At 32.4% G+C, this 66550-nt stretch overlaps 5 protein-coding genes across 6 annotated transcripts in view; 3 read left to right on the top strand and 2 right to left on the bottom strand.

Annotated features, from left to right (window-relative positions):
- The first annotated feature begins 21650 nt into the window (after positions 1-21650).
- Positions 21651-37128, top strand: LOC130817915 (V-type proton ATPase subunit H-like). The gene is made up of 12 exons (XM_057683882.1): positions 21651-21787; positions 21914-21979; positions 24359-24484; positions 26073-26175; positions 26248-26320; positions 28302-28367; positions 28444-28561; positions 34651-34848; positions 35015-35140; positions 35353-35478; positions 35974-36153; positions 36489-37128. The coding sequence occupies exons 2-12, from the start codon at positions 21944-21946 to the stop codon at positions 36735-36737; spliced, it is 1401 nt and encodes a 466-aa protein (XP_057539865.1). The 5' UTR covers positions 21651-21787; positions 21914-21943; the 3' UTR covers positions 36738-37128.
- Positions 37129-42751: 5623 nt separating this feature from the next.
- Positions 42752-47122, top strand: LOC130817912 (protein WHAT'S THIS FACTOR 1 homolog, chloroplastic). Of its 2 annotated transcripts, XM_057683880.1 has the most exons (3): positions 42752-44231; positions 46141-46269; positions 46344-47122. In XM_057683880.1, the coding sequence occupies exon 1, from the start codon at positions 42836-42838 to the stop codon at positions 44162-44164; it is 1329 nt and encodes a 442-aa protein (XP_057539863.1). In that variant the 5' UTR covers positions 42752-42835; the 3' UTR covers positions 44165-44231; positions 46141-46269; positions 46344-47122. The 2 variants fall into 2 exon arrangements, with proteins under 2 accessions (XP_057539863.1, XP_057539862.1); XM_057683879.1 differs by having other exon boundaries at positions 46141-47122.
- A 93-nt stretch (positions 47123-47215) lies between these two features.
- LOC130817914 (uncharacterized) lies at positions 47216-48228 on the top strand. The gene has a single exon (XM_057683881.1). The coding sequence runs from the start codon at positions 47386-47388 to the stop codon at positions 47947-47949; it is 564 nt and encodes a 187-aa protein (XP_057539864.1). The 5' UTR covers positions 47216-47385; the 3' UTR covers positions 47950-48228.
- Positions 48229-49536: 1308 nt separating this feature from the next.
- On the bottom strand, positions 49537-54593 carry LOC130817911 (stearoyl-[acyl-carrier-protein] 9-desaturase, chloroplastic-like). Its single transcript, XM_057683878.1, has 3 exons — positions 54324-54593; positions 51025-51529; positions 49537-50343 (listed from the first exon to the last, which is right to left on the bottom strand). Exons 1-3 carry the CDS (start codon positions 54455-54457, stop codon positions 49783-49785), a joined length of 1200 nt encoding a protein of 399 aa, XP_057539861.1. The 5' UTR covers positions 54458-54593; the 3' UTR covers positions 49537-49782.
- Positions 54594-66513: 11920 nt separating this feature from the next.
- Positions 66514-66550, bottom strand: part of LOC130817910 (chromatin assembly factor 1 subunit FAS1) — an 8237-nt gene continuing 8200 nt past the window's right edge. The window contains exon 12 of the mRNA XM_057683877.1: positions 66514-66550. This exon is cut by the window's right edge and continues 540 nt beyond it. The gene's annotated coding sequence lies outside the window, so the exon portion shown is untranslated.

Below are 66550 nucleotides of genomic sequence, written 5' to 3'. Positions count from 1 at the left end.
TTGAATTAAAAAAACGCTTCAACAATAAAATATAATAAAAATAGTAAACGAGCGTTAAAATTATAAAATTTGGTACCCAACTTAATTGATACCTTCTGGATGCAATAGTGAAGTCGAATTTGCTATTTGAAATTTACAAATTGTTTGAAAAGGACTACAAAGCTACCGACTAAATTAAGGACATATGGTTTTGATGATTGATAATATAGAGTGGTTGCAATGTGTGAACGCATACTAATACAAGATTCTTGTGTGTGCGTTCGTGTTAAAGACCTCAATTCATAAGAGGTTGAAAAACTGTGCGTGTGGTGAATTGTATTGGATTCACGTGCTGACAAGGTACACGCTTAGACCATACTTATGTAATTTGCTATGTACAATAATGTTGTTGTTGTATATCACTCAAGGATTAGATACCTCAAATAATTTAAAAGGAGTTTAACATACAACTTGAGGATGAATGTATTATTACCCTAATAGGGTTAATATAAGATAAATTGGGTACTCTTATAAAGTAGAGATCATTGTTATTTTTTCCTATGGCCAGGGTTCTAATAGGAGCCACCATGGGGGTATGCATACTTAACATATGATGACCCGAACAGGACGGACAACGTCTTAGATCGGAGGTTGCCTTGGGATTAGCTCTCCCATGTGTATTCCTCCAAATTTATATAACACTCTGGCGACCTAAACGGGAGGGGAAAAGGCATGAGTTGGGGGATTGAAAGTCAAATATGACATGAACTTGTTACAACCTTCGTATGCTAGGATGAACTCATTGCTTCTTACTTAACCTTTATAATGCATTGTATGAAGTCTCTGACGTGTGGTCGTTGTTGTGTTATTCTTTGGAACTTGTGATGATGTTATCACTTGGAAACTAGCAGATAATTAATTGCAGGAGGACATCAAAGTGTGTAAGGTGGACCTCTAGGAACCTGTGTGTATGATTTGTTTGATTTTTTTTAGCAAGTGCATTGAATGTTTAGTTTTGTTATGTTTTGATAAGGATTGATGGTTCACAAGATGCAATCTTTTAGACTTTCGCAGAGTTTATTTCTTTTCTATTGACACTTTATTATTTCTTTATCATTACATAGTCATCGATTCTATAACTGGTTTAACTTAAATGCTCGATATGTCACCCTGAATTTATACTTACATATGAATATCCGGTTCACTTCACTAGTGGAAAAAAACGTATATGTTGCGTGTCATTTGCTGCGGTTTTTATTAGATGCAGCATTAAATAGAAAAAAAGAACTAGGCAAAAAAAATAGAGCAAATGTAGCGGTTCCTAGAAACCCACAGCACATAAGTGTTTTAAAAAAATTGAAAAATGCGTATATTCTGCGGTTCTTGAATGCCGGCAGCAATTAATCACTTTTATGCTACGGTTCAGCTTAACCCGCAGCAATTAACCTTCCTCTAAAAAATTAAACCCGCCTTTTAACGTTTCAATATTTCACAAAACCTACTGCATACGCTGCTACTTCATTCTACGTATTGTTGTATTCCAAAGCCCTCCTAAAACCTCTGCCTTATCATCATCTCAACATGAAAAAAATGCTGCTTCATTCTTGTTCATCTTGTATATCATCTTGTTCTTGTTCAAGCTTCATTCTTGTTCAACACGAAAAAACCCACTCTGCTTCTTCAACCCACACGAAAAAACCCACTCTGCTTCATCATCATCATCTTGTTCTTGTTCAAGCTTCATTCTTGTTCGTTCTTGTTCAATCCACATGAAACTTTGCTGTTTTATTCTTCCCACGAAAAATCTCCCATTATTGTCTTCTTCAGGTTCTCAAACCCACGAAATTTGGGCTTAGTTCTTGTTCTTCTTCAATGTATAATCTTTTAAAACTTATTTTCAGTTGTTCTAGCTTCATTGTGTTTTAGGGCTTAGTTTTTTTTATACTAATTTTGATTTTGTTTTTCATTGTATAGGTTACATAACCCAAAACCCACAAAAATTCAAGGTATAATTTTGATTTTGATTTTGTTTGATATGTTTATCTGTTTATATATTTGATGTTATAATTAGTTTGTTGATTATTTTTTAAGTTTTACATTTTTTAAAGTTCTTCAAGTTCTTAATTTAAGTTCTTTAAGTTGTTTAATTTTTAAGTTTTACATTCTTTTCAAGTTGTTATATTTAGTTTGTTAATTATTTTGATGTGTATTTTGTTCACTTATGCATGTAGTTTGTTAATTAATTATGTATGTAGTTTACTTATATATATGTATGTTGTTTATGTAATACCCATGATTTAGCTTGAAAAAGGATTGACAGACTATTCATATCAACAAGGTGCATCTTCTTTTCTATGGAGTCCATTTGTTAAGAACTTCACAGTTAAGCGTGCTTGGTCGGGAGCAATCTTAGGATGGGTGACCTCCTGGGAAGAGTTCCCGGGTGCGCACGTGTGAGGCCAAAGTGCGCTGGAAAGACTTGTGTTGGTTTGTAGGGTCAGTCTACAGTCTCCATGAGTAGTCACCAGCGGTCCGAGGGGCCAGGGTGTTACAGTTTAATTAATTATATATATAGTTTAATTATGTATGTAGTTTACTTATGTATGAATAATCACTATAGTTTACTTATTATGTATGTAGTTTGTTAATTAATTAAAATACACATAATTTTAATAATTAAATAGTATGAAGCTTAAATAGGGTTAAATAGGGTAAATTTGGGTTAACTAGGGTTAAGTATATATATACTTATGTATGTAATGTGTATTATTTTTGTTTTGAATTAATTAATCACACTTAGGATGACAAAAGATCGTTCTTGGATGTTTGGAAGCATTGAATCGTCAGAATTTATTGTCGGCGTATTAGAATTTTGTAGTATTGCCGTTGAACATCAAGTTAGGATGGGGGGAGTTGGTTTTTATTGCCCATGTGTCAAGTGTGGCAATGTATTAAAGGTAGATAGTGTTGATATCCTTAGGGAGCACATACTTCGACGTGGGTTTAGGCCTCAATATCATGTTTGGGTTTTGCAAGGTGAGGAGAGAGTTTACAAAGAAAAAAGAATTGTTGAGGAAGTCAATGAGGATGTAGTAGATCGTGTTGATAGGTATGAGACAGATGAAGAGAACGTCGATCAGGATGTAGATCGTGTTGATGAGATGATGGAGGGAGTCGAGGATGAGTTAGAAAAACGTCCTCGTGTTTTTGACTTATTGACAGAGGCTTCTCAAAAGCCTTTGTACCCTGGATGTACAAAGTTCACCAAAATAACAGCAGTGTTGAAAATTTTCAACGTTAAGTCAAAGTTCAATTGGAGTGACACTAGTTTCACAATGTTATTAGAAGCGTTATATGAGATGCTTCCTGAGGGAAATGAACTTCTAAAGTCGACATATTATGCCAAAAAGCTCATGTGTCCTTTCGGCTTAGAGTACCAAAAGATTCATGCGTGTTCGAATGATTATGTATTGTATCGGAATGAAAATGTGAACTTAGAAGAGTATCCTAGGTGTGGGTTATCGCGTTACAAGCGTAAAGGAGCTGGGGATGCTAAAGGGCCCCCGACTAAGGAATTGTGGTATCTTCCATAATACCTAGATTCAAGCGCTTGTTTTCTATAAAGAAAGATGCGTTAAATTTGAGATGACATGCAGATAGAGTGAAGAAAGGTCACTTGCTCACACATCCATCTGATTCTCCGGAGTGAAAGAGTATTGATAGGTTGCATAAAACATTTGGGGATGATGTTTGTAATTCAAGGCTCGAACTATGTATGGATGGAATGAACCCATTCGGCAATCTTTGTTCTCAACATAGTACTTGGCCGGTACTATTAGTGATCTATAATTTGCCACCTTGGTTGTGTATAAAGCATAAGTACATTATGCTTTCGCTTCTTATCTCGGGTCCTAAACAACCTGGCAATGACATAGATGTATATCTTGCACCTCTCGTTGAGGATTTGAGAAATATGTGGGCTGAAGGCGTTTCCGTGTTTGATTCACATGCTAATGAGGAGTTCACCTTGCGTGCAATGCTTTTATGCACCATTAATGATTTCCAGCATATGGCAACTTATCAGGATATAAGAACAAAGGGAAGAAAGCGTGCCCAATATGTATCGATGACATGGAATCCACGTGGATTCCTAAGTGCAAACATGTATTCATGCACCATCGAAAGTTCCTCCCACGAGATCACCAATATCGTAAGAAGAAAAAGATGTTCAACGGGGAGGTTGAAGATCGTGTAGCTCGTCGACCGTTGACCGGTTATGAGGTTTACGAACAAGTTAAAGGAGTTGAGACTCTGTTTGGTAAAACAGGGCAAGTTCAAGGGGGTGAAGACCGACTATGGAAAAAAGAATCAATCTTTTGGAAGCTTCCATATTGGAGAGATCTACAAGTAAGACATTGTCTTGACGTTATGCATATAGAGAAAAATGTATGCGATACCATACTTCGGACGCTCATGAACATTCCGGGTAAGACAAGGGATGTTTAGGCCGTGCGAAATTACTTTGAATGTAAGGGTATTCGTCCGAAGTTGTGGCCACAGGTTAAGGTGAGTAAGAAAAGAAATAGAGCTGAAGAAGTTGGTGGCAGTAACAAGGGAAAGGGCAGTAAGAAGAAGATGAGTAATGAAAAAAATTATTTGCCTCCATCTTGCTACACATTGTCCAAGGCAGAGAAACGGGCATTTTGTGAGTCTTTGTATGACATTAAGGTTCCGTTTGGGTACTCATCCAACATGAAGAGATTTGACCCTAAATGATGAGTTGAAGTTGGAAAGTATGAAATCTCAATTTCTATGTAATGATGTAAGTGTTCTTACAAATTGTAATCCGTAGTGCCAAAACATGTGAGATATGCTATTACCGAGCTATGTTCGTTCTTCAACACAATTTGTAGTAAAGTTCTTGATCCCTTTAAACTTGATACTCTTCAAGTCGACGTGATTGTAACTTTATGCAAGTTTGAGATGTATTTTCCACCTTTTTTTTGACATAATGGTTCATTTATTGTCCATCTCGTTCGTGAAATCAAGCTTTTGGGTCCAATTTTTTTAAGGTGGTGTTATCCTTTTGAAAGACACATGGGAGTTTTACAAAACAAAGTGAGGAATCCAGCACAACCCGAGGGGAGTATGATTCAAGGCTGTAACACCCCGATATTTTTCCGATATTTTCTTCCCGATATATTTAATAATTCACTAGTAATATTATTTCTATATATATATATATATATATATATATATATATATATTTTATTTATTATTGGGCTTGGTCATGAGAATTGCAATCCTTTTTGGCAATTAGAATTATTTGGGCCCAAACTTTTCCTTAGCCCATCTTTTATTTTCAAAAAAAAAAAGAAGAAAATAGGAGGGAAGGTGGCCGGTCCTATGGGACTATTGGTGGAGCTTGTAACTCCCCTAGGGTAATGAAGGATCAAGGCATTAATCCCATATAATTAACCCTTCTTAATTCCTTAATCATTTTCATTTTCACATCCTTTCATTTCTAAAGTTTCCAAGGACAAAAAAAAAACATATCCTCTCAAAATTTCTCCTAATCCACATTTCTAACTCCATTACCGTTCATCATTTGGTGTTTTCCTTTACAATTGTAAGTGTAATTCTTAATCTATGTTGATTCTTAAGTTTTAATTTAAAATTCTATGATTGTTATATGTGTTATTTTATAATTCATGAAGTTAAAATTTCATGTATGATTTTGGGATGTATTTTTCTATCTAAATTGATGAAGAATGTTTCTTTCTAGAGTTTTTAGATAAGCATATATGTGAAGAATAGGATTGATTTGTGTGATGGGTGATTTTGAAATTTATATATAAATATGAATGTTCATGTAAAAAAAATGTGTGTGTTTTTTATATTTGGTGGAAAAGTTATTTATTTTATTGGCTAATATGAGAAATTTATAATTTTGCTAGAGAAAAAAAAATACAAATATGTATAAAGAAATTATTGTTGAACAATGAATTTAATCTCAAAGATGATTCATAAGAATTATATAAATTTGGTCATTAATATTTGATAGGCAATGTACCATTTGGAATTCATTTGTTGATGAATTTTGGTGAATCCCGTAGGGTTAGGAAAATGGTAAAAAAAAATATGTTTTTGGGACACTTTTTGGCTTGAAAATAGGTTAAAAATACTTAGAGTACATTATGAATTATGAAAATTGGTACCCGGGGGTTTTGACGCCTTCCGGACGCAACAGTGAAGTCGAAATTTCAGTTTGGCAGTGTTAACATACTGTTCTGGATAGAATACTAAATCTGAATTTTATTTGATGTTATGTTGTGATGAAGTATGTTGTGTGATCATGAATTGTTTGCAAGTGTGGCTTGATGTTAGATGTGTGTGTGTGTGTGTGCCTTGGTTGTGGTTTGAGAAAGTGTGAATATATACTTGTTCCCGTATGTACGATTGAATCGTGTAGGAAGTCGATTCGTGACGGGAAGTTGATAGGTTCATTTAAGATTTGCTTTTGCTTTCTTAAGGTACGTATACGCAGTAAAATTTTGTACATCGTGGATTGGTTGTTATAAAGGAATAATAATAATAATAATATATTGAATAAAGTGTGAAGGTGATGTTATGCTTTCTTATTCAAGAGATATAATTTCAATAACTTGATGAGTAGAGGTAGTATGACCTCACTAACTTTAAAGTAGACGTAGTATGACTTCGATTGGTGGAAAGATTTTACTCGCGGTTTGTGGGGGCATTATGAGCCACCGCGGGGGTATGCATACTTAACCATAGGCACCGAAGTAAGGCGTGTTGCCTATGGTAGAGACTTGCTTAGGGGTTAGCTCCCCCTAATGTATTGTCTTACTCCGGAAGTTTGGGGTTTGGTTCGGCAGTATGGCCGGAAAAGTACAGCAGTATGGCTGACTGACTCAATGAATCATTTGAAATTTATTAAAAAGTAAATATTGAACTGTAGCCGACGTATGGTAAGTTGCCATTGTGCTTTATGCTATAATGTTAATGTTAATGTTATAAGAGATGTTTTTGCTGACGTGTACCTTTGATCTTAACGATCCTACGATGATGTTGTTTTTCCTTTTGGGGTTAATAACTAGCAGTGAGTTAAGTTGCAGGCTGGGGAGTGAGGATTACATCTGAAGAATAAAAGAGATAGAGTACGGAAGGATTTTAATTTCGAACTTTATTAGCTTTTAGAAATGGATTTATTCAAGAGGCGACTTCGCTCTCGAGATGTACTCCTTAGACTTTTGGTTTCATATCTTTTATCCGCTGCTAAGACTACGATATCACTTATTAATCTACAATAACTCTAGTAGAACTTGATCCGCAAGTTTTAACTTCAAAAATTTCGTTTGCTCGTGCGTTTATGACATCTTGGTTTAACTCGGGTCCTGCTTGGTTTTTTTTTAAAATATAAAAACATCTCTCTTTTAACGATCCGAGTTTTTCCGGGATGTTATAAAGGCACTGTGAGCGATGAGATTGGTAACTTCATACCCGAGTATATGGTCATGGCAAAGCCTATTGGACTTCCCACTTGTCGACATGAAGGAAGGCCTGAGGGAAAAGGAACAATTGGTTCCAAATCGATCACACCTCCTCGAGACAGTCTTCTACAAGCATACTTGTATGTGTTGCATCATATTCCAAAAGTCCATCCTCTTTTGAATCAGTATTTTGATATATTGCGCGCCAAATATCTTTCTAAAGAGGATAGGGCATTGGTGCAGTTGCATAATAAGACGTTTATTAATTGGTTTCATAATCGAGTAATATGTGAAGAACTCAAGGGTGTATCTGAAACTGTTAAGTAGTTAGCTTTTGGTCCTCGTGATAATGTCAACAAATATGAGGGTTACGATGTCAATGGGTTCACATTTTGGACTGAGGGTTAAGATAAGAAGTCATCTTATCTGCAAAATAGTGAGGTTTCTATTTTGGGGTCATCTACATTTTACGTAAGTGCAAGGATCAATCGCCGGTTGATGCTAAATTGGTATACTACGGGTGGGTACATGAAATATGGGAGCTTGACTACTCTAGTTTCACTATTGGTATTTTCAAATGCAAGTGGGTAGATAGTAATTGACAATGCGTAAAAAATAATGACTCTTGTAGAATTAACTCGTTTGCATGATAGTGAGGAGCCATTTATACTAACCACACAAGCCAAACAAGTATTCTACATTGTAAACCCGTCTGATAAAAAATAGTCTATTGCTGTACCAGAAAAAAGAAGTATCCTTGGTGTAAGTGATGTTGAGGATGAGGAAGAATATGATGTTTTTGAAGACTCCCCGCCTTTTATCAATCCAAAATCCGTGGATGAAGATGATGTAAATATCGGTTTATGCGTGTAGATCACACAGAAAGAATACATTTGAATTAACTGATTCACAAGGTATGAAGTATTTACGCTTTTTTGGCACTTTCTCGCATAAAATAGTTCAAACATGGTTTATTTTGCATGAAAATTGGCACATAACACTATTTAGTATATATTATTGTGTTGAAATGGTTAGAATTGAAAATTCATATGCTTGACTAAGTTGCGTTTTTACGGTTTTGAAAGGGTTTTTGGCACTTTCTCGCATAAAATAGTTCAAACATGGTTTGTTTTACATGAAACTTGTCACACAACACTATTTGGTATATATTACTGTGTTGAAATGGTTAGAATTGAAAATCATAGTCATATGCTTGAAATTACGTGCTAAGTTGCGTTTTTACGGTTTTTAAAGGGTTTTTGGCACTTTCTCGCATAAAGTAGTTCAAACATGGTTTGGTTTGCATGAAACTTGACACAGAACACTATTTGGTATATATTATTGTGTTGAAATGGTTAGATTTGCAATTACGTTCCTATGTTATTCTAATATATTTTTATTCATATTCATTCAGGTACTCATCTACAATGCACCTTTTCAGAGATTAAATTATCCCCGAGATTGAGACATCTGATAATGAACATCATAGTGAGTCGGATAAAGACTATGATGACCCATTTGTTAGACACGAGGCTATGGCGGAAGACGCCCCACCATATCCCTCGGAGATAGAAATAGTACCAAGGCATGCTTCCACTACCACAACCACTACAAGCGTTGGTTCTAAGAAGAGAAAAGGACGAGGTGCTACGTAAAGCATCAATGTCACAGAACCCATGCACTTAGAATACAATGCATTGCGTCAACCCTATGGCAAATAGCGTAGGCAATATGAGAAACAAATCGGCATATGTACCCGTAAGATTTCCATATTGTACGCATGGAACGAGGTTCCAGAGGGTTTGAAGAACTCTCTATGGGATGATACTGTGGTAAGCAACTTTACTATTTTTATTCATTTAGTTTCATTTTAAAATAAATTTAATTAACACTAATAAATATAATTTTTCTTTTGTAGAATCTTTTTCACATTGAAAATGATGAAGAGAAGAAGAATATTTTTCTTTCAGCTGTTGCTAAAATATTCAGAGATTTCAAATTCAAGCTTGTAACGCTGGATCACCAAGAAACGTGCCCGTAAGACCAAGAAGGTCAAAACGGTAAACGTAGGTGGAAACGAAGGTGGAGACCAAGATGGGAAACGTTTGTTGACAAAAAAAATGAATGGGAAACGTTTGTTGCCAAAAAAACAACTCACACCGAAGTTGTAAGTATTCTATTATATTATAGCTTTTGATTTAATTTTACTTCGTTTTTTTGATTCAATCATTAAACTAATATATAAGATTTGATTTCTATTGATTAATTAGGAAAAACGTAGTAAAGCTTTTGAATCAGCAAGCAAAAGGAACTTGGGCCCAAAAATGTACGATGAGGCCCGAAAAGAGTGGGTGGATGTGGGTTTATACCCCAATCAGAGTTCCACGACCTCATCTACGGCTACCTCCGCATCCGTGAATACTCCTGCTGGAGATCGGGTGCGGGATTTGTACTGCGGACTTCATCCCCGAGATTCAAGTTGTAAATTTATGATCCGGGAACGAAGAAGGCTGCTGATGCTGCGGTGAGTTTTGAAATTATTAGTTATATGCTTGATTTGTTTTGTATTTTTTGGCTTTGATTTACTTAAACTAATTGTTATATATGTCACTTTTTATTTGAACAGATAGGCTGGAAGGAAAAAGAAGCAACGGGGGAGTTCACCCCTAGTGGCAATGTTGATGCATTGCATATGGTCTTAGGGAAAGACCATAAAGGGCGGGTAGTCGAAAAAGGAGGCGTCTGCGTGGGGTTAAAGAAGGCCTTCGGAAAAGAGTGTGTTGCTACAAAATCCAGAATGATGCCACCTGAAGAAATATCGACTCTCAGAAGGGAAATTACTAAGGACGTTCTCGACAAAGTTGCATTCATTTTGCAGAAGATGGAGCACCTACTGTTGACTTGGCAAATATGTTTGTCGAGGATCAGTAAAGTCAACATGGGGATCCTAAGATTTTGGTCGAGCAAACACCCAAGCGAACACCCGAGCCCATTACCCCCGTAGCTCAAAATTCAACACCCTAGCCCATTACCCCCATAGCTCAAAATCCTACACCAGAGACCATGAACTTCGTTGCTCAAAATCCGGAGCCAACACCCGAGCCAGTGGTAAACGTACATAGTTTTTAAATATATAAAAACCTATTAATTTAAATTGCAATGTGTTTTAATATTTTATTATGATGCTAATTATACTAAACGACACAATTTTCAAGAGGCGACTCGTTGTTCTCTTTTGCTGCCTCAGTTAGGTGTTGCCAGTGGTGGCAACTTAACTGAGGTTGCATATGGTGTGGTATAGCCAACTAAAGAGGGCCAAACAGTGCATTCCATGCCTGTTACAGGTGGGCACATAAGTGTGATTGTAGAAACTATTGTAAAGGGGTTTGAAGATTTCTCACTTTCGGTTCCAATGCCAGAATGGACCCTTGAGAAACTATTAGACGCCCAAGGTAGTTTCGTCACATGGCCATATGCTTGGGTCCGATTCACTACAAAGGTAATAATCATTTTGTATCTTATTTCTTTTTATTATTTTAATTGCATGCTTACACTAATTAAATTGTATAAATTTAAATTAATAGCCTAAAAGTCCAAAGGGCTCTAAGAGAGGGATCATTTCCTCATCGAAGGAGTCTGCTGATACAAAAAGCTTAAAGTTGATGGGAGCGAATCCAATTTTCACTGAGGAGGAGCTAAAGGATCTCTCTCCAAATTTCAAGTGGCTGCACACATGTGCATCACGTATGGCTGAGGAGGACCTAATAATACTCCACCTTAATAAGGACCAATTTAGTTTTGATAAGGCCCCCTTTGTAGTTATTGGTCGGAGTGATATCGGGGAATTTTTGAGAGGAGATATGTTGATCATCGCTCTTATCCATGTTTGCATGAGGTGATGTTTATTATCTTACGTTTTAGGCTTTATTGTTTAATTGTTTTAATAACCAAACGACTAATAAAAATTTTAATTCGTGAGTTTAGTGTGGCTTTTGATGAACTGAATTGTTGCGAACCTCCAATAAAAATTGAATGGTTTTATCCTGAATCGATTGTGGGTGTTAGATGCGACCAAAAGTTAGATGACGTCAAAACATATATTGAGGGTGCTTTGAAACATTCACTTGCAGCCAAACACACATTCATTTTGGCTCCATATGTTGAACAGTAGGTTTTATTTTTTAAATTGTTCTTATTTTTATCTAAGTTCACATTTTCTCTAATTTTTTTATTTTAAATTTGCGTTTGTAGTGTTCATTAGATATAGGTTTAATATATGTGTTTGTTGTAACGGACTGTTCTTTTCTAAATATAGGTTTAATATAATATAATAGTAAGTAATGATAAAGCGGAAGTCTATCGAGCCATGATTATTGCGTAAAAGAAATAAAACAGAATAGTATTTTCAAAAATAAAAAACAAATAAAAATTAAATCATTAAAATATAATTTTACATATTACATCTTGCTTTAATACATAATTATCGTTATTACATACCCATTATATAAATTACATACATACTATACCCTAATAACATATAGACAATACAATAGCTTCTTAATAACCTCATGTAAAGTGACCTGCAGATCTGCTCCCATTATTAGCGAACAGCCGATGGGAATCGGTCAGCTAATAAGCCGAGTATAAAAACTTGCCAGCATAATACAAGCATACAAATATGTGCATTTCAATAAGTAATATGTAAAAGGATTTATGCAATATAGAGGATTCAATTTTTTTTTGTATTAAATTATATATATATATATATATATATATATATATATATATATATATATATATATATATATATATATATATATATATATATATATATATATATAACTTCTAGTCCTTCTACTTGAGTACCAGAGCGTGATTTACTAACACTTCTGCTTGAGTGTTAGGGCGTGAAATCCGATTACTTTTTTAATGAATGCAACACATATGATCTTTGTTTGATATACGCAAGGGCCTGTTAGGTGAGGTAAACCAAAACCCCTAACTTAGTGGGAGTCGTCACTCCTTCAGTACAATGTTGCTCGAGCCACAGGTTAGGTTAAATAATCTTACTATGTTCGTCGTATTTTACGTGCCGAAAAACACGTCCCACGTTTTTTACATGCCGGAAGCATGGTTCAACATTTCCTCACTATCAAGTCTTTTTATTATCATGTTACTGTTTTCATATAAATGTAACATTACAATAACATATAATAGAAATAAATTTATAACAATTTACATATAAATAATAATTTATTATTAAACTAACTCAAAACTTAAATGGGTCTTTAGTATTTTTATAGATTAATTTTCAATTAGCTTTATTAATTTCTTAATAATTAATTTCTTAACGTCTATTTATTATAAATGATAAAATAAATAGTTTCATCATAAATAAATACTAAAAGGACATATTGGGTTTATTATAGATCCTAGCCGATTTATCCAAATTTTTAGAAAATAAAATTTTATTTTATTTAATTAATTTCTTAATAGCTTAGTTTTAGATTTAGTACATGAATAATTAATTTCCTTAAGATTAAAATCTAAACAAAATATTTTAAAAATTAACTTATTATTAAATGAGTTAGTGTATATTTTTATTCACCAAAATAAAATAATTTTAATTATTGTTTTCAGTTTTCTTTCTTTTCCCCTATTATAGCAATTTAGATTATTAATTTATTTTTTTAAAATTTAAATATCACAAAATTTCTTAAAAGTTAATACATCTCCATGAGAATAGGTAGATGCTTTGATTGGAAATGTTGAATGTGTGCTTCATGTCTTAAATTATGCTTAGCTCCATGAGAATAGGTAATTGAGTATGTTTAGGAAGCTTTTGTCGCTCGAGAGAAAATGTTAGTACTTATGATACGTTCTTCCCCTTAAAAAAAATATCCATGACCTTAGGTTAATGTTTAGTAAACACTACTTTAGTGAGAAAGCCTAGCCTATGCCTCTTAGTTTATTGATCATTTTATCCTTGCTTTTTAGTTCATTGTATCCTTATTTATTTTTATGATTTATTTTCATTAAGTACTTTTAATTTCTTGTTTAATTATTTCTATCTTCAAACATCATATTATACGTTTACGAACACACTAATCGATCGAGAAATTATTAACTTAACCCCCACTCCTTGTGGATTCGACCCGTACTTGCCGACGTACTACACTACGTCGTGCAATTGCGGTATTACTATTGAAGGACGTAAACTCCCGATCAATATGCTGTAGTTTAGACACCAAGCATTAGTGATAGCAGCAGATTGTCTATTTTAAATGTTGCGGTTTAAAACCGCAGCACAAAAAAAGACTATATGCTGCAGTTTTATAGGAACCGCAACATATAGTGTAAGACTATATGCTGCGGTTCTCCCAAAATCGCAGCATATAGTCTTTTTTTAAAAAACTCAAAAATACACTATATGCTGCGGTATCGCGACATATAACATATATATTTTATTTTGTTTTTTTCGTTTTATAAATAATCCAATGATTAATGTACAATGTAATAAATAATGATTAATGTACAATGTAATAATCCGATGATAATCACCAATAATCACCAACTAATATATATATACACTCTCGATCGTATATATAATAATATATATACATATACGAAAGTCCTAAATCTAAACTAATTACATTATTTACCAAGAACAAATAAAATTAGCAAGATACGCGGCAATCTTGTCTTTCAATTCGCGCATTTCCCCATCTCTCAAAAGGCGTGTTTCCCTTGGAGTGTCGTATAAAATCTATAATATAATATTAAATTAAATGGTACATAAACATTAGATTGTACCGATAGTAATAAATATATAGTATTATAATTTAAGAACGTAACAAATACTTACGGCATCAATGTTTTCGACTCCAACCTCCTTCACGAATTATAAGATATCGTCCATGTATTTGAGAGTGTAGTAGCCGCAATCAACGGTATTATAATCTTGTCGAAGGCACTTAGAGAAAATAGATGTTAGTGCCAAAATAGCATTAAAAACTCTTAAAATCGCAACTTAGCACGTAATTTCAAGCATATGAATATGATTTTCAATTCGAACCACTTCAACACAATAATATATACCAAATAGTGTTGTGTGCAAAGTTTCATGCAAAATAAACCAAGTTTGAGCTACTTTATGCGCGAAAGTGCCAAAAAAGCTTAAAAATCTATAAAATCGCAACTTAGCACGTAATTTCTAGCATATGACTATGATTTTCAATTCTAACCACTTCAATACAATAATATATACCAAATAGTGTTGTGTGCCAAGTTTCGTGCAAAACAAACCATGTTTGAGCTACTTTATGCGCGAAAGTGCCAAAAAAGCTTAAAAATCCTTAAAATCGCAACTTAGCACGTAATTTCTAGCATATGACTATGATTTTCAATTCTAACCACTACAACACAATAATATATACCAAATAGTATTGTGTGCCAAGTTTCGTGCAAAACAAACCATCTTTGAGCTACTTTATGCGCGAAAGTGCCAAAAACACTGTAAAGAAACGTATTTCGAATAGTGTTGTGTAACTTTACTGCTGTCCATTTCGGAAATGTGGCTCTGGATATAGATCCCATTTCTCCACGCACTTTCTTCATTGTGTTGAAACGCATGGAAAAAGTAAAACTATTTATATATCAATACATGTAATAATATTAATGTCGTAATAATATATATATATATATATATATATATATATATATATATATATATATATATATATATATATATATATATATATATATATATATATATATTATATAACACTTAATTAAATGAAATTGGTAAAATTTATAAAATTACGCATTTAACAAGGCTTTGAATTTTGTGTTGCGAGGCGGGCTTTGAGCTTTTTGTAATGAGTCGAAGATGTGCACAGTATTCTTCAAAGAACATATGACCAAAAGTATCCAATGCAAACTACAAACGCAAATTTAAAATCAACAAATTAGAGATTATGTGAACTTAAAAATCAAAAGATAAGTTCAATTTCAAAAATAAAACTTACTCTTCCACATATGGAGCCATAATGAACGTGTGTTTAGATGCAAGGGAATTATTCAAAGCAGTCTCAATGTATGCTTTGACGTCATCTGGATCATTTACGCTTATAGTACCCGAAATCGATTCAGGGCAAAACCATCCAATTTTTATCGGAGTCGCAAGAATTTAGCTCCTCGTAAGTCGCACTAAACTCACGAATAAGAAAATTTTGTCAGTAATTCGGTTATTAAAACAATTAAACAATAATGCCTAAATTGTAAGATAATGAACATCACCTCATGTAGACATGGATAAGAGCTACATTCAACATTTCTCCTCTCAAAAATTGCCCAATGTCACTAGGAACAATAATTACAAAAGGGCTCTCAACAAAGAAGAATTGTTCCTTCTGCAGGGGTAGAGCGATTGGGTCCTCCTTACGCATGCAAGATGCACATGTGTGCAGCCATTTGCAATCTTGAGAAAGATCTTTTAGCTCCGCATCAGTCAAAATTGGAGTGATTGCCATCAACTTTGACCCAGTTAACACCTTTGATGAGGAACCGATCTCTCTCCTAGAGCCCTTTAGACTCTTTTGCTATTTCAATTTATATAATTACATTACGAACTTCATCACCAAAAGTCTTATGCAACCTATCAATACTCTTCCACTCCGAAGAATCAGATGGATGTGTGAGCAAGTGACCTTTCCTCACCCTATCTGCATGCCACCTCATATTTAACGCATCTTTCTTCATAGAAAACAAGCGCTTGAATCTAGGTATTATTGGAAGATACCACAATACCTTAGCCGGGGGCCCTTTAGCATCCCGAGCCCCTTTACTCTTGTAGCGCGATAACCCACACCTAGGACACTCTTCTAAGTTCTCGTTTTCATTCCGATACAATACACAATCATTCGGACACGCATGAATCTTCTGCTACTCTAAGCCGAAAGGACACATGAGCTTTTTGGCATAATATGTTGACTTTGGAATTTCATTTCCCTCGGGAAGCATCTCACCTAACGCTTCTAATAACATTGTGAAACTAGCGTCACTGCAATTGAACTTTGACTTAATGTTGAAAATTGTCAACACTGCTGTTAGTTTGGTGAACTTTGTACATCCAGGGTACAAAGTCTTTTGAGAAGCCTCTGTCAACAAGTCAAAAACACGAGGACGTTTTCCTAACTCATCCTCGACTCCCTCCATCATCTCATCAACACGATCCACATCCTCATCGACATTCTCTTCATCTGTCTCATACCCATCAACACGATCTACTACATTTTTATTGACATCCTCAACAACACTTTTTCTTTGTAAACTCCTTCCTCACAATGCCAAACCCAAATATGATATTGAGGCCTAAAGCCACGTTAAAGTATGTGTTCCTTAAGGATATGAACACTATCTACCTTTTGATACATCGCCACAATTGACACATGGGCAATAAAAACCAACTCCCCCCGTCCTAACTTGATGTTCAACTGCAATACTACAAAATTCTAATACGCTATCAATAAATTCTAACAATTCAATACTTCTATACATCCAAGTACGATCTTTTGTCATCCTATGTGTGATTAATTAATTCAAAATAAAATTAATAATAACTTTTAACATATATACTTTTCCCATGAAACAAAATTAATGAAACTTGGCATGAAACAAAATTAATTAACCCTAAATTAACCCTATTTATCCTTGTATAACCTTTATATTATTTAAAGTATTCAAATTATGTATATTTTAATTGCAAAACATATATAACCAAAAAAATCATTTTTTCTTTAACCAAATACACATAAATCAAAATAATAAAAAAACTAATGATATACAACTACATACATAAGTAAATTATTCACATTCAAATATAAAGCCACATACATTAGTATATTATTCACATTCAATCTACCCTAAAAATCCTAATTAATCAAAATTATTCACATTCAAATATACTAGTACATACATCAGTAAATTATTCACATTCAAATATACAATACATACCTTGGTAAATAGATATGATAATGTTGTTTTTAAATTTGATTATGCAACCTACAATGAAAAACAAAATCAAAATTAGTATAAAATAAACTAATTTCCCAAAACATAATGAAATTTGAAGAACTTAAATTTAAGCTTGAAAAATAATACCTTGACTAAGAACAAGAATACGCCCTTATTTCGTGGGTTTTTGAAGGAAGCAACAATGGTGGGCTTTAAATGTTAAAGAAGAAGAAAAGGAATGAAAATGGTGGGTTTATTTTGAAATGTTCGTGGGTTTTTCGTGTGGGTTTAAGGAACTTGAACAAGAAGAAGGAACTTGAAGAAAAAGAACGAACTTGAAGAATAAGACAGTAGCAGTCTGTGCGTGGATTGAACAAGAAGACAGTATGCAAAATTGAAGAAGACAGTGGAACTTGAAGAAGATAATGGAACTTGAAGAAGAACACAGTAGTAGTCGTGGGGTTTTAGGAGAATACAACAGTAGGTTTTTGTGAAATGGAACGTTGAAACGCGGGTTTTAAATTTATTAGAGAAGGGTATTTGCTGCGGACAACCTTAAAACCACAGCATTTGATGTGTCCAAAAGCTTATATGCTGCGGGCAACATTACAACAACAACATTTGTTGTCTTTTTTTTTTTGCCTAATTCTTTTTCCTATTTATTGCTGCGTATATAAAAAACCGCAGCAAATGAGTAGCAACAGATACGTTTTTTTCCACTAGTGAAAGTTAGAATATTCGAGGTAATTTTCATTTCACTTATGCTTAATTAAAAATATTACTATTTAATAGTGCATCGAGAAACATGCATAATATATAAAACACATAATAATAGAGATTTTATAGAAGAACTACATATAAACCCGTGCTATGCACGAAGATTGGAAAAAAAGTTTATGAGTAAAATTTATACTTGTATAATATTTGTTTTGATGATTATTTACTTTAAAGATTATATAAAGAAGGTTATTTGTTAGTATCATATATATATATATATATATATATATATATATATATATATATATATATATATATATATATATATATATATATATATATGTATATGTATATATATATATGTATATGTATATATATATATATATATGTATATATATATATATATATATATATATATATATATATATATATATATATATATATATATGTATATATATATATATATATACATATATATATATATATATATATATGTATGTATATATATATATATATATATATATATATATATATATATATGTATATATATATATATATATATATATATATATATATATATATATATATATGTATATATATATATATATATATATATATATATATATATATGTATATGTATATATATATATATATATATATATATATATGTATATATATATATATATATATATATATATATATATATATATATATATATATATATATATATATATATATATATATATATATATATATATATATATATATATATATATATATATATGTGTGTGTGTGTGTGTGTGTGTGTGTGTGTATATATATATATATATATATATATATATATTTATATCTATATATATATATATATATATATATATATATATATATATATATATATATATATATATGTATATATATATATATATATATATGTATATATATATATATATATGTGTATATATATATATATATATATATATATATGTATATATATATATATATGTGTATATATATATATATATATATATATATATATATATATATATATATATATATATATATATATATATATATATATATATATATATATATATATATATATACGTATATATATATATATATATATATATATATATATATATATATATATATATATATGTATATATATATATATATATATATATGTATATATATGTATATATATATATATATGTATATATATGTATATATATATATAATGAGTATTTAAAATTTCTTTTCAATAGAATTATAAATATAATAAATGGTAGAAAAAATGTATTATGAATTACTTAAGTTTGTTACAACAATTAAATGATTATATATTTTATTATTATTTTAAAATGTTTTATAATTTAATTTTTTATTATAATATATATAATCTTAAGTCTTTAGCTCAAAATTTATATTATATTTAATATTAAGTTTTTATATTTTATTATTCTTATAAAAATGTTTTATAATCATATAAACCTATAATCTTTTTTATCTCAAATCTTAAATAAAATTAAAGTTTGCTTCATTAAGAAGTGATCTAACTATAAAAAGACAAAAAGTAAAATAATATAATTTTTTATTATCATGTACACAATCTTAAGTCTTAAGCTCAAAATTTATGTTTTAATTTATATTCAGTTTATGTATTTTATTATTCTTTTAAATGATGAAAATCTAAAATTAGATTAAAATATAATATATTGATAAAAAATCTAAAATATTTCAATAATGGGATCATATAAAAAAGAACAATTTTTATTATAAACAAAGTAATCTATTGCATGTTAAAATTGTAGTAATTAAAATTTAATAAAAATTATTAACGGACATTTTTTGACTTACTTAGGTAATTTCATCAATATAATATAGCTTAAGGATAATCAGTTTAATAAAATTTTATTGATTAAGGGTAATTTTTTGTCTATTTTTTTCACATATATGGTTATAATTGTGTAATGAATTATTTCTTTGCTTTGTCAATTATATTATTATAACAAATACAAAGTTTTAAAGATTAAATTTATGTTATAAATGAATTAATTTTATAAATTAATAGTAATGTATTCATATAAGTAAATATTTATTACATCCGTGTTTTACACGAGAATCTATCTAATTGCGAATAAACATATCCAAAAGATTATGTGCTCTATCGTAATGAATATTTTCTTTTGATAATGAAATTTTCCTCGCAACATGTCATATTGATAAATAATTCACAACATGTCAAAATTGAATTGGTTGAACGACGAGCGATGTAGACATTGATGCTTTGATGACTGTAATTCGCAAAAAAAAGAAACATCGAAATATAAACTGTACAATACTTGAATTTTAGGGCTCTAATTTACAAACAATTCTAAAATACTCCATATAATACCTTGAAAAAAATGTCAAAAGCCTTGATAAATTTATCTATAACTATTATTAAAACAAAACACGCTGACATTATTACTATTTAATATTGCTTATGTTTCACAACCTCAACAAAACTTTATCCTCCAAAACTTAATGATGATATCGTTATTATTTTGACTAATATTTATCTCTCTGACTTTATTAATGTTTAACTATGCTTATAATATTATCCATATTAATTGATTTTATACTTTTTAGTTCACATCATTTAATGTATTACAAACCATATATTTTATTTCATTTTTTCAATTAATAATAAAATCTTATTAATTTTATTTATTAAATGAGTATTATTTAAGTGCATTGGATAATTTGAGATGGTTAAAAGATAATATACTTTTATTAGGATTTTTTTATTTTTAGGTTCTTAAATGCAATGCTAAATCCAATAATATTTAGGTTGTAACTATCTTTATGCAAGTCACTTATATTTTTTTATTTCAAATGATTTTTTTTTGTTTAAAATTTTATAAAATAATTTTACATAAATATTTATGTTAAATTTGAGTTTAAAGTGTGTAATTAATAGTTGTAATATTTTATATAATTAATTTAATATTTTTTTTGTTAGCATATGTTATTTTTTAAAAAATACTCATAATTTTGTTACGTATGCTTCATGTACGAACCATTTGCCTTTTATTCAAAATAAACAAATACAAGTATAAATATGATTATACTAAATATATTTATAATCAAATTTTTTGTCTTTTGTTGTGATTTATTTGTCATGAACCAACTTTTTACGGTCATCTATACACACAATGCAAAGTATGATACAAATCTTACAATGTTTATAATGCATACAACTATTCACAATGAAAAGAGATATAATTATAATGTTAAATTAATTTCTTAAAATTTTAATTTCTTATTTGATACAAATATTTCGGAAAATTTAATAAAATCGTACATCGCATCAACGTTATCTACTTCGTAAATAAATTAAAAACTAACAAAACGAAAAGGAAAAAAAAAAAGGTAAATCTCAAAAATCGTTTCAAAAAAAAAAAAAGTAAATCTCAAAAACGAACAATCAAAAGAGAATCACATCAAACGAAACAAGAATAAGCACGAAGGCAGAAAAACACACTAGTCTCCTCTTATCCCTGCCGTGTCTCTTCTCTCAGGTATGCGATCTCATCTCTTCCCCCAATTTTGTTTTCTCATTCTTCATCTTTTTAATACTCTATCATACATTTGTTAATCTAACTCAATTTATTTATTTTTTTAATTCAAATTGTTTGTCATTGAAGTTCTGAATTGGGCATAATTCGAACCAATCAATGCCGATGGATCAATCCGAACTCACCACTGAGCAGGTTTATTTTCTTTGTAATAACCCATATTTTTAAAAAAATTGATTCATTAATTCGTTGAATTTGTTTAATTTGTTAATTTTTGTAATGGGTGTGTTTAATTTCTTTTGATTCCAATTTTGAGCTCATCAAGATTATATGTTTTTCATAATACTTGGGTTTTCTTGATTGATCTGATAGCCTGCTTGATCTCAGTTCAATTTTATGCTAATTTTGAAATGTGGGGTTGATTTAATGCTATTATATGTAGAAAGTTTATGATATAGTAGAATGCCAATTTTTTGATGAAAAATTACCTAGAATAATTCAACCTTCCCACGAATAATTCCCACGAATAATCCCCAACTTGATAGGGTATTTTCCTAGAGCAAACTCGGATAACTATTTAGGAGAGAAAAAACACAATGGTGATGATAATGATGATGATTTATGGAGAAGAAAACAATATGGTTATTGAAGTAGAAAATTAAAAGAATATTGTATTATCGTTATTGCTAAAGTTCTAAATTGATGGAGAAGAAAAAAATATAAAAGTTAATGCCTTGATTTTGGGCTAATATATAATTTACCGTAGTAGGATGGAGGAAAAATATTTTTTACTCTTTCTCCTCAAAATAAGGTTAATTATCTTCTTTTTCATTCATCTTTCTCATACTATTATCTTTTTATTATTTATCTCCTCTTTTAAATTCATTACTTACCTTTATTTATATAGTTACACTATTATTTCCCCCATAAATATTTACCCTCATAACACATACTATAATTACTCTCCTAATTCCTTTTTAGCTAAAGAAAGAGCTAAAAAAAAAAAACAATAAAGTGATGAAAATTTACATTACCATTAAATCTACTTAAAAATATTATACTTAATTTCTTGTGATTCTCCAAATTTCTTGTGCTTCTCAAGCTTTTCTTAGAGGTCAAAAGATATATACTATTTGATTTTTATAAACTTTCTTTCTTTATTATATTTATTTTAGACATAGTTGGAATATATTGTATTGGGACTATAAAATCAAAAATTTTGTCTAATAGTAAAGATTATCGCCAAAATCACCCCCTTGTAAGTTTTGTCCCTATCGGATGACCTGTTATAGTAAGTTTTATTTTTTTTAAAAAAAAGATAAATTAAAATAAATGTCAATTTTGAAACTTTTTCTCAACTTTATATTAATTTCAGTTTACTTTTTTGATAAATTACCTACTATAGCAGGTCATCTGGATACTTAAGTTTACTCTAGGCAAAAATACCCTATAAAGATGGGATTATTCATGGTTAGTAAAAAGGTTGGATTATTCTAGGTAATTTTCCCTTTTTAGATGGTTTTTAAAAGTTTTTCGGGTTGCATTTTACATCGATTATTTGAAAGTGGACAACTTTAACACTTTTCTTGTTCAGTAATTGATTGAAAAATTGTAGAGTTCAATGATAACTGATTGGAAATGTTTGGATTGTTTGAAAACATAGTTACTACAAAATGGTGAAAAAACTTGATAAGTTAGTTATCCTGAAAGATATACTTGATCAACATTTGGAATATGCAAAAGATATAAGATAAGGTTGTTAGCATTTAAGTTTTATTCAAAATTTGATATAGCAATGATATGAGTATCTGAAAGGAATTAGTGTAGTCAAACAATACTTCTTCCAAATTTAAAAGTACATGGCTTTACTGCACGCTATTTGGGGTAATTGGGGGCGGGTGGAAATCAACAAGGATCTTAAGTTTGCGGTTCAAATGATTAAATTCAAAGTTGATTCCTAATTAAGCTATTCCCACGGATACCGAAGCTTTTTGGATCACTAGCTTATGAATTATATGCGTATACTCCCTCCAATGCATAGAAATTATTCAATTTGCTACTTTGAACATCTCGATGTAAATTTTTTTAATTTTAATGTTTTATAAATTTTAATAATGCACAACCAAGATATTTAAGATTGAAAAATGCATTGTATAATGCAAAAAGCAAATGAGACAAGTACCTTAAATTGGAGGGAGTATAATATTGATGTGGGCCGAAAACTTCTAATATTTGGTTAGTAAATTGTGTTTGTCATCTGGTATTTGTGGTTCCATTTAAGTTATTTAACACTTCCAAAGTGAAGTGTCATAATGTTGGCAAATTATCTTGCTATTTACTAGAAAAAATAATCAGGTTAATTGTAAAAATGGAGTTTAAGATTTCTAGTTGAATTACTTAAGAGTGAAGAAAATGTTCATTAAACTTCAACATGAAAACTCAAATTGTTTCACTTTGGTTCTCTTACAACAAGAATATTTAGAGTTGATTAACCTAATATCGAATCTATTCGACCATTGTGGAGTAATCATATTTTTGTTTCATCTAATTATATCCTTTTATTGTCTTTGCAAGGTTCTCAAAAGAGACATTCCATGGGAAACATACATGACGACTAAGTTGATCTCGGGGACAGCTCTTCAACTCTTAAGGCGCTATGATAAAAGATCAGAGAGCCAAAGAGCATCTTTATTGGATGATGTAAAGTTTTAATTCAGCTTCTTTTACAGTTTAAGTTGTTAATTATTTTCAGCCTATTGCATCCAATGCAATGAATTCTATTTTGATTTGGTGTGATTAGTCATGAAATTCAATTGAATAATGGCTTTTGTAAATTAAACCTGATAATTAACCTATTAACCCCAAAAATTGCCATTATTTTAAGGCTTATTCGAGCTTTATCACTTACAAAAACATTTTGCTTGAATGCATTTCTTGCCATTGGACATGATTTGTCCCAATCGTTCTACTCCCTACAATTACAAGTTGGTTTTCATGATGCGACTAAATCCATCTACTCCTCCTTTTCTATGGATGTCCTAGACTATTAATACTAAATGAGTCACCCAAGTCCCCTATGTTTTGAAGTTGATGTTTTTTAATTATCTCTTTGTGGCTTCTTTGCTGGCGCGGAACAGGTGGGCTAGATTATGCCATGGCCTACACTTAATATTTACCTTATATATATATATATATATATATATATATATATATATATATATATATATATATATATATATATATATATATATATATATACATATATATACATATACATATATATATATATATATATATACATATACATATATATATATATATATATATATATATATATATATATATATATATATATATATATATATATATATATATACATACATACATACATACATACGTACATACATACGTACATACATATATATATATATATATATATATATATATATACACACACACACACACACCCATAGATGAGAAATTGAGCGCTCCTGATGATAGAATGGTGGGTGATTTGAAATCGGATCATCGTGGGGTGTCATGGTGAGGTGCTATCTTTGGTGTTATGGTGGTTCGAAGTTTGGTGCTTGTTGGGATTATCAGGTTAGTCAAGAAGTTGAGTTTATGCATAATTGAATTTAATTAGAAGTATAAAAGACTATAAAGTGGAGTTTGGCTCCCTTTGGTATTTGCACTAGTATTACATATTTTCCAAAGTGCTTTATGGAAAGGTTAAAACAATAGTGTAATCAAATTTTGGAAATATCACGTTGGTGATAAATTTTCTCCCTCCTTACTTAAAATCTTTGCTCCTGCTTCTTTAAGAATGTGTACCCTAAATTTTTTGTGCTACATTTTGATGGTTTCAATTAATAGATCCTTATCTTCTTACCTTTACCATTGTTCAAATTAATTTTTTTAGCAAAGTGTGTAAATACTTTCATTATTAGTAATAAATTTTTCTAAGGAGCATATGAAAAAAACGGAGGAGATTATACGTGCATGATCATTGGAATTGATGTTCTTAGCTGTAGATTAGTATTGAAGATAGGGTTGAATAATGTGCACTATTTGTTAACAATGATTTTTCACTTAGATTTGATTTATTTCATTAACTAACCAGATATTATTGAGATTAAGGCTTTGACATTGGTGTTGTAGTTTGTTTTCTCATCATTGTTATGGCACTTTGTTCCTCAAAATCTTACGTGCAAGTTTCCTTCTCAATTGCTCATCTTCAGTTTTACGTCACTTCACATCGTTATATATTTTTTGTATCTATTAACAGGATGGTTCATCCTATGTTCGTGTATTTGTTAAAATTCTACGTGATATATTCAAAGAAGAGACTGTGGAATATGTCCTTTCCTTAATTGATGAAATGCTCACTGGTAAATGTTAAGGCTTCAAATATCTGGTTTTGTATAATATGCTGTAAGCTAATTTTCTGTTTTCTTCTACAGCAAACCCAAAAAGGGCAAGATTGTTTCATGACAATTCACTTGCAAATGAGGATATCTATGAACCTTTTGTAAGGCAAGTCTTTAAAGAAACATGCTAGATAATGTTTATTTTGTTTTTCACTCTGTATAAGTAAATAGTACTTATTGCATCCTTGTTTTTTTACTTTGAGCAATCTTGCCGCCTGAAGACCATCTTTGGTGAATGACTTTTTGGCCAAGTTTTTGGTTGGTCAATTACCCAAACACTTGTAGGTAAATAATTATCATGCCAACCGACATTTATGCCAAAATGAAAAAAAAAAGAAAAAATGATATGGACAACTTTTTTCATGGGCTTTAACTTGTTAGCCTATTTTCTCCAATAAACAACCAACAATCAACAATTAATTTTATCAAACATCGCCATTAACAACTAGATTATACAATTAATGTAAGAATTAAGAAAGTCAAAGCTACCGATTGGTTAAACAAGCCAATTGAACTAACCAACAATCACAAACAGATGCCAAACACCCGAATTATTTTTAATATTAGTTGATTGTTAGGAAAACACAAATTAAGTTCCTTTCTTGATCATATAATCTCGTTCTGGTATAACATTTTAGTTACTACTTTTTTGAGTTTCAGGCTTTAGATTCTTCCATAATACAAGCTTTGTTGAGGGATGGTTTTGGTAAGGGGATTGAGACGAAATGTATTGGAGGTTAAGTGTGATTAATCGTGAGTGAAGCATGTTGCGACATTGTGACAATGAATGTTATCAATGTGCATCAAGTGTTTATTTCTTGTGTCGGTTAACAATGTAAACAAGGCTATCAGGATCGAGATTCTACTTGGAGTCGACAATAAAGGTAGTATCGAAACGATAGGATCAAATCGTAGTGTCGTACGATCCTATAAAAAAATTTATCCCTGATTGTAAATTGTAATTATTCACTTTAAAGTTTATATCTGTGATATGAAATTTCTTTGTCTTTATTTTTGTGGAATAAAGAGAAAAACATTTAATAATTAGTTTAAATCTCAATATCTTTTTTTAATGTTAATTATGGTATATTATCAAACACAATTATGTATGTAACGTTAATTGATGAAATATGGTGCATTAGAAAAATCAATTATAATTGAAACAAATTTTGTTTGATTGGATTTTAGGATCATAAAATTGTAGAATTGTGTTATAATTCAACCACTTAAAATTTTTTTTCAATTAGGATCGTAAGATTTTACTATCATTACGATCCTACCACGATTCAGATCGCTCACCTGTTTTTGGATCGTAGATTTGTACAATCATAGAATCGTGGATCGAAAAATCGTGTTTTCAATGACAATGGTTGTAAAACGTAATGAAGGGTGATGCAATCTGTTTGGAATATGTTGGACAAAAATTCTTGCATTCTGCATGCAATGAGCACAAGCATTTTGTCATGACAAACTTGTAAAATGTGGACTTGAGGGATGAGTATAATATTAGTTAACTACAGGTTTTATGTGTGATGGAGTTGATGAGCTAGCGGTGATTTATTGAGAATATTACCAAAACTTTTAGTGGGTTATTGGTGGAGATGAAAATTTTAAGACAAAAGTGGGAATTAAATGGTCAATCGTGGAATTTTTCGTATCATTTTGTTCTATATTGACATTCACTACAAATTTGAAATGTAAAGCCTTATCTTTTGTATTTGTCCTATCTAGTTGACATTTGCAACACTTTTGAGAATAGTTTCCAAACTGCTTGAGTTGGATTGATGTAAGAGTACATTTCCTGTTGGACCTCTTCTATTAATTCCTATGGGGGTTATCTTCAATTTTTTCCGGAGAAAAGTTGCACAACATACAAGGAAATTTGAAGACCACATTCGCCTGGATGCTTCCTATAAGGCTTGCACCTAGATTGAGATGAGGAGTGGATTAGAGGTTACATTTTAAAAAGGCTCTTATCCTCACCTCCTTAGTCTTGAAGAGGATATTTCCACTTTTCAAATCCTATCATTAGTTCTTGTTCATTCCAAAATTTTCTGTTATAATTTTCTGCCTGTTGATTTATTCAGATTGCTCTGGAAAGGTAATTGGTTCATACAAGAAAAGAGTTGCAAGATACTTGCACGAATTGTAAGGTATTGAGATATCATCTTTGATTAAGAATTCTTTTTATGACTTTTCTGACACTCTTATGTTATTTGGTCATTGTAGTGCTAGACCCAAAAACCTGTATGGTGGAGGTGTGAATGGTGAGGCGTCTGATTCCAAAAGCAAATTTACCACCATAGATGATGTGTTAAAAGGATTGGTAGATTGGCTTTGCACACAGGTGAGTGATTATCACTTCGTCTAGCTTGCATATTATATTCATTTAGATAGTGATATACGATTTTGAGTGCTTGGTCGCATCTCTTGTCAAGTTCAGTTATTCATTCGTTTAATTATTTTCTCGTCCATTATTTCGATGGCTCAAGGATATTTAGTTTTGGATTATAACTTACTATAGTAAAATGGCTCATCAAATCATGTGCACTTATTTATGTGAAGTTGCACGTAATGCTTGCTACGAAGCGTCTATTGGAAACATGTCACAATACCCAGCAGATACTCCAACCAGAAATTATATTTTCCTTCTTGAAGTTACAAGAATCTATAGAATGGAATGCCTCAATTTATTATTATTTATTCAATGAACAAGAGAGTTTACAACCCCAAGCGATTACGTCGGATTTCCTAAACAAAAGAATCAACAAAACAAAAATAAAATCTCCAGCCCCTATATATAGGACTAGGACACAATAGGACAAAACAACTAACTACCAAGACTCAAGCAAATGACCAGTACCACATGTAACCAGTCGAACAATGAATATGATCAACTATTCTATTTTTTACTTAAACTATAATGACTCGTCTTTTCTTCTGCAACGGTTGTACGTATATTTAATGATTGGCCGATCCCTTGTTGCACCGTTTGTCACATTACCTCCCTCCCAAAGAACCACCTTGTCCTCAAGGTGGAAAGAAGGAAACTGACGGTAGATGTTTTCATAGTCCTCCCAAGTTGCATCACTAGCCAGTAATCCCCGCCACTTGATTAAAACCTGATCCACATGCTGGGATTGCGTTCCTTTCTTTTTCACCCCCAAAAGTGCCTCTGGTTCCACCTTTATTTCCATGTCATGGTTGAGCTGAGTGGGTATCGTGGTAGGTGTTGGAGCGGTCCCATGAACCCGTTTGAACTGCGAGACGTGGAAAACCGGATGGACTCTACTATCAGTGGGTAGCTGCAGTTTATAGGCCACTGTTCCAATTCTGTCGGTTACCTGGAAAGGTCCACAGAACCTGGGCGCCAATATTTCACATGTACGTCTGGCAAGCGTATGTTGTCGATAAGGTTGTAAATGCAAGTACACCCAATCCCCAACCTCATAAGTGACTTCCATTCTTTAACAATCCGCATAAAGCTTCATACGTTGTTGAGCCCGTTTAAGATTCACCCGAAGTTCATCCAAAACCACATCCCTTTCCTTCACCATTTCCTCCAACTCATGAACGGCAGTGGTTCCTTGACTCCCTTGAATGAGTGATGGGGGGGTTCTCCCATATAGAGCCTGGAAAGGAGATATATTGATGGAAGAGTGAGTTGCCGTATTATAACAATATTCTGCCCATGGCAACCATTGAACCCGCATTCGCGGTTTCCCGTTGATAAAACACCGCAAGTACGTCTCTATGGCCTGTTTTACAATCTCTGTCTGACCATATGTTTGTGGATGGTAAGCTGTGCTTCGTAACTATCTGATGCCCTGTATACGGAATATTTCCTTCCAAAATAAACTCATGAAAATTTTATCTCTATCGGACACGATAGAATTGGGAAACCCGTGCAAATGAACAACTTCACTAATAAAAACCTTCGCCACACTCTTGGATGTGAAAGGATGTTTGAGTTTTATGAAGTGACCATATTTCGTTAACCTATCCACGGTGACTAGAACGGTGTCAAACCCCTCGGATTTGGGTAGGGCCTCAATAAAATCCATGAAAATATCCGACCAAACCGTAGTGGGAATTAGTAGTAGGGGTTGCAAAAGACCCGTTGACTGTAAATGAGATGTGTTCTGCCTTTGGCAAATAGTGCAGCTCAGGACATACTCAATTATTTTTTTTCGCATACCCAGCCAATACCAATCAGCTGCTATTCTTAGATACGTCTTCTGTTCCCCGTTATTTCCCCCAACCATTGAGTCATGATACTCATATCAATTTCGGAATGTAGGCAGAATGTTGGGCCAACGCAGTGTGGCCCTTATATTGTAATCTATCAACAACGTAGGTAAACCCCGGATGCAGTTGGGTATCAAGTTGGATTTCCCGAATGAGCTGAGACAAGAATTGGTCATCCTTAATTTCTTTATTTATGGCGGTCCAATCAACTGTGTTCACAGTGAGGAGAGCCCCAAACTGTATCTGCTCCAAGGAAAGATGGCGGGAGAGAGCATCAGCTACCTTGTTGGTAGTCCCTGCTTTGAATCTGATCTCGAAATCATATCCCAAGAGTTTACTCACCCATTTCTAATACTCGGACCCGACCTCTCGTTGCCCCATAATGAATCTAAGGCTCCGTTGGTTAGTCCATATCACAAAGTGTCTGCCCAACAAATACGGTCTCCATTTTTGCACAGCTAAAACAATAGCCATCAGTTCTTTTTCATAAATGGGTTTAGCTTGATTCCGGACTCCAATAGCCTTGCTAAAAAAAACAATGGGGTGTGAATTCTGATCAATACAAACCCCTTCCCGAGGCATCAACTTCGATAATGAAAGGAAGAGTGAAATCTGGCATGGCTAAGATCGGTGCTCGCATCATTGCTTCTTTAAGTTTCTCAAAGGCATGTGTTGATTCTTCGTCCCAAATGAAAGCATCCTTTCGCAACATTTGAGTGAAAAGTGTGGCGATGTTGGCGTAACCTTGGACGAACTTTCTATAATACCCAGTTAGGCCCAAAAAACCTCGCAACTCTTTCAAATTCTTGGGTTGAGGCCCCTTAAGCATTGCTTCTATCTTATTTTGATCCACTGACACACCATGGCCAATCACTATGTGTCCCAAGTACGAAATCTCTTTTTTCCCAAACTCACATTTTTTCTTGTTGGCATATAATTGATGTTTCTGCAAAGTCTCCAATACCATTGCCAAATGTTGTACATGTTCCTTTTCATCTAAACTATAAACCAAGATGTCGTCGAAGAAGATTAAGATAAATCGACGTAGGAAAGGCCTGAAAATGCCATTCATCAAGGATTGAAACGTAGCTGGAGCATTCGTAAGGCCAAAAGGCATTACCAAAAATTCGTAGTGCCCATCATGGGTTCTGAATGTCGTCTTGTATGTATCCTCCGACCGAACCCTAATCTGATGGTACCCCGACTTTAGATCAAGTTTAGAAAAGACCTTCGATCCATGTAATTCATCGAGCAATTCATCTATCACTGGTATTGGAAACTTATCGGGAACGGTTTCTTTGTTTAGAGCACGGTAGTCTACACAAAACCTCTAAGAGCCATCTTTCTTCTTGACGAGCAACACTGGACTGGAGTAAGGACTTATGGAAGGTTGAATTGTTCTTGCAGCTAACATGTCTTCAACCAATTTTTCTATCTCCTCCTTTTGAATCTGGGGGTACCGATACAGTCGAACCGAAATGGGATTAGACCCGTTTCTCAAAGCTATCCGGTGCTCCTTGTCCCGTGGTGGAGGTAATCCCTTGGGCATGTGAAAAATGGACTCGTACGATTGCAAAATTTCTTGCAAAAATTCAGGAGTTTCGGTCTCAACTTTCTTCTCCTCAACCTCGATTTTATTCAATTCCAACAATATTTCGGACCTCTATCAACTTGATCATTGCTTTCAAAGACACCATTGTTCTTCCCAAAGCCGGTTCACCCCTCAAGACTACCTTTCCCCCATTCCAACGAAACTGCATTGTCTGCAATTTCCAGTTTGTAGTTATATTACTCAGCTTTTCCAACCAGTCAATTCCTAAAATGACATCGGTGCTTCCTAGGGCTAGAGGGAAAATTTTCTCCTTTACTTCAATTACACCCAAGTTTAGCACAACCTCCGGACACACTCCTCGGCCTCTGATGATAGCTCCATTACCCAAAGCAACATCGAACGTGTTCCTCCCTTCAACCCGCAACCCAATTTTCTCCACTATTATCTCTGAGATGAAATTGTGAGTTGCCCCCGATCTATCATATGATCACTTCAGTTCCCTCAATTTTTCCCAACAGCCGCATAGTTTTTTGGTTCGATAATCCCACTACTGTGTTTAAAGAAACACTAACAGGCGTATCATCTTCAAGCGCTTCGTCAATATTCCCTTTTGAGTCCTTTTCTTCATCACCATGAACCAATAACACACTGAGTTCCTTCTTCTTGCAAAGGTGACCCACACTCCATCTTTCATCGCATCTGTAACAAAGTCCTTTGTTCCTCTTTTCTTGGAATTCTCGGTTGGTCATCCTCCTCATATTCCTAGGCCATTCACGATCTTTGGAGTAACCATTCTTTTCCTCCCTTGTACTTTGTCTCAATCCTCCACTGGTTGGGTAAGGAGAATTAATTATCCTCCTACTAGCCATGGACCTGGCAGCAGCATTTCGTCTCCGATATTCTGTTACTTCTTCATTGTATTCCCCTCTGGATCGCCCTTCCCCTTCGTTCTTGAATTTGGTTTCGATGTTCTTGGCCCATTGCATTGCTTTTCTCAGATTGGGTGGGTCCAAATTCGAAGCTCGGATCTTATTCTCCTCTTCAAACCTTTAACAAAAGCTGCCATCAAAAACTTATCCGAAATCTCCAATGGAGATGCGTACTTGACAAACCTGAGTTTGTAATCTTTGACTGTCCCGTCTTGTTGAACCCAAAAAAATTGCTCATGAAGACTACCCTCCTCTGAAACGCGAAAGTGTTCAGTCATCAATTCCTTCAAGTCAGTTCATCGAGTAATTGGTTCTCGGTGATGCTCCCATCGAAACCAAGTCAGAGCATCGCCCTCCAAACCGACAACAACAGTTTCAACCTTCCCTTTTCCCGTAATATGGTGATACTCAAAGTATCTCTCTGCCCTTGTCATCCAGTCATCTGGATCATTTCCAGTAAAGATGGGTAATTCAAGTTTGCGGTAATTAGGATTTTCTCCTTCTTCACGGCTGTCGTACCCTCTTTCTCTAGAACCGTCATACTCCCTGTACCGTCGCATTTCAGTCTCACTTCTCCTGTCCCGATCTTTTTCCCTTCTATTCGACTGCCCTACTGATTTCAATTCTTCACTTAATTGCTGGGCATTGGTGCGCATTTCCTCTTGATACTTCATAATGTTTTCATTCATCTTTTCTTGATTTCTTGAAAACATGACAAACATCTCATTCATTCTTTCCTCCAGGGATTTTGTTGCCCCATGTACTTCTTCTGGTAAGGACTCCTTGATTGAATGCAAATCTTGTTCCAATTGCTCTATCCGGGCTGACTGGTTTGGTGCCATGGTCATCACCGCACTGATACCAATATCACAATACCCAGCAGATTCTCCAACCAGAAATTATATTTTCCTTCTTGAGGTTACAAGAATCTATAGAATGGAATGCCTCAGTTTATTATTATTTATTCAATTAACAAGAGAGTTTACAAGCCCAAGCGATTACGCCGGATTTCCTTAATAAAAGAATCAACAAAACAAAAATAAAATCTCCAGCCCCTATATATAGGACTAGGACATGATAGGACAAAACAACTAACTACTAAGACTCAAGCAAATGACTGGTACCACAGGTAACCAGTCGAACAATGAATATGATCAACTATTCTAGTTTTTACTTAAACTATAATGACTCATATATTTTCTTCCGTGACGGCTGTACGTATATTTAATGATTGGCCGATCCCTTGTTGCACCGTTTGTCACAAAACAGCGTGGTTAGTGTTATCACTATTAAGGTTACGATTGTAATGGAATGTTGTGCTGTGTGTTGTATGTCAAATTCAGTTATTTCTTATTTTTTTTAACAGCGAGTCTTATATGAGACCGTTTCATCATGAGACGGGCCCATACAAGCAGCCTGTTAGTAAAAAAACAAATAAAAAATCAATGAAATCTACATTCATACTTGTACAGGTTGCAACTTTTTTTAATAGTTTGGGCTGGCCCAATTAAAGTCGTCTTACGGTGAGACCACCTCAATAAAGAAGTAGTGTTTTTTTAATTATTGTCTTGATATGTTTGTGCATAGGTGAGTGAACTTAATTTAACCTTTTATGCTTATGGTTGTCCTGTTTAGTATCTGATGTGAGATGGGTAGTTCTTGATACTTGGTGAATAATTGTGTCTTTGGGCATGAATTTTTCCGCAGCTAAGGAGTCCATCTCATCCCAATCTTGGCGTCCCTATCGCTGTAAATTGCCTTGCTACATTACTGAAAGAACCTTTGGTCAGATCATCGTTTGTTCAAGCAGATGGAGTCAAGTTGCTAATTCCCTTAATTAATCCAGTATCCAATCAAACTACTCCAATAGCATCTGCACAAACCAATCAGCAGCAATCTATGCAGGTAAAGTTGTGCTGTATTCTTTTATGAAAAAGATCCTTTCTGCTTGTCAGCGCATCATGTTCTTCTTCTGCAGTTTTTTTGGATGGCTATTCCGTTTCTTATCAGTGCGTGTTTGTATATCCTTTCATTCTCTTACATGGCTGTATTCGTCTTTTATATTTAACAGCTCCTTTATGAGACATGTCTCTGTATCTGGCTATTGTCATACTTTGAACCTGCAGTTGAATACTTGGCTACTTCTAGATGCGTGCCTCGACTGACAGAGGTTATTAAGAGTTCTACAAAGGAAAAGGTAAGTTATTAGTGCTTGTAAATTTTTTATTCCGAACCATTCATAATTGGAGGATTTACTTTTTACCATGTAGAAGTATACAACATTTCTTAAAAACTTATTACTGGCTTAACGTCATGATCTTTGAGTAAACCTATGGGGTAAGCATACATGAAATACTTGTACAACCATTTGTATAATTAGATTGAACGGTGTGTTTGTATATCTGATAGGTTGTTAGGGTTATTGTTATGACTTTCAAGAATCTGCTTCCAAAAGGGACGTTTGGCGCACAGATGGTGGACCTCGGAATATCGCTGATTGTCCAAAACTTAAAAGCGCAGGCCTGGGGTGATGAGGTGAGACATTGTCAGTTCTTTGCAGAGTCATACAAATCAATGGCCACGAAAAATAAAAACATTGACGGCCCGTTTGGTTAGTGATACTAAATGGCGGTGATGAGAATGATTTATGTAAAATTTCATCAAAAGTTCTATGTCATTCCCATGGTGATAAACCTTTGATCACAAAAAAGTTTCTTTGTTTACTAATTTCTGTTGACCACCTAATAACACCTCTCCCAATGGTAATACATTGGAATGAATTTTATGAAGAAAATGAAATGATTGAAGTTGGACAAGCATGACCATCAAGGTAGCCAAGAGATTTTTCAATCAAAATTACACTAGTTTTCATTCTCAATACCACCATTTATTACCATCTACCAAACACGGGCCATTATGGTCTTCTGCTTGTCTATAGATTTCTTGCGACACTTGCATTAGTTGAAATTCTTCAACTTTGGATTCGATATTGTAAATTTGTGTCACCTATATCCCTTTATTAAACTACAGGACCTTGTGGAGGCTTTGAATCAACTAGATGAAGGGCTGAAGGATAATGTAAAAAAATTGAGTTCATTTGACAAATATAAACAAGAAGTACTTCTCGGCCATCTTGACTGGACCCCAGCTCACAAAGACGCTTTCTTTTGGCGGGAGAATATCAACGTTTTTGAGGAAAATGATTTCCAGGTGAATTTCCCCCATACTCTCCTTTCTTTGAGACCGAGTAATAAATAAATGCGTACTTGAAGCCTCATTTAACTTCTATCGATGTACGCCTCAGACCTTTATGAGTGGAAATGATTTAAGCATGGCAGTGGGTCATGCCAGCCTAGAAGGCTGTGCTATCTAGGTGGCGCGGCCTACAAAGTTGTGCCATCCCAGCTATCTTAAGGGCTGAGCCTATGTGTGGTGGAATTCCAAGCCATGGGCCATCAGTACTCATGCTGGAATGCCGTGGCCGCCATAACCTTAGCTAAAATTGATTTATGATGTCTGGTTGTTTCTTCGCCCCATGTATGCAGATCTTGAGAGTTCTTATCACAATTTTGGATACTTCGAACGACCCAAGATCCCTGGCTGTTGCTTGCTTTGATCTCTCACAATTTATCCAACATCATCCATCCGGAAGAATTATAGTGAACGATCTTAAGGCTAAGGAGCGGGTTATGAAATTAATGAATCATGAAAACGCTGAGGTTACCAAAAATGCTCTACTATGCATCCAGAGGCTCTTCTTAGGAGCCAAGTATGCGAGTTTTTTGCAAGCTTGATTTGTATATTCATTGAAAAAACGATGCAAACATCCCCGGATTCACTCTATTATTTGATATTTATGAGATGTATTAATGATTGATTGTTGTTCGATATCCAAATAACAACATGCATGTCAAGCTCGTCGAGGCTCGTGATATGGCATGGACAAACAAACGAGATCACCCAGATGATTGTTTTCTTCTCCGGCAACATTTCCCCTTTTCTGGTAATATTTTGCTTATTTAACCTTTCTCTAGGCTGTAAGCCTCTGTATGTATTGTTTCATATTTCTAAGCCTGAACAAATAAATAAACCTTAGTCTTTAGTGCGCACATTATGTTTTTGTGTAGTCGAGTTTCTTTGTACTTTGATCAACTTTTTATTTCTGTAAAATTTATTCTTATTCAATTGCGTTTTCTTTTGTTTTAAGCTGTTTATTCTGATATTTTGAATTTTATTTCATACTATGTCCTTTCATTTTGCTATAATATATCTTCTAGGAAATTTTTGATGAAAATGTAACAAAATTAGTAAGACGGAGTAAAAATATCTAAGAACTTTTTTAGTCAAATAGTACTATTTAAAAGGACAAAAAAATTAATTGCTAATGCAAGGGGAATTGGTTGTGGTCATCGTTGGGCGTAATTAGTGATGCGGGTTGGGCGGGTTCCGTTCCGGTTCTATTTGGAACTTGATTCAAACGTTCTGGTTCCGGGCGGTTTCAAACGGTTCCTTGGCGGTTCATAAGGCGGTTCCAACTCGCAGGTCGGACCATCGGTTTCATTTTTATTTTTCCTTTAAATATAATATAAAAATACTATAATAATGCGGACGTACCTTTGATGATTATTTGATTATTAGCGAAATTCATTGCTTGTCATCGTTATTAAAATATTTACTAAAAAGAAAAAATAAATTAATAAGAAACGATAAAGATGATTAATAAAAAAGAGGGAGAAGATGGACTTAAACCTAGTACCCAAAGGAATACTAAGCTGCCTACATATCTCAAATGAATCAAAGCCCACGTAGTTCTTTGTCATACTTTTTATTTGTAGTTGTTGAATGTTGATTGATCGTTGTCCGATTGATCATATTTGTCTTCGTCATCATCATCTGGTTGGTTAGATGCTTCCACTGACTCTCCTCCTGACGATGATGCAGATGTATCCATCATCATCCATGGATCATCATCGCCTTGATCATCATCGTTCTTGAGTCCTTGTGTTCGAAGCTCCGCTTGATTCCAATCTTTCTTGCAAACACATATTTCAATACTATGTGGAGCAAGACGAGATCTCTTTTCGTCTAAAACTCTTCTACCTACACTAAAAGCAGATTCCGACGCAATCGTAGAAGCAGGAATTGCAAGGATATCCTTTGCAATTCTCGATGATATGGGAAATTTTATGGATTTTTCTTTCCACCATTCTAAAATATTATAGCTACCTTGGTCAATTTCAAAGTAATGTTTAAGATAATTATCTAATTCTAAATATAAAGTGGAGGGTGAAGAAGAAGATGACCCTACAAAACTATTATCTTGGTTTATTATGTTAGCTATTACGGAATTATAATAAGTGGGACGTGCCGAGACGCTAGCACGCCTAGATGATTCGCGACTTGGTTATATACACTAGCATAGTAATCATAAAGTTCAGCTAAAAGGTTTTTACAAGTTCCAACATAATTATGTACATCACTAGGCGGACGATCTAATAATTGGTTCCAATTACTTTAGTAAAAAGTTCTGTCTTAAAACATGAGTCTAAAATTATCGCAATTCCATAAATAAAAGGAAAATCAGTAAAATATGTCTTCCACTTGTCCATCATATCTGCAAGAATCGGCTTTAATTATGTGTTAGTATCATCATGCGAATGTTTAAGAAGATGATAAAAAATAGTAATACATTCACTTATTACTAAGTGGACGTTTGGTTCGTAAACATATGAAAAAATCTTAGTTTCGTGGTCATACGCTTCTAATATTTTCCGTACACCTATAGTTAGTTCCCATGTGTCATCACTTATATAGCTATCTGTACACTCACTATAAAATTGTGTTATAACTGGACGATAAGCAATCGCTTTTTTTAATAAATCGTGAGTTGAGCCCTAACGTGTAGGAGTATCTAATGACCAATACACTTTTTTTAGTTGATAATGGTCACACAATTGCTTATATCTTCTTTTTACTTGTCCAGCTCTAAGCCACTTCACTATGTCTCTAATGGTATCTAATAAATCACTTAATTGTTTAATACCTGCTTGGCAAGATAAGTTTACTATATGAGTACAACAACATATGTGTAATAATCTACCCCCAAGGATAATACTAAAGCAGGTTCGTTATACAAAAGTTCGATGCATTTAATGTTGGCGGTTACATTATCGGTAGAACAACAAAATATCTTATCTAACAAGTTCCATTCTTTACATATCTCTATTAATCTGTATTTCATGTTTTCGCCCGTATGTCTTTCGAGCATTACCTCAAAAGCAATTATTCTTTTTTGAATAATCCAATTTTGATCTATCCAATGTGCTGTTACACACATATAAGCTTCTAAATGTGGGGGAGCAGACCAAATATCAGTTGTTATGCTAACCCTACCATTAAAAGATTTAAACAATTCTACTAATTCATAGCGCATTGATTCATATAATTTAATTGTGCGTCGTTTAAAAGTGTTCCAAGGGATTGCTCTATATTGTGGTTGCAAAGTTTTTCTAGTGTAATGCTTGTATGCCCTACTTTCACCATGGTTAAATGGCAATTCATCACAAATTACATATTTAGAAAATTCATCAGTCATATCATTACGATTATATTTAAAAGGCATACCTCCGTTGGGAATGTCCCACTGTCGACTTCCACTTGTGGTCCCACTGTCGCTTGCTGCATGAGTTTCTTTTGTGATGCCATACTTCTTTGCCAAATATTTGTTAAAAGATCTCGTACCACCCCCTAACACGTATTCACAAAACACAATAAATGAATTTTTAATACATTCTTGATTTATAAAATATAAATATGATGTATGTATAAAAACTTAAAAAAAATATTTACCTCTAGTGAAATTGTATGAAACTAAGGGATTTACTCCTTAACTTTCACAAATTTGACAAGTGCATAAGAAAACATCTGGATTGTCGGTTGATTCTTTTGTAAAATACGACCACACATGTGAAACAGCTCTACCACTAGGAGGTGCCATTGCCGGAAAAAGTTGTCTTACTGGTTCATCTTCATCTAATTTTAAATATAAAGACATACTCAAATACCACAATATATAAATAAATAATAATTTAAAATTTAATCAATTTGAAGAATAAAATTATAAAACTAACCGATAGTTTGGAAATTGACTCGTTTACCATGAGCTTGTCTTTGTTGTTGTTGTTGTTGTTGTTGTTGTAGTTGTTCTTCATGTGATCTCATTGATGATTGTCGAGATCTATATATCACAATAGAGGTCGTTGGTTCCTCTTCTTGTTCTTCTTCTTCTTCAATTTGTATTTCTCTTTCCACGTCTTCTGCATAATCGTGTAATTCTTGGTCGTACCCTTCTGGATAATTTGGTTCATAATTATAATTACTAACCGAAGGTGTTGTTCATACCGACGCAGTTGAAGTGGCCTTTCTTTTGGAGTTAGCACCTCCCAATGATTTTGCCACTTTAGTAACTTTTTTAGAGGCTTTTTTAAAAAATGAAGACATGATAATATTGAAATAATAATGGAATTAAGAAATAAATAAATAATTAAAAGACTAATTATGTAATTAACTAAATTAAGAAATAATTAAAAGACTAATTATGTAATTAAGAGAATAATTGCATAACTAAGTAATTAAGTAGAGAGAGTAAGTAGAGAGAGTAGGAGAAGAGATGAGTTGTGAATGAAAATGATTGAAAGTGATGTGTATTTATAGTAAAAATCACAACGGCTAGTTAACGGCTACTTTTTGGACGGTTCTAAAGAACCGTTGGGCCGGTTCACCCCCCCCGGTTCCGATTCCAAAGAGTCGCTGGGCCGGTTCCGGTTCCAAGGAACCGTTGGGCCGGTTCACCCGGTCCGGTTCCAAGGAACAGGTGGTTCGGGTTCCGCGGTTCTTAAGTCTGGTTCAAGCAGTTTTTTCCGGCGATTTCATGGTTCCGACACCTTTTTTTCCGGCAGTTTCACGGTTCCGCGGTTTGGGCCGATTCGAAACCTGTTGCGAACGGTTCCGGTTCCGGGACGGTTTCAAGCGGTTCGGCACCGGTTCGGTTCCGGGTAACCCGCTCCGTGGCCATCACTAGGCGTAATAGTAAAAAGATCATAACGTCATATAATAGGCTTAGAGAAACAATGTGGTTGTAGGTAGAACATAATAGCTCCATCACTAAATAGTTGCAATATTTTCTCGGACTACATATTATTAAAAGTTACTCTATAAAAAAGTAATATTAAGAAAATTTACATTGACTATACATTACTTGCTACACTTGAATAGTAACTATTATTATTTGTCAATCAATATTGTTTACTTGTCATTTTTTACTTAAGAAAAAATACATTGAGCGACAAAAAAGTTAAACTTTTGGGCTTACAAGTGCAAAGGTGTGCTCAAAGAGGCATTTAGATCTGACTTATTGGTTTTAATTCGTGATCTTATTTAATGATGAAAGTCAATAATGTTTCAATTTATTTTTAGGAAAATTAAATTAAGTATAAACTTACTTGCTAAAATTCAGGATTTTAAAATTTGAATTATCTAAGCCAAATACTTAAAGTCTTATGTTTAGAATAATTCTAGTTAGTAGTTATAGTTTTTTATTTATCGATTTTGAGGGATAGGAGGTGGTGGTTTTGAGGCGACGCTGACCAATGATAGCGCTGGGTTGGGAGAGTATGGTGGTGACAGGTGGGTTGGATGGTATATTAGAGTTCAAACAACGTGTTTTGAACTCCAATATCACTAAGAGTATGAGGTTTTGTGATTAACAAAGTACACTTTCAATGAACTAATGTTTTTAAAAGGAAATAATGCAATAAAAATGACCCAAAGATTTAACGAGGTTCACCAAATTAAGGCTACGTCCTGCGGTGTGTAGTTTCTTACTTTCTCACTTATATTATCATAAAGGAGTTCAAAGAACTGTCAAATGGAGAATTACAATAGAGATGAAATTTATACTTGTGTTTAGGCTTAGGGATATTTGTGAATGTGTTACAATGGCATATAAGCCTCCTATTTATAGGAGATTATACTTTTAATGAGATCGCACACTTAATACAAGAGATTAATTACACATTAAACAACTTCAGAATACACACAATCGAATAAAAGGATTCAAAGTGAAGTCAAACAATATTGCTCGTTCGAGCCTATACCCAACTCGTTCGAGCAGCTTCAACCAGGAGCCACTGTCTCACGATCTGCAAAGTGCTCGTTTGAGCATACACTTTGCTCGTTCGAGCACAACTTCAATGTGCAATCTTTCATCTTCTGTTCCACGTGCTCGTTTAAGTCAAGTGCCATACTTGGATGCCCCGTTCCAGGAATCTTAGACTCTTGCAATTACCTCATTAAATCATTATTCATCACGTCTTTTAATTCTTGTGTTTAAGTCTTACTTCAATACCTTCATTACTTCATGCATTGAATCACACTCTTAAAAAACACATTCATTCACACACGTTAATCACCCATCTTAAATCTTTCATAAGAGTTCATCTTTATGCACACTCTAGTGTATAGTCATAAACGGGGCACTCAAATCTAAAAGATAAATTCAAAGATAGATTTTTATAATAGACCCACCTATAAGATTTTTAATAGTAGTAAATTTTCCTAAAATATAATTTAAAAATTCTTATTTTTTAAAAGAAAAATATGAATAGACTAATAAAATAACACCATATATTCATTTTCACTTTTTATATTGATCATTAATAAATTAAATTGGGATTTCTATAGAAAAACACAAGTCAAATTTTTTATATTTAGGGCATTTAAAAGTTTTAAATTCAAATTATCAGTTAAACACAATGTGTACAATACTTTTCCTTCCGATGCAGAAATACCGATCAAAACTTTAGCCTCTGTATACACAATTCATCAAACAAAAATGTCTCTAGGGCTAATAAACAAACTCAAACCCACCAAACAATTTCACCCTATTATACCCAATTCAATCCAATTTCGTCAAATGACAATAAGCAAAAGAGTACAAGACAGGAGCAAAAAAAAGCGAGTTCATGACCTGGAAATCGTCACTGAAAAATGGAAAATCTTCTCCAAAATCCATCATCTAATGGAGGTAATTAAATCTGAACCTGAACATATTATTTCCATTAGATTTCTTGAACAACATCGTCGCCAAATTAATCTCCCTAAACCCTATAAACTATCTGATTTCCTTCGAAAATCCCCTAAATTGTTTGAATTGTATAAAGATCGTAAGGGGACTTTGTGGGTTGGAATGACCCAAGAAGCTGAAGAATTGCTTCAAGAGGAAGAGAGGGAAATTCAAGCACATTCTGATAAGTTAGCTGAATTTGTGACTAGGGTTTTGATGATGAGTGTAGATAAGCGATTGCGGGTCGATAAGATTGCTCATTTTAGGAGGGATTTTGGGTTGCCATTGGATTTTAGGAACAACTGGGTGCATAATTACCCAAATTTATTTAGGTTAGTTAATTATGAGGCTGATGATGGGGGTGTTGATCATGAGTTTTTAGAACTTGTTAGTTGGAAAAATGAGTGGGCAGTTACTGAATTAGAGAAAATATTGGGAAGTTTTACCGGGGATGAATTGAATTCGCATTGTCCAGGGAAACTTTCATTGGCATTTCCAATGAAGTTTCCGCCAAATTTTAAGAAGGTGTTTAGGTTTGGTGGGACATTAGAGCATTTTCAGAAAAGAGAGTATTTGTCCCCTTATGCTGATGCTCGAGGGCTCGTGGCCGGATCACATGAATTCGATAAACGGGCAGTGGCTGTTATGCATGAATTGCTTAGTTTTACTCTTGAGAAGAGGCTGGTTACTGACCATTTAACCCATTTTCGACGTGAGCTTGTGATGCCTCAGAAGTTGATGAGATTGCTATTGAAGCATTTTGGTATATTCTATGTTTCAGAGAGAGGGAAGAGGTTTCATGTGTTTTTGAACGAGGCGTATGATGGGACTCAATTGATTGCAAAATGTCCCTTGGTTCTTTGGAAGGAAAAGGTTATGAATTTAATTGGTTACCGAGGAAAGAAAAAGAAGGTTGCTACTTTTGAGGAGTTTTCTGACATTGATGACAAGGACTTGTTCAAGAGTGATTCTGAAGATGAGAGATTCCGGATGAACCTTGAACAGGATAGTACAATGGGGGATTTAGATAGTGATATGCGTGTAAGTGATGCTGAGATGGACATTGAGGAGGTTTCTAGTGCTTATAAGGATGGTTAATCATCTTTTGGCCATGTTTTACTTTGCATTCCTTTGGATGATTCTTGGCCATACGTCTCAGTTTACTGTAAGATTCTTTAAACTATAGCTTTTTCTAAAATGTTTTATATTCTTTCAGTTGCCATAATTGTGTTTGCATCTTATTGTTAGCTTTGATATTTACTTACCAAAAGCTTGGTGTATTGAAGTCAACATCAGGGAGTTTAGCATAATATACTGTGATGGTTTGTACCATATAACTTATGAGATCGATGGTTTATTGGTGTCTATAAGTTAAATAGAAGTGCTAATTGTCTTTTCTGCATTATAGTTTATAACGTTGAAGGGAGTCTGTGCTAAGGCTTTCTGCTTGTAGGTTCCTCTTATAAATGTGGGTTCAGGGAAAAGCATATTCACAGTGAATTTAGTTGCTTCTTGTGCTAAAAATTCCCATTTTATAATTTTAGTGCACTTTTGTCTACTGGACATAGATCAACCTAGGTTGTTTCATGTGTTAGTTTGTGTCCTGATATTGCATTACGGTTTCCCCCTTGATCAATGGCAGCTTTGTGTCCGATTCAATATAAGAACCTTTTTTTTCTCCCCTATCACTTCATCTTGTAGGCTTGTTGGAGCTTTTTCTGAAGTCTTTCCCTTCGTGTTAATGTGATTCCTTTGATTTAAAGGTTTGTATGCACTTTTGACAACCAGAGCTGTAAGAGCTATGCAAATTTGAGCCTGTAGTATTTCACACATGCATTTATGTTTACTACCTAAAAGATGCTTTCATTAATTATGTAAAAATGATGAGGTGTTTATGAAATAAAGTTATGAAGGAATAACTCTCCATGAACTTTCAAACTGCACTAGCTTATTACCCCTATTATCTTACTAACAGAAAATAACAAAATGCGGTACACCAGCTGAAAAACTGTTGTAAACAGCAGTTAAAAACGAGTAAAGACTCCAGATTAATGTCATCTATTGCCCATTATTTCAAAATAAACCCCACTATTGGATAACTCAAAATAATTTCAACTGTTATACTCTTTTCTCAAAATATATTCAGATGACTTATAACCTGATAAAATGAGGAAAAATTATTTTTAAAAATTTTTAAAACAGAAATAATAAAAAAAAATTATGTTTTTCATTGAAAAAAAACCTCATACTGTAGGTAATTTCATATGATCATATCCAAGTCTATTTTTGGAAGAACCTTTGATTCATCCAATAATGAGGTTTATTTTAAGCTAATAAGCAATCATTGAGATTATTTTTGGACATTTTTCAAAAATGGAAGAGCTAGGAATTTTTTTCAATGTGGTTATTGTTTATCACAATTCTTAAATGACTTTCTCAAATCTCAAAATTCTCAAATAACTTCAAAATCTTGGCTTTTGGAAGATACTTATAAAACAAAAGCCTTATAGAATAATATATTTGGACACCAAGAATAGATAAACAAGTATTATAAAAAGGTCAGGACTTGGGAGTGAGATATAGACATTATACTATCTAGCAAGGAGGTCTTCTATGTGAATATAAAATAGGTAGATCACAATTCACAGGTACCAGTGAGGAGTTTGCATTATTTTGTGAAGAACATTAGTTATGGGAACGTTTCTTTTGGATACGTTTTTAGTGTGGTCGAGAATGTTTCTTGCTAACATTTACATGAAGAATTGTTGATGCATTCAAATTGTATGTTCACTTTCACACTTAAGGACTTTCATTAGGGAGACGTTAACAGTCCATGTTGTTGCAAGCCAGAAACTCTCAAGCAAAGAATATTCTGCTCAAGTTGTGAACAATTTGAATGAGCATTCTCTTAGAAAGAAGCAGCCTCGTATAAGTTCATAACCGTAAATACTATCTATGATGCATGAATTGATAAAGAACACTTGTTATCAGCTAAACATCTTACTGGTAGTCTCAAGGTTGAGTAAATGTGTCTGCAAGCTCCTAATACATCGTCTGGTGATGTGTATATACAGGTACCAATCCGTCTGATCGCAATTAGCGAGAAGAGAATCAAGAAGCTTGCACCTCAAATAGCAAGCCCAGGACAGAGCTGGTGCAACAGGGGTTGCTACAGCATTACCTGATTCTGACCTGCGATGATGGTAGCATTCATACATTCTAGATTAGCCGAAAAATATCAACATTTCTTATTAAGTATTTTTTGGTTGATTTTTAGGTATCAGTTTTGCAATTTTGCCCACAAGTTATCAACATGAATCCGATATAAATAAAGTCTGATAATAATAATAGTTGGAAGGTTTTTGAAACTCTTTTGTTCAAAAATATTCTTTGCCTGCTGTGCCTGTAAATTTGAGTGGCAATTGTTGAAGTTTCCTGTGAAGCTGTCATTGTAGTATGAAATATCAAGTACCAAATCATCCGGATGAATACTCAGACGAGCAAGTGTTGGCGAGGCAAGCCATGGTATAATCTGTGTTTGTGCTAGGACGAGCAAGTGTTAGCGAGCCAAGCGATGTATTTCTTTATCAAATATTGACCTTAATTTTCTTGTAGTATTTGTATTATGTCATTTTCATAGCAACTTTCTTTTCTGATATTGTCACCTTAATATTGGGGTGTTTGACAAAAAAACATATTGAATGCTTTTAGATTATTTTGACATAAAGATGGTTTGGTGGTACAACCTTCTAATTTTAGTGTTTGGTAAATTAACTGGTTAAACATTTTATTTTAAACAAGGTACTCTTAGCAGTAACATATGTTGATAATATTGTACAATTAGTGAGTGAATGAAAATTTTCTACATTTTAAGTTTTTAAACGAAATTGTGCTGATAATTTATTATAATAAATTACAATAAACATTATATTTCAATAAGTTTACATTTGATTTATATTTTATTATTCATCCACAGCAGGTATTTATTGGAAAAATATTATATTATCCATCACCAATTACAAAATTCAAGTCTTAAATCCAAATCTACTTCACAAGTGACGAATAAGCACTAGCCGTTGCACCTCCTTGCTGTCTTACAGGATACAACGCCCCCACCAACGGTCACTTTTCACGCCATTTTCCCCACTTTTCAAATATGACCGTTACTTTTCCCCCCATTTCATCCCCTAAATCTCAACAAATTCCCTTCACTTCTCTCACTCTGCTTCAAGAAACCTTGAACAACATCATCCCCAATTCCCATATTTCTCTCAATCTCCTCAAATCTTCCACCAATTCCATCAAATCAAATCAAAAAAATGGGTCTAACAATCGTCTCTCCATCAAGCTCAGAACCCCATTACAAGACCAAAAAACTCTTCCTTTACAGCAATTACATGCTCTTAGGAGCAGCCACAAGCTGCATATTCCTAACCCTTTCCCTCCGCCTCATTCCATCTCTTTGCGGCTTCTTCTTCATCCTCCTTCACCTCCTCACCATCCTTGGCGCTTTAGCAGGTGCTCATGCTGCCAGCACTGGTGCTCACTGCTGGTACGGTGCTCACATGGCCACCACAGTCCTCACCGCCATCTTTCAGGGATCCATATCAGTCCTTATCTTCACTAGGAGTGATGATTTCTTGGTTAGCCTTAAATCCTATGTTGAAGAGAGTAGTGGGGTTATGATCTTGAAATTGGCTGGTGGACTTTGTGTGCTTATGTTCTGTTTGGAATGGATTGTTCTTACTGTTGCCTTCTTCTTAAAGTATTATGCTGTTGTTGAAGGTGATGTTAATGGCGGAATGAAAAAGAGTACAGCTAAAGTTGGAAGTTCAGATGAAGAATTGGGCTATTTGCCTTACCCTGCTGGACTTAATGTGTAGAAATTGATAGAGAAAATTAAGCAAATTGAAAAGGGCATTGCTACTTTGATGCCATGATTAGGATGATGATGTTAATTGTTATGTGTTTTAAATGAATTGAGTATTCTTTCATTCTTTAATTTCTGTAATTTTAATGTGGTTTTGGTGTAATATTCTTAATGGGTTATATGGTATATGTATAATGTAAGTTGTAATAGAGATTATATTAAGAAATCTTTTTTATTTTTTATTTTTTTTACTATTTCAGGAGTATGCTATATGATTAATAGCTATAAAAATTTGCATTTGTTTCTTAATCTATTTTATCTTCTGTTTTAATTGATATTTATCTTCTTACAAGTATAAATTGCTTAAATTTAACAGCTTTGCAATCATTCTATTAAATTTGTCATAATTTTTTTAATATGTTCCATAAAATTTACGGCAATTCAATTTTTAGCTATAATTACACATTTTAACTTACTAAAAACTCTCCCCTTAAGTACATTTAGCCCCAAAAACAAGCTGGTAGACGACGTTTATTCATATTGTGGCTGCTAATTTGTGATCTTTAAAAGTGAAGATCTCTTATTGTTATCCTTGAATAATTTTGTTAAATTGATTTTAGATTGAATTTGGATAATTTTTGGAACTTGGATATTATAGTAGGGCATATTAGTATGCTTGAAAGGATCTAATAAAAAATTGGAAGTCATTTTGTGCTCCAAGGGAGATAAAATGAAGCATTAATTCTGGATCCTGATTGATTTTGAACACCTAGGGTTCAGATTTTACCGTGCAACAACGGGTATACAATAACTTCAGCTTAGGAACTTCACAAGTTTATGCCTTTAATTATTTTTCAAAGATCAATGGATTTTAACACAAATAAATGTACTGTCTCAAATTTCACTCAAATACAATCAACGGATTTTGAATGATCATTCAACAAATGGAAAATGGTAGATAAATGGAGCACACGACAAATTCCAAAACTCGATTCTTTGTGTTAATTTCTGTTCAAAACTTAGTTTAATTGATGATAGTATTAGATGTAGTGATAGTGGAGACCCATTTTATTGCGGTTAGAGATGTTCATTTGGGTTATTTATTAAGTTGATTTCAAGTTACGTGTTTCGGATCGGTTTAAAATTAATTCTTGTATTTATGTTAGTTTTTATGTAATTGTAAATTAATTTTTGAAATTGAGTCAAATCGAGTTCGATTACAAATTGAGTAAATATAGGATTATCGAGTGTGTTTTAGCACCACCTCTTTCTTCTTTGGATGATCGAGTACAAACAATCCACTTCATTGTTGAAACTCATTTTGAAGGAGAAAGAAATAAAGGATAATAGTATTAGATAAAAATCAAAATTTCTTAATCTAGTCAATCTGGACTATAGTCAATTGAAAAACAACTGCAAAACATGAGAGATTCTGAGCATGTTTAACATGTTCGACAGCACAGAGCGTCGAAAAATTTGAGGCCTCAATATTAAATTACATTGTATATGTTAAGTGTTTAAAGATAGAAAAGTTATTTTAAAATTGCACAGGCCTTTAAAGAATTTAACAATTTTTGCTCCGCCACTACAGCAAAATAAATAGTGTTAAGAAAGAGGTCATTCATTTATAAGCTTTATAAACAAACTAATCCAAGAAGGCTGTAGATCCAACGTAGGATCTTGTTTTACTCATACAACATATTTTAGACATGGGTAGCTTTACCAAACCTACAAGTTTCTCTATTCTTGAACTGCTCAACATTCAAACAAAAGTATCTACACTAACTAGACTTCTTTCCAACATCATCTTCAAACATAAAGAATCTTACTTGAGGGACAATAACTTTTAGACGGTCAATTGTTTACCAAAAATCCAGCTGAAAGGAGCAAGAGACGCTTGTTTTGCCCGAGCTTGAGCTCTCTCCTCGAGTTTCCTAATCCTTGGGGCCAATCCGCACACAAAATCTTGTGCTTTATGTCCCTCGCCAGAAAGCCCTGTCACTTTTTCTACATTCCATCGCTGAACAAGAAACTCCAAGATGTCCGCATAGTCCCTGGCCGTGTAGACTCCAATGCGTTGAGCAACTGACGAGTAATTGTCGAAAAGGTTGTCATCCATACCATCGTACATTAAGTGAGCAGGCATAGACACCTTCTTTCTCATCATGTCGGCTAAAGCCAAGATTGTGCCATCTGGATCAAGCTCAAAGAGTTTTTCGACTATTTTCGTGTATGCAGTTTCGTGACGCTTTTCATCTGCAGCGATAATACCACACACCTGGGCAAGTTTAACATCACCATGGTCTTTGGCTAACCTTGCAGTATTACCGTGAGAGATGAAGGTAGCTCTCTCTTGGAATGAAGTGTAGATGAAACCAAGATACGGGTTGTTCTCGGTTTTTGGATCCTGTAATTGACATAAAATATGATATGAAGAAACCTGAAAGCAGTAAATTTCCGAGAAGGCGGAAAGGGATGCCAAAACATTGTCTAGGTGTAGAGAAGAGCGATCCTGATCCTATTAGCCTAGTTTTCGATGTCTTCGGTAAACAAAGCTTATGACCATAAGTAATTTATTTAGGAAAAATTACCAAGAATAATCCAATCTTTTCATGATTTTCCTACAATAATCCCACCTATTGATTAACCATGATTATCCCAACTTTATGGGGTTTTTGCTTAGAGCAAACTTGGGTAACCCAATGACTTACTATAGCAAGTTCTTTTTAAAAAAAAACGATGAATAAAAAAAATGTCGAAAAAAATGTTAAAAAATGTTAAAATGCTTTGAGAAATTTTTATGTAAATTTTCAAAATTTTTCTCTAACTTTGTATTAATTTTCAGTTTATTTTTTTGGTAAATTATCTACTATAGTAAGTCATCATGGTCCTTAAGTTTACTCTAGGCAAATACCCCATAAAGTTGAGATTATTCATTATTAATCAATAACTGAGATTATTGTAGGAAAATCATGAAAAGGTTGGATTATTCTAGATAATTTCTCTATTTATTTATTTTTTATTTTGAAATGATTCAAACCATAAGTAATTATTCAATGAACACATAGAAAAGATTCAAAAATCTCACCATTCCTGATCCTATCAGGTATTGGATTGTCTTCTCTATTTGCTTCATATCAACTCGTCCAGAGAGGTAAAGATACTTGTTAAGCAGATCACCATGCCGGTTCTCTTCCGCAGTCCATGCCCTCGTCCATATAGCCCAGGGAGACAGACTCGCACCAGTCTCATCCCGAACTCCATCCAATGTGTTAAGCATGGTCTGATAAGTTGGAAGGGCTTCTTCTGTAATCATATCCCCGACCAAAACTACAAAGTAGTCATCAGGGATTTCTTTAGTTCTTTCCCTCAGCTCTTTGACTTGCTCTTCAAACCCTTCTGATGCAGGGTCCGGGAGATAGTCTTGCGGTTGCCAACACTTCTCAACGGGCTTTAGAAGCCCGAGAAGGTTCTCCTCGGCCCAATTTTCTAATGATTTAAACATCTCCATCTTTTGGGGCGGCATTGAGTGAGTCTTCTGCACTTGCACTTCTCTTGGAGGCATGTAAGGTTTTTTACCATTTGGAACCTCCCTATATCAAAAAAAAAAAAAAGGGTCAAGTATATGTAGAGGTAAAGAGGCGAGATCAAGAAATAAACTGAATTTTTCATTATGCCAAATTCATGTTTTAGCAGATGCAAGTATTCCCTAATGGCATTCCTGCACTTAAAGAGACAAGGACAAAGACAACACTTTCAATTACCTTAACAACATGTTTGGTAATCGGTACTAAATGGTAGGAATGGTATTGGAAAATTAGTGTAATTTTGATGGGTTCATCTCTTAACTACTTTAATGACCATGCTTATTCTCCTTCAACAATTTCATTTTCTTCACATTATCCATTCTCATGCATTACCATTTAAACATGCGAACATGCGGTATTAGGTGATAATGGAAAATTGTGAACAAAAAAACTTTTTAATGATCAAACTTTCACTACCTTGGGAATGACATGATTCATATCATGAAAATTTCACTACAAATCATTCTCATTACCATAGTAGTTCATTAACTTGTCAAGAATTTGACATGGGTACTTGAGGAGTCATGATGGCTATTGACAACATGACATAATCATCAAGAGACAAACGCCTGATAATTTATACGGCCTACGGCTCAGAGCAATAAATTGATGCAACAATGGCACATCAAAGTTTAAACTAAACTCAGGACACATCAAGTAAAAAAGGCACTATTAATGGTAAGTTTACGTGCAAATTAGGAAGAAAAAATGACCCATCAAAATCCAAGGTAATTTTTTTTATTTTTTACAGGGTAGGCTAAACGAAGGGAGAAGGCTAAGTGAGAATCAAACTCAGGACCTTTCTTGGAAAATGGTACTCGGTCACCAACTCAGATAAGAACTCAAATCCATGGTAAGTCAAATGTCAGTCATCAGAGGTAAATTGTGCTTTTCATTTTAAAATTTCCATTTCATATTAGATGAGGTAATTAGCAGAAATGAATGACAAGCAACATTGCATTACCATAATTAACAGGTTCATGTACAAATGTACAATGTCCTCGCTTATAAAAGCTATTACCGAGTCGGGTTGTTGGTACCCAAGTTACATTCTTCATTATTGCAAGTTCCACATATATCAAAAACAAAAAATGGAGAACCAAGTCAAAATCAGAAAACCATCTTATCATGAGGAAGGTAATATAAACTTAAAGTCACATTCTTTAACGAACATCTTAGACGATAAGACCTCATCTTGCTTCCCAGGTCTAAATAGATTGAATAACATTAAAAGCAACTTCAACAACCTGTAATGTTCCATCATCATTTCAAGCTACCGAAAGGAACAGCTAACAGAATATAGTTTTACAAAGAAAAACATGGCCATCCAACACTTTAACTACAAATAATTTACAAAATTTTTAAGAGAAGTCATCAAGTTATCAACTACCGTTACAAGTATGATGAAAAATTACTCCTAGGTTACTAATTTACTCACTATTATTAATTAATTACCAGTATCAAAGGTGAACTCAAGATACTAATATATACATGTGTTCTGAACCAAAATGTCATTCTTTGTGTTACTCCGTCTGTTACACAATCTAATATTAATATTATTTAATTCAAATGACTTCTACATGACCTAGTCAAACCCAGGCCTAGATTCCCCATGGTTAATACACATGCTCCATTGTTGGAGAGCTGAAATCATCTCCCAAATAAAAGAAATAGAAGTATGACAATTCATAAGTTCTGAAGTACATTTATCACTAAATTCATTTTTGCAAAACTCCTTAATAATTGAAATTACAATGCTAGGAACACATTAATTAAAATCCAATGACTATAATTGAGCTCATTTCATAAAATAAGAAACCCAAACTTGTCATTCATCAACAAAACTCAATTGATCTCCAAAAAATTGAGCATCAAATAAATTTTCAAGATTGCAAAAACAAGTACAAATTTTTAACAAAAAAGTAAACAAATTTGTCGGTTCAATTTGTCATAATAGTGACAAAACTTCAAATTTTAGCAAGATTATGGAAAAATATATAAAATATTAAAAAGTAAAAATTACCGTGAATAATACAACGTTTCGTTAATTTCGTTATAATAATACCAACTTTTAATTAATTCTGAATAACACCAACTTAGGAGGCTTTTATCCTAGAATAATACAAACTTTAGTTTATTAGCTAATTTACCGTTTTTATTGTCATATAATCTCCTACAGTTTGAATTTAACATGTTGGGGATATTCTTGAGAAACACCCCTAAGTTGTTATTATTTATAGCTAATTAAAAGTTGGTATTATTGCTAGGAAATAAACAAAAGGTTGTATTTTTCCTGATAATTTTTCCTATTAAAATTAACAATACTACATATATATTCATCTATATCTAACACATAACATAACATAATAATTCTTTACCAACCAGTCTACCATCATACATCCTATTTCATACCATAGCAAACATTCTTAGGTTACTAAACATGCCCACAAACAAAATGACATAAAAATCAAGCAATAAAACAACAAAAAAACTGAGAAATTTAAACTCAAAAGTTGAATAAAGATCATAACAAATCACAACCTGCGTTAAGATCAAATACCGAAGAAAAAAAATTAAAGGTATCAATTTGGAAAAGGGAAAATAAAATCACAATCAAAGTAAGAAAAATTCAATTAAAAAATCACATAACCACATACAAAATTATAATTATTAATAAAATTAATGACCTATTCCATATAGGGGTAAATAAATTCGATCACAATAAATAAATTACACAAATGAAAAACAAAAAATGAATAAAGGTAATTAAATTAAAAAAAAAAAAGAAAAAGGAGCTAACTTTGAGGTGATTCCAATGGTGGAAGCCGTGAAAACACGATGAGAAGATCTGAGTTGATGAGATCGAGGAAATATGAATGAAGAAGATGACTTTGATGACTGCAATGTTAATGGGTGTTGAAATTTCAATGCCATTTTTTCTGGGAATTGTTTAAAGGTAGTGTTTTTTTGAGGGGTTTTTGGGAGCTTAAAGTTGAAGGGAAAAGAGGAAAAAGAAATGGACGAAGAAAGGACGATCTCAACGAGGAAGCCAAAGAAAGTGCAAACTGTGGAGTATCAAAATTTAGATTTTGAAACAAATATTATCACTATTTAATTATATAAAAAAAAGTAAAATATTATTACAATATTATTACTCATTAAAAACTTTATCAGCAAAAATTTAATGGGATAAAAATATAAACGAAGGGAAAAAGAGTGCAATGAGTATGATTCTCCCTCTGAGTTCGACAAATATCTCGTAGATGACACATTTCAATTTTATGTACAAGTTGTTCAAGATTTTCACTTGATTGAATTTGTTTTACTTTTACTATTTTATACTTCTGGAGGTCATGTGCGAAAAAAAGTTTTGGTGCTGTGTGTTTGGTTCTATCCCCTTTTATAAAGCCTTCATTAACTTGTTCAATACAACTGGTATTGTCTTCAAAAATTATAGTTAGAGAATTTATTATCGAGTTTATCCCACATTCTTCTTGAATATGGCCAATTACTGACCTTAACCAAACGCATTTTCTACTTGTTTCATAAAGGACGATCAATTCTGCATGGTTTGATGATGTAGCTGTCAGTGTCTGTTTTGAGGATCTTCGAGATATTGCAATACCTCCATATGTGAATACATATCTATTTTTTGATTTAGCCTTATGGGGATCTGATAAGTATCCAGCATCTGCATATCCAACAAGATTAGCATCTTGCTTTGATCGATAAAATAATCCGAGATCTTTAGTTCCTTGAAAGAGCAGAACAAATGTTTTATCCCACTCCAACGTCTCTTTCTTGGTGAATTGTTATACCTAGCTAATAAATTAACAGCGAAAGCAATATCAAGTCTTGTATTATTAGCTAGATACATCAGAGCTCCAATTGCGCTTAAGTATGGCACTTCAGGGCCAAGAATCTCCTCGTCTTCTTCACAAGGTTGAAATGGATCATCTTTTGGTTTTAATGATCGCACGATCATTGGAGAGCTCAACGGATGAGCTTTGTTCATCTGAAATCTTTTTAGAACCTTTTCTGTATAATTGGATTGGTGCACAAAGATTCCACCCCTTAAGTACTCTATTTGTAATCCAAGGAAAAATTTTGTTTTCTCAAGATCTTTCATTTTAAATTCTTTCATGAGGTAATTTGCAGTTTGTTCAAGCACTTTGGGAGTTCCAATGATGTTTTAATTATCAACATAAATTACAATTATGAAAAATCCTGACTAAGTCCGTTTAATAAATGCACAAAGATTGATTTGATCATTTTTAAATCATTCTTTTAAGAGATATTCACTAAAATGGTTTTACCACATCCTTCCAGATTGTTTCAGTCCATAAAGTGACCTTTTCAGCTTTATGGAAAACATTTATCGTGATTTGTAGTTTTCTGCTAATTTAAGTCCTTCAGGGACTTTCATATAAATGTCTGTATCAAGTGATCCATATAAATATGCGGTCACAACATCCATAAGTCGCATTTGCAACCTGTTTGAGACAGTTAGACTTATCAAAAATCTTAGTGTAGTTGCATCTATTACAGGAGAATACGTTTTCTATAATAAATCCCTAGTCTTTGGGAAAAACCTTGTGCTACAAGTCGCGCCTTATATCTAACCACTTCATCTTTCTCATTCCTTTGTCTTACAAAAACCATTTATAATTGACCGGTTTTATACCATTTGGTGTTTGGGTAATTTGTCCAAAAACTTCTCGTTTCTCAAGTGACTTTAATTATGATTGAATAGCATCTTTCCATTTTGGCCAATCATTCCTATGCCGACATTCTTGCATCGTCCTTTGTTTTATATCATTTTCATCAAGTGTTATTTCGGTGGCAATTGAATGAGCAAGTGCGTCATTAACAATAACATTCTTTCGATTTATTTGCCTTTTAGTTGAAATGTAATTAATCGAAATTTCGTTGTTATCTTTTATATCATTATTTTCTTCTTCTCTGAGATTTTCATCCTTATCTCGAAAACTTGTTTCTTTACAATTCATTGAAGAAGTAATATTGATAACATTTGCCATTTTATTCAACTTTTTGAATTTTCTTTGTTTCAAATCTTTTGAACCAAGTGGCCTTCCACGCTTTCGGCGTGCAATAGATTCATTTTCAGTGGCTTTGTTATCAATGGGAATTTCAATTCGTGCCGGAACATTTGCCGCAGGAATATATGATTTTGTCACTTGCTTTGTTTCTACAAATGCAACAGGTAATCTGTTTGCAATATATTGATTATGGACAATTTTTCTAACTTCTTGTTTGGAAGCATCTGTTTTTGGATCATATGTTTTCAAATGAATTGCATTCCACGTGAGATCTATTTCCTTCTTGTTTGGGTCCACTTTCTTTCCCCCTAAGGATGGGAATATTGTCTCATTAAAATGATAATCTGCAAATCTAGCATTAAATAGATCACCAGTCATTGGTTCTAAATATTTGATAATTGATGGGCATTTAAATCCAATATAAATTCCCATCTTTCTTTATGAACCTATTTTTCTACGTTGGGATGGTGTAATAGGGACATATATTGCACATCCAAATATTTTCAAGTGTGATGTATTTGGTTCTTGACAATGCACTAATTGCTGTGGTGAATTTTTATGATAAGCACTTGGTCTCAATCTTATCAATGATGATGTACGTATTATTGCATGGCCCCACGCAGATGATGGCAATTTCGACCTCATTAATAATCATTTTGCTATTAATTGGAGTCTTTTAATCAATGATTCAGCCAAACCATTTTGAGTATGAACATGAGCTACTGGATGTTCTGCGTCAATTCCAATTGACGTACAATAATCATTAAAAGTTTGAGATGTAAATTCTCCGGCATTGTCAAGCCTTATTCGCTTAATTGTATGATCTAGAAATTGATTTCTCAATCGAATGATTTGAGCAAGTAATTTCGCAGATGCCACATTTCTAGTTTGTAGGAGACTTACATGTGACCATCGTGTTAAGACATCAATCAATACCATAAAATATCTAAATGGCCCAGAAGCAGGATTAATTTGCCCACATATATATCCATGAATTCTTTCTAGAAATTTAGTAGTTTCAGTAGCAATTTTATTTAAAGATGGTCTAATTATCAATTTACCTTGTGAGCATGCAGAACATGCTAATTTATTTGGTTGGGGAATTCTCATTTTCTTCATTGGATGCCCAATTGAATTTTTATTAATTTTTCGTATCATTCCCACACCGGGATGACCCAATCGGTCATGCCATAAATTCATCATTGCTTTATTATCTAACTTCTGGTTAGACACCATGTTTATCTCAACCGGTTTTATATCAATACGATATAATCCTGATGAGTATGCTGGTAATTTTTCATACATGCTTTCTTGCCGCATTTTTCAGACGTGATGCATAAATATTCAGTATGATTTTCGGTCATTGTTTCTAAATGATAACCATTTTGGCGTACATCTTTGAAACTTTTGAGATTTCGTCGAGATTTACTCGAATATAAAGCATCATTAATTACTAGTTTTGTCCTATTTGAAAGTATTATTTGAGTTTTTCCAAATCCTTCTATTAGTTTGGTAGTTCCAGAGATTGTGGTGACATCTGCTTTCACCATCTTCAACTCAGAAAAGTATCTTTGTGCTTTAGGATAGTGTGAGTTGTTCCACTATCTAGGAGGAATTGATATTTAAACCCATTTTCAAATTGATCCATATCCTCATATTAAATAAATAGATGATTAGTTAAAATAAAATTTCATTAACCTTAGATAACATCAATACATAAAAAAATAAAAAAATAAAAAAGAGATTGCATATAAAAAGAAAATACAACTAAGTAAGCATCACAATATTGTTAAGAAAAATTCAAATATCTTCGTCATATTCTTTATCATTTTCATCGCCATCCAAATAGAAGTCTGAAAGGTCAAGATTAGGCATTGACGTGCTTGCTTTATTATAAGGACCAACATGAGGCATTAAGGTGCTTGCTTCATTAAAGTTTGCTTCCTCACCTTTTTCCTTTTTCTTTTAGGAAGCTAGATACAGCTCCACCATATGTTTGGCAGGACGACATGTACGTGCCCAATGCCCTGTCATGCCACATTTGTAACAAATACTTTCTTTTCCTTCTTGAGGCTATTTTTATTGTGATATCCAACTTGTTTCCCCTTCGAGAATTATTATTGTAATAACCATTTTGACAATTCTAGGGAAAGTGGCCTCTACCGAATCCTTGGAACTTTCTACCATGTCCATTAAAATTTCCACGACCTTGTCCTCGTCCTTTTCCTTGAAAATTTTCGCGTCCTCTACCACGGTTATTATAATTTCCACGACCTTTATTTTCAACAACATATGCTTCAGGCACATGTGTTTCAGTAGAGTGTGTCTCACGGATAACTTGAGATCCAATAAGTTTCATATTATATTTTTTCCAGACAAGATTATTATGTTGTTTAGCAGTGAGAGTACTACAATCAGATTTGAATATCTTTTGAAATTTCTTTCCCTATATTGTTGTTGCAGAATAATATTTGATGGGTGAAAAGTAGATAATGTTTGTTCAATCATTTCTGCATTTGTAACAGACTCAAAATTCTTAATTTTGATCTTCCGATTAATTATTTCGAATTTTCAATTCAAATCTCTAGTCCTTTAATTATCACTTTCAAACCATCTTAAATTCCTAAACCTTTTCCGATTTTTTAATTTCTTTCAAATATTAAACTTTAAAATAGTATTTTGTTTAAAATCGTTTTATAAGCACTAAAATATTATTTTATTATTTTATAGTACGAAAAGTAAAATTTTATTATTATATTCACGGTTTTATAAAACGTTAAGTTTTAACTTTCTTCCTTAAACTAACATTCCTACTTATTATTTTAACATTATAACTTTGATTTAATTATTTTATATATAAAAATGATTCGTATTTTTATTATTAACTTTAAGTATACTTTAAGCAAAATTTTCTAAGTAAACTACATATTTTCATTATCAAATTTATCCATTATTTTAAAGCATATTTACTTGTACATACTAGATCAAAAATTTGATAAACCAAAATCTTTTCTATAGTAACCCATGATGTTCATCACTTACACAAGTTATCACCATTTCCTTACACAGGCTAACCTTCTTCTACACTCCAAACTCTTACACATTCACTTACACACTCTAACTCTTACACATTCACTTACACATTCTAAATCACTTACACAAGTTAACCTTCTTCTATACTCCTAAAATACGTTTTCATACAATCTAATGAACTACAAAGTTGTCCAAACCCATTATAAATACCCCTCTTAGTCATGAGATCACTTACACCACCATCATCAAATCTTTCTAACATTCATTCTTAGATTTTCACTTCATTTAAATCTTACTACCTTAATACCTTTATTATTAATTGAAGAAATTCAAGAAGAAGATGAAGCTTAGAACACTTTTTATTTAGCTAAATTATCATCATTATGGAGCATTATTGGGTTATTACTTTGGGTACTTAATGTATTATTATTTTTGGAGTTTGGATTTAATTATTTTGGGAGTTTAGAAGATTATCATTATTTTGGGAGTTTGGATTAATTAACTTTGGATCATTATTATCTATCTTGGAGGCGTTATTTCTTATTATTTACCTAATTAGTACTTAGTACTAATCCTTGATGTTAGTATCGTATTACTTCTTACCCTACTCTTTTTGTGGAATTTTACATTATATTTACTTTATAATATGCAAAGTATGAAATATATTGATATGTTTTAGTAGAAAGTTAGTTTAATGAAATTATGATCAAGATTATATTAAGTATGTGTATGCTAAAAGTATTTTTAGTATGTTAATTTAATAATCTTTGAACAAGTTTATGAAGTTGGGTGTAAAATTATATTCTAGTGATATTAAGTATGATTTATGTTATAAACTAGTGCTAATATGTTTATGAGTTAAGTTTTACATTAGGAATGCTATTATTTTTTTGTATGTTAGAATTTTTATTAATATGTTTATGTTAGCCTTCAAACTAGTTTATAAGGTAGTAAGTTAATTTATGAACGTATTTTACTAAGTATGATTATATTAAGAATATTGTTATTATACTTTATTTTGAGATTTAAGTTTATCCTTAAAGTTATAGTAATTTATATGTTATTGCGTAAAGTTTTTATTTTTGTAAGTGGTTATAGTAAATTATTTAAAGTTTTTATTGCGTAAATTAAGTCGTAATTTTTATGTGAAAAGGACCCAAAACACTCATAGACCATTCGACCACTATCATATAATAAAAAAAAGAGTTTGATTTACTATCTTAAATTATTACAACTATTTTTGTGATAATAATAAGATAATAATTTAAAAAGATATTTTTGAGAAATTTTTTATAAGTTATTAAATATTAAAGTGTTTTTCTTGAATACATTAAATTTCATAATAAAAGTAACTTTTAGTCACTATTTAGTACAAACTATTTTATTTGCTAACTATTTGACCAAAATTGATGTAAAATGATGTAAAAGTATTTTTTAGTAAACTTGCCGTTCAAACTATGTGTGATATATTGATTTTGTGAAATTACAAGTTTTACTTGTTTTATAATTAGAAATATTGACTTTTGCGAAAATTATAAGTTTGACTTTTTTTTAAACTAGAAATATTGATTTTTGTGAAATTATATGTTTTATTTATTGTAAAGATGAAAATGTTGATTTTGTAACTTATTTAAAGAGAAATAGATTTTAGTAGCTACTTGTGGGAAATATTAATTTGGAGATTATTGATAGAATATTAAGTTATTAGTGTGAATTTTGCGAGCTAAAAGTTATAAATAAAATTTAATGTGTAAAAATTCAATAATGAATGTATAAAGACATAAAGGTTACTTTTACGTTATGATTTAGAATTTTATTAAATAAAAGAGGTTATAACCTAAGTTGATCAAAGTCAATGTCAAATTGTAGTAATAAAAATGTGATGTACTTGTATGAATGAATATTGATTGAATGACCTGATAGTAAGGTAATGTCGAACCATGGATCGGCAAGTAAAATCCCGGCGTCCGTATTGACTGACACGTAAAATGCGATGTAAGACAGGGGGTTAGCTACCTATCCTGTAGAGCTCGAGCATTAATTGTATTGGAGGGGTGACGACTCCCACCATAGTTAGGGTTTAGGACTACAGTCCTCACCTAACCAGACTCTTACATATATCAGGTGTCATATTGATGTGCTAGTTAATCAATGATAAACTTGATTAGTGTTGATGCTATGATGCATGGTACGGTTATGAGTATTAACCAAATGAACTTATTTAAGTGTTAAGATTACCGAATTGTATAAGTGGCAGTAACGTACTTCTGTCAGGATCGAGAATGGTCTCTTAATGACTTAAAAGCATGTAACAGAACAAGAATATTGTAAAAGTATGCGGTGGTGTCAGTTAATTGTAAGTTCGTACTTAAATTATTATTTTGTAAATGTAGTGTATAATTTTCGTATTTTGAGCTGGATAGGAAGTTATGCTCGGCGTTAAGCGCTGGCTGATTCAATCACTGTCATCTGTATCATGGATGGCAGCATTTTGCAGGATTTAGTTCAGGTTCCGATCCAGGCCGCAACAATTACTATTTATCGAGAACTTAGCTGCTTTTTGTATCTTTATTGATTACTTAATGATGTTGTATTTTTTTTATAAAATTTTTAGCAAACAATATTTCTTATCAGATGTAATATTTACTTTTGTTTTAAACAGTTTTGGTTTTTATGATTTAAAGTTTTTATTAAATGTTAATTATGTATCAAGATTGCGCGCACTTGTTACAGTATCAGTCACTGGGTTCTCACAGTTAGGGGTGTTTAAAACCAAGTACCGGGTCGACCTGGATCCGAAAATCCGGGTACCTAAAAATTTGATCCGATTATGATCCGGTTTTGTTTATTTCCTAAGAATTGTGTTTTTTTTCTTTATTTCTTTTAACATTTTTTATATAAAATTCAAATTCTAACCATCAATTACTAACCAATCTAGAATTATATTTCTAAAATTGACGTACAGTAAATTAAAAAAAGAGCTTGGTGTTTGGTGATCGAAACTTATAGTTGTGTGTGTGTTTACATATAATTGAATGAAAAAGTAATGTATTTGATAAATAATTTTAAAAATACAATATTTAATTTTTTTTCTTAAAAAAATCATGTATTCGATAAATTTAATTACGACAATATATACTTACATATTCTATGAAGTAATATTTTTATATATTCTATAATAATAAATCCGTGCATTGTACGAATTTTTATACTAGTAATAAGATAAAACTAAGTAACGCAATATCGTTACTAATTACTTATTACTTTGGTGATCCTAATTAAATTCTAATGATCAAGGATAATTTTAGTAAATTTACAATCTAATTGTCAATACCACATTAAGAATAAGTCAAATTCTTGAGCTGATCATCAGATGAGATATTTGATGAAACAAGCTATCAATCTAATAATTACTAAAAACACTTACATTGAAATAAGCCGTTTGAAATATTATTTAAGGACAATAATAGAATATAATTTAACACATTTAATTTATTTTAGGGTATAATGATTATAATATATTAATTATATCAGATATATTAAGTATAAGCATTTAAATTTTTTTTTTTTAAAAACAAAATCGGATATGAGTACCCGGTTTTACTAAATTTGATATCCGGATCCGACCTGAATACCCAATTTATAAACCTAGTACTTGGTCCGAAATACCCGTTTTTTGACAAATCGAGTTAATTATCCGGTTTTTTAAACCGGATACTGGATAATCCGGGTCGGATTTTGCAAATCGGGTTTTTTGAACACCCCTACTCACAGTATTTCAACATTGATGCAATTCGGTATAATGTTGAATTGTACTCACTAAGAGTCTTAAAATTAGAAAATCTTAAATTCTTCCACTCATGGCTAGTTTGTGGAACAATGTTTTGGGATCTTTAATGAATAAATATTCAGATTTAAAGCTATCATGAATATGATGCCTCAAAAGGACTAAGGCTTTGGCCTTTTCTTGATTTGTAGCTACCTTTTATTTTGGTAGCTTATGTTCCATCTGTTGGATTATTTTCTTTTACTTCCGATATAGTATGTTCAAGTCTTTGAGCTTCTAAGTTCATGATAGCATCTTTTTTCCATTCTAAAAATTTTTGTTCAGTTAAGTCTAATATGTTGAATAATCTTTTGGTAATCTCTGCCATACTTGCTACATAATATATAATTGTCTTGTAAGTATATGACAATGCAATAATTCTTATATTTTCATAATAATAAACCATAAGAAAAATTATGATGTTTTAATTTTATGATCTTCCCCCCCTTGGTTTATTATTATGAATTTATTGTAGATAATAAAGTTAGGAATGAATCAAGAACAAGAGAAATAATAATGATAATAATAATAAGGAGAAGAATGAAAAAAAAGATAAAATTAAAGACAATAAATGCTAAAGAGGGTAAAAATAACATATACACAATATGTTAGTATAATTTATCATACAAAATGCACTAACAAACAAAAAATTATAACAAAGAAAATCATATGCATTTTGTTTCTTCTTCTTCAAAATAAATTACTTCTTCATAATTATTATAAGTCCGAATGCCACAAGAAGGACCACCAAACCCATAATTAAGGAGATATATAATTTGAATTTGGCAAAACTTTCTTCAAATCTAAAAGTATGGGAAGAGGAAGAAGATGAGTTGTTTTTGTTATGGGAGTACATTGTCGGTGGAAGGAGGAAGGAGAAGGAGCATTTTTTATGTACAGAGTAAAGTTGAAAGGATAAGGGGTATGTGGTAAAAAAAAATTGGGGTAATCTGTTTTTATAGAAGGTTATCCCAAATTGTACAATATACCGTATTATTTATGTATACTTAAAAAAACGTAAAGTAAAAGGTGAATGGAAAAAATGTACATAGATTAAATGCAAATACAACAAATAAAAATGCACATATAAAAATACGAGAATGAAGAAAAAATAATGCTAACCGTCCATTTAGGATCGTAAAAGAAAAACAATTAACCAGCTATATAGGCGGTTTAAAGAATAATAACAAAAGAAATAAATAATACTAACTGTTCATTTAGGGCGGTAAAAAAATAGTTTACCAGCCATATAGGCAGTCTAAAATAAAATAATAAACAAAAGCAATAAAGTGTCATTATCATCTGTAAAGGTGATGTATTGTCCGATAAATTATTTTATGGGTTATTTGTCTTGCAACGTTTAATACTTGTTTCTCCCTCATCATCTTTAGTTCTTTTATTACTTGATGAGTGTTTGTTTTCAGTTGATGTCGTTGGAGCATTATTAGTTGGTTTTGTTGATGAATTATTTGTTGGTCGTACTGGTGGAATATTAGTCTGTGGGACTAGTGGATTATTAGTTGGACGTATACCTGAATTACAAGTTGGTGAGACTGGTGGACTATTAGTATTATAGGAATTATTATGTCGGAGCTGATTTAAATTAGTTCTTGCTGGGTTTGTAGTGAAGGGTATGGAATTATGCTCAATTATAAAATATAAAAATGTGTTAGAAACACCTTGGATGACGATTTTGATACCATTTGATTGTTGGTCCATTTATGGATACCGATGAAAAAAAATGCTTAATTAGGTTTTAAAAATATTACTTTCTTGATTATTAATGGTAGAGTTGGTGCTGATAACGTGTTAAAACTTAGAGAAATAAGGAGGAAGTAGAATGAGTAAAAGTTAGAAGATAGAAAAGGTTTACTCATTGATGTGTTTTTTTACATTGGTAAACTTCCATATTTATAAGCAAGTTCTACCTATAATTACATTGAATGCATTTACATTAAGGTAAATTCATTAATTACCTTTCACACTATATTTCAACAGAAAATTAACTATTACTCCCTCAATGTTCATGGAAATTAAAGATATTTTATCTTTTAAATGATAAATATATTATTTTATTGAATAATAAAATTTATATAGAACAAATAAAAACTAATAATTATTTATTAAAAAATTTATAAAATAGAGTTAATGAAAAAAACATGTGAATCAAGAATATTCAAAAATATTAAAGTAAAGTTAGTGAAAAATATATAAGTACCATAAGCACTATAAGATGTTATAATAAAATTAGTGCAGAATGTGCAGATACCATATAAGCATAGGAAATATTAAAATTAGAGTGACTAAGCTAATGAAGTAAATTAATTGACATAAGTCGAAAATTTCTTTTGGAAAACAACAAATAAAACTGTCAAAAATAGAAAATGAAAACATTAAATAGAATCGAAGGGAGTAATTATATTTTCAATTTAGCTTTTTATAGATGTATAGAAAAATACTATTTTCAAATCGTGAAAAAAAGATGGTTATTTATAGTTGTGCTCGGTTCCGTGAATGCATATGTTCAACTCAAGTTCGGGATAATAATGGATCAGACCCGGATCAAATTATACAAGCTTCGACTTTGCTTTGAATAAAAGTCGAACTTTTTTCACCACTAATTCTGACTCCAACTTATATTTTATATTCTTTGACTTTGGTTGGACTCGCATTCTCAAACCTTTGTCGGAATCAAATTATGACATTTTAAAGAAAAGAGAAATTATCAATGGAACCCCAAGTTTTTGCACTTTATTAATAGTACCCTTGAGTTTTTTCGATTATCATTGGTACCCCGTGTTATTGTGTGTCTTGCAACCGTAATCTTTTCTAATTTTTTCCGTCAAAAACCGTTAACTTTTTCTTATTTCCTTTATTTTTCAAATTAAAACATAAAGGAAAAAAGAAAAAAGTTAATAGTTCTAAATGATTTTGAACGAAAAAAATTAGAAAAAATTACGGTTATAATATAAATTACAATCAAAATGAAAAAGTTAATTACTATAATTTATATATGAGATAAAAAGAAAAAAACGTAATACATCCAAAATGAAAAAGGTTCAAAAAAAAGGCAAACCAAAATAAAATGTATCAAACAAAAGAGAATGA

The sequence above is a fragment of the Amaranthus tricolor genome, chromosome 7 (assembly GCF_026212465.1).
Source record: "Amaranthus tricolor cultivar Red isolate AtriRed21 chromosome 7, ASM2621246v1, whole genome shotgun sequence".
NCBI lineage: Eukaryota > Viridiplantae > Streptophyta > Magnoliopsida > Caryophyllales > Amaranthaceae > Amaranthus > Amaranthus tricolor.
Note: the sequence above shows the minus strand (reverse complement) of the source record. Positions and strands in the feature narration are given on the sequence as shown.

Bases quoted from the DNA above. Each gene is read 5' to 3' on its own strand.
- LOC130817915 (XM_057683882.1), top strand. From the start codon at position 21,944: ATGCCGATGGATCAATCCGAACTCACCACTGAGCAG. The intron at 34,849-35,014 runs GTAAAGTTGTGC...TATATTTAACAG, and splicing joins ATCAGCAGCAATCTATGCAG to CTCCTTTATGAGACATGTCT. The intron at 35,479-35,973 runs GTGAGACATTGT...ATTAAACTACAG, and splicing joins CGCAGGCCTGGGGTGATGAG to GACCTTGTGGAGGCTTTGAA.
- LOC130817912 (XM_057683880.1), top strand. From the start codon at position 42,836: ATGTCTCTAGGGCTAATAAACAAACTCAAACCCACCAAACAATTTCAC.
- LOC130817914 (XM_057683881.1), top strand. From the start codon at position 47,386: ATGGGTCTAACAATCGTCTCTCCATCAAGCTCAGAACCCCATTACAAG.
- LOC130817911 (XM_057683878.1), bottom strand. From the start codon at position 54,457: ATGGCATTGAAATTTCAACACCCATTAACATTGCAGTCATCAAAGTCA. The intron at 51,530-54,323 runs GTTAGCTCCTTT...TTTTTGATATAG, and splicing joins ACCATTGGAATCACCTCAAA to GGAGGTTCCAAATGGTAAAA. The intron at 50,344-51,024 runs GTGAGATTTTTG...TGTCAATTACAG, and splicing joins ACCTGATAGGATCAGGAATG to GATCCAAAAACCGAGAACAA.